Source organism: Garra rufa, chromosome 25 (assembly GCF_049309525.1).
Source record: "Garra rufa chromosome 25, GarRuf1.0, whole genome shotgun sequence".
Lineage (NCBI taxonomy): Eukaryota > Metazoa > Chordata > Actinopteri > Cypriniformes > Cyprinidae > Garra > Garra rufa.
In genome coordinates this window covers 14,838,120-14,910,208 of record NC_133385.1, presented here as the reverse complement: position 1 = coordinate 14,910,208, position 72,089 = coordinate 14,838,120, and the positions used below count along the sequence as shown (strand labels likewise).

The window sequence follows — 72,089 nt, the reverse complement described above, 5'->3', positions numbered from 1 at the left end:
ATTACTGGAAGAACGTTTTTCCACAACTTTGAGTGAAACATTCCCTGTTAGCTGGGACTGCCTTAGTCTTGCCTAGATGATAAACTGTGAAGATTATTTAAATTAAATGTGAAAATATTATACGTTCGTGTATTTAGAAGATGCTTTTATCCAAAACGTTTTACAAAAGAGGAACAAAAGCAATTGTTCAAAGAGCCAATATTACTCACAATACACAATGCCAGGTTTAGATCATTAGATTTGGAAGCACTAAAGAAACTAGAGAACTAGAGAAAAGCAAAAATGTTGCAAACAAAACTCAAAATATGTCATTTCCATACCTAAACTATAAAAAAATATTTTCTTACTTAGCATTTTTGTCTTGTTTTCCAAAACAAATATCTAAACATTTTTAAAGGTTCCTTCTGATTCAGAATTGCATGCAATATAATGTTTTTTTATATATACAAGAAAAAAAATGTCTGTCAGTGTGGTCTGAAATTACTTTTTTCTTTATTTTTCTTACTGCACTGATGTTTTTTCTTGTTTTAAGCAGTGGATTTTTATTAAAACAAGATCTTATAAGCCTAATAGTTATTTGACTACTTAAGTAAAGTATCTTGATTGCTTACTTATAATAGAAATAAGTTGAAATACTGAGAAACAAAATAATTTTTTGCCATGTAGAGCAGCAGGTCATTCTCTGTGTTTTGAGTGGTTTGATCAAATCACGAGGACTAGTACTGATGAACGACTTCAACACAAGATTGTTTGTGATAGTATTTAGGAATTCAGCAACATAAGTCATGTTTGTTTGTTTGATTACATGTATGTGTGTGTAGAAATCTGTCCTTAGACAGATAGACAGACAGACAGACAGGCACCTAGTATTGTCAAACATCATGCCTCTTTCTCAAGCGTGTCTAAAGTTTATAAAGTGGTGTAACTGGAGCTGGCATCACAGTCACTCATCAACATCAGCCGCATGAGCCGACCCGGATTCCACACGGACCACATCAAACCGGGCAGAACCGCACGTCCGTACGGCACCGCATAAATCCCGGCTCGGCCGGCGCGGCGTTGAAAGGCCCTGACCGGCACGCCGTGATTGATTCGGCGGTGGACGAGCGCTGAGAAACACACAGAACGTTCCCAAAGTTAAAATAAACAGCTTGGGAAAGGTTGTAAAATACACTTCTTTAGCTGTATAAACAGGTTGGCCGTGTAAACTGTGTACGCAGACGTCAGCTGCCTCCCTTCAGCTCTTAAACGGCTAATATTGCAAACAGCGTTTCCACTGAGATCATTTATTCTATTCCTGCATAAACACAAAGAGGCGATTTCATAAAGGTAACAATTGAGTTTGTGTATGATTGACCCACAGAATTTACACAGAAACTTCTTGCTCAAAATATTTACGTCTGTCGCTCGGCGAGAGGAGGACGAGAGCGAGCGAGATTACTGGATTGTTCTGGCGTTGTTTGTCCGTGAGAACAGGAGGACGGTGACAGGTGGCCGTGTGATTGGTGAAGGCTGGAGACGCATAAACAGCTCCAGAGAGAACCAGTTCAACTTGGACGCGCTTCGTCGGTGCTTCAGAAGGCCTCGATGTGGTATTTACATGAACTCGGGCTGATTTGTTACCTGCTGCGTGTCATAATCAAGCGGATCACGGCCCGTGTTTTATTTAGACAGAAGTAAACGTTCCCGTTTGTCCCGTACTCCGGCCGCCGGGATTCGTTAAGAGCACCCCCCGCAATTTCTTATATTGTCAATTGGGAAAATTGCGCATTTTAGGAGGCCGCGTTTGGAAAACAAATGTGATAGTGTGAGTATTAATCAAACAATAACAAAGGCGTGTGAAATGAGTTAGAGAGAACTAGACTGATTGCTTTAATTACTTGCGGCGTAAAATATTTCCAGAACAAAAGACGCTGCTTTTGTGCTGAGTTCGAATTGGATTTCTGCACTTCTTCTCTTAACGGCTGTAATTATGGGAAACGGCATGCTGGGAGCACAAAGACCCCGAACACCCACAACACACACTACTCTCTCTGTGTGTGTGTTTAGTATTAAAACCACTATTAACACATGAATCTGCTTGTGTTTAGGGATGCATCTCTATAAAAGCGTATTTCTACGATGGCCAAACTCAGACACTTCAGTTTTATTCATTATAACTTGCTTATTTACACAAACAGGATGTTGATAAAGGGTTAAAGTTGGTGTTTATTCAGAGAGGGACTGACAGTGCACATGAGGACTTTAACTTCAACTTTGTTATTTGCATTTATGCATTTATCCGAAGTGACCTGCGCTGCATTCAGGTATGAGTTATGTAATTTTAGCAAATAGGATCAACATTTCCAAATAACACTACAAAATATTTATCAGAATTCATTAAATCCATACTCACTAATCTGATGTTTATGCTGCTGTTTTTTGTTTGTTTTTTTTTTCTCCAAAATTATGTCACTTCCTGGAATAAGATGTTGTTCAGGAGCTGGTGGAGATATGAGGAAACAGGATAAATATTAAATACTGATTATGAATTAAAACAATGTACTCAAGAAAAACATGTTTAGTTTGAAATACTTAAATTAGACAATTTAACACAGAATAAAGTGTCAGTTTTAGTATATATATATATATATATATATATATATATATATATATATATATATATATATATATATATATATATATATATATATATACACACACATACATGAAATCATTTAGAAATTCACCCAGCATTCATGTTATTGTGATAAAAGAATCCTAAAATAATTTTATCCACTATATGTAATGTACAGCATTATGGACGTGTTTTACGCCATGGGCAAAAAAGTTAATTGTGATTTTAATCTCACAATTCTGATTATATCTCATAATTCTGAGCCTAAAACTATGCAATATAAACTCAGGATTGCAAGAGACTTTTAAGATATAAATGCATAATTGAAAGATATAAACGAATAAAAGAATTGCAAGACAATCTCAGAATTGCAAGATATAAACTCAGAATTGTGATATATAAACTAAAAATTGCAAGAAATAAACTAAAAATTGTGAGATATAAACTCAGAATCGTGAGATATAAACTCGGATATGCAATTAAAACTTGGAATTGCGAGATATAAACTCGGAATTGAAAGATATAAATTCAGAATTGTGAGATATAAACTGAGAATTATGAAGGTTGCAATAACTTATTTATTTATTATTTCTATGGCACAAACCAGCTTCAATACAGCATACATACTAAAGCCATTTGCAAAAAAGTTAATTGTGATTTTAATCTCACAATCGTGATTATATCTCATAATTTTGAGCCTAAAACTATGCAATATAAACTCAGAATTGTAAGAGACTTGTAAGATATAAGTGCAGAAATGACAGATATAAACTCAGAATTGCAAAACAATCTCAGAATTGCAAGAAATAAACTCAGAATTGCGAGATAGAAAACTCAGAAGTGTGAGATAAAAACTCGGATATGCAAGATAAAAGTTTGGAATTGCAGAATATAAACTCAGAATTCTGAGATATAAACTTGGAAATGCTAGATAAAAACTTGGAATTGCGAGATAAAAGTTTGAAATTGTAAGATATAAACTCAATATTGCGAGATATAAACCTAGAATTGTGAGATATAAACTTGGAAATGCGATTAAAACTTGGAATTGCGAGATAAAAGTTTGGAATTGTGAGATATAAACTCAGAATTGTGAGGTATAAACTCAGAAATGCGAGATAAAAACTTGGAATTGCGAGATAAAAGTTTGAAATTGTGAGATATAAACTCAATATTGCGAGATATAAACTCAGAATTATGAGATATAAACTAGGAATTGTGAGATATAAACATGGAAATGCCAGATCGAAACTCGTAATTGTGAGAAAAAAGTTTGGAATTGTGAGATATAAACTCAGAATTGAAAGATATAAACTCAGAATTGTGAGATATAAACTTGGAAATGCAATTAAAACTTGGAACTGTGAGATATAAACTCGGAATTGCAAGATATAAATTCAATATTGCGAGATAGAAACTCAAAATTGCGAGATAGAAACTTGGAATTGCAAAATATAAACTCAGAATTATGAGATATAAACTCAAACTCAAAGAATTGCAATATGTAAATTCAGATCTGCAAAATTTAATCTCAGATAAAAACTCAGAATTGTAAGATATTAACTTTGCGAGATAAACTCGGAAATGCAAGATAAAAGTTTGGAATTGTGAGATAAAAATTTATAATTGCAAGATAAAATTCGGAATTACGAGATTTAACTCAGAATTGTGAGATATAACCTCAGAAATTGCAAGATTATAAACTCAGAATTGTGAAATATAAACTGAGAATTATGAAGGTTGCAATAACTTATTTATTTACTATTTCTATGGCGCATTCACACTCACCTTGTGTGCAGTCAGTCATTAAACAGGCGTAATTACAGGCGCTCAGCGATATAAAGACTTTGTCGCGCTGACATGCAGTGGTCAGTCGACGCGCACACGCACACACGCGCTCTGAGCCGCTGAAACCCCTGGATTAAAATCGCTCTCTTAAAGTCTCCCGCCGCTCGTAAACACGCTGATGAGCTTCTAAAGGGATCAGACTCAAAGACGGTTAATTTGCCCCTTTGGTGGGTGACAGACGGGCCGCGGCGGGTGTTTGCTGCAGTATCTCAGTGTCAACTTAAATACTATATGCTGAGGATCACATTTAGATTCATCTCTGCAAAGGTACTTAAGACGATATTGTTTAAAGGGGCCATTTACGCCCAAAGCCACGGACGCGTCGTGCCTGACACCGGCAGAATTAATTGGTTACATCAGTCATTCAACAGTTTAAAGGGAGAAAAATATGCAATTTAAATCTTGAATTTAAATTGCATATTAAAGTGTAATACCACGTTTCATTACTTAAAGTTCAGATGGTTTTTGAGCAACCTAATACTTTTAAAAGCCGCCGGATCGCAGGGTGAAACTCATCATAGGTGACTCGCGTGAGCGCGCGCGTGACGGACGGCGCGCCTGTTATTTATGACGGGGGTCAGTGTGGAGATCTGGGAGGGTAAATGTCACGTATTGATCGCCACTGATTGATCCGTGGCTACAGTCATTGACATTCTCTCCCCTTACAGGACCGTGTGTGTGTGTGTGTGTGTGTGTGTGTGTGTGTGTGTGTGTGTGTGTGTGTGTGTGTGTGTGTGTGTGTTGTACCTTCAGCCGGAGATGTGCCAGGAATTTTCTCACTTTCTGGGAAGCAGCACATGCCTGAAAATGATCCACATGTTTCTGGAAATAGAACCGCTGGGAGATCTTAAATTAACTAATTCAAAAATCAAATTCGTTTTATAACAACATTCGTTTGTTTACCAATATAGCCCAAGATTCGTGTGGAGTAACATGACTGTGTCACTGTTTCAAAAACAAATAACACACACACATAAAACAAAGGAAGAAATAGTGTTTTCTGTCATTTAAATGGATGTTTTTGTCTTGTGTTGACATATTTATTACTAAAACAGAAAGTTTTAGGGGCTGTTTACATGACAGTATGTCCAACTAAAAACTCGTTTATGTGTTTTGGCCATTAATACGGTGGCCGAGAGAGCTCAAAGCGCTGCAACTTAAGAAAACACATGCAAACAGAAAAAAAATGACAACAAATTAAAAAAACATCTTCATCAGTTTGACAACACAGGCACTGCAAATCCTCACAACGCAAACTCAAATACGGAAACGCCTGCAAACACAAAAAAAACGCTGCAAATAGCACAACGGAAATGTTTCAGGGGGACCTCAAAAAGTGACGAACCCATCTGGGGGTTGAGCTGTTGGTCAGAGCAGAGGTGCTGTCGGTGAACTAAAAGGTGATAGTTCATCTTTATCACCTTTTAGTTCACCGCTCTGACCAACAGCCACTGAACAAATAATCAGGTCCCAGATGGGTTCGTCACTTTTTGAGGTCCCCCTGAAACATTTCCGTTGTGCTCCGTGCTATTTGCAGCGCTTTTTTGTGTTTGCAGTGCGTTTCCGTATTTGTTTTATTAATTTGTTGTCATTTTTTTTTTCTGTTTGCATGTGTTTTCTTAAGTTGCAGCGCGTTGACCCATCTCGGCCACCGTACATTAATTTATATGACAACAACAGTTTTGGAGGCCTGAAAATGTAAACTTTTGAAAAACCAGTTTTAAAATTTCAAGTTTTTAACACTGTTTTGTCTCCAAAAATGTGAATTTGTGAAAATAGTGTCATCATGCAAATGCATATTACATGTTCAGTTTGAATAAGTGCAAATTTTTTGTGTAAGAGATTTTATGTAAAACAATGTCTTTGTTTATTTTATTTACTTATTGTATTTTTTACAGTTGTATTTTTGTTGCTGTCTTTCAAGTATCACTACTGTTGATATTTTGTACTATTTGTATGTTTTTGTTTTTAGCAGTAAAAAAAATTAAAAAAATAAAGTTTGTAGTAGTGTTTCTTAAACAATAAAGAATTTTTAGTTGTTTTCGTCAATCTGTGTGAGACAACATTGTAGTCTGTATGCGGAACTTTTAAAAAGTGCAAAGGAAAAGAGTTTCAGTTTTTAGTAGGCCTACATCATTTTTGTGTAAACATACCCTTAGATGTATCACATACATATAATATTTGTGTAATATAGTTTTGAATAACATACTAGCTCACTCCATACAAAGATATTTTAGATCTATTTAAAGTAAAATATTCTGAATTTAGCCCAAAGTGGTTGGTCAGCCACGGAGGAAAAAATTAGTAAATGCATATTTGCTATAAGTTTGTTTTGTTATCTTTTAGCACAAAACACCTTTGACATCTTTTAGTAGTTTGCTATTATAATAGAGCTAAAAGCTCCAGACAAAAATGTTGTCACAGAATCAATCTTTGAAGTCGGCATTTTATTTATTTTTATTAAACTTCAATTATTTTACTAGTGTATTTTTAAATAAAACTGCTTCTTGAATGCAAAAAAAAAAAAATCAAGCTGGGCTTGATATAGTCCACTGGACTAAATTTTTGGTTTGGTAATTGCTGCGATCATTTCACGTGGGTGACAGGTCTCTGGATGAGAGGGATTGAAACTCATCTGGATTCAATAAAAAATATGATTGGTCCATTTTGATTTCACAGTGACAAAGTCATTTGGCTCAAACAGCAGATGAAGATCATAGAAACAGAATGTGGTGATATTTGACAAATTCTACTAGAGTTCAGTCAAGCTTAATTATATTATGAACACAAGCTCACACCTGCAACTGGAATTTAGAAAAGAAAAAAGAATAAAAAAAGAGTGTTTTTCCATTTTCCGCTCAAACAGAAGAATAGAGCACACAGCTGGGTTGCCAAGTCCATGGTTTTGGACTACTTTTGCTGCTGGTTGGGTTATTTTGCTGATTTGCTATATTGCATAAACTGTATTGGACTGAAATGAAAATATTTGACCCATTTTACATTCATTTTACTCAATGTTAAAACTGCACTAGATGAGTTTTGTGAGCCTTTGAGCTCCTTTTTTCCTGTGCTTATTATTACTACTATCAAGTGATTTCAAGTTGAAACAATGTATGAAGCAAAACGGTTATAAAATGTGTATTTTGGCTACGTTTTGAGTCCTGATATTTGCCATAGGGTCATTTGGGAGAGTTTGTGCTATTTTTGAATGGCCACCTGGGCTAGTTTTGTTACATAGATCTGGCAACCCCAATACACATACCTGTTAGTTCATGCATTCCACTGGAATCGAACCCATGACCTTGGCGTTGCAAGTGCAGTGCGCTACTGACCTACAGGAATAGTAACCTTAATATATATATATATAGATTTTCACAAATGCTTAAACAATAAAATAGCAGGTGTTGCAAAAACTTTGTTTGGATGAAATCGGAAAGTAACCCGAGTGCACTTTGATTTCATGTTAACTTTAAAAACAGCCGTAAGTGAACTCAAGCACACGTCTCTCTCTGTCTCTCGTCCAAAGCGCCCATAACTGTCTCTCTCTCTTTCTCTCATTCGCTGTAACTAAGCGCGCATCTGTGTCCGTGTGCGCGCCGGCGGGGCCGCTCGCGCTGCAGGTGACAGCTCTCCTCCAACGCGCCCGTGAGCGACTCGGGGCGCGCCGTTGTCCCCTCACGTCTCCCGCAGTTAGAGGTGATTTGCAGTGACGTGTGCTTGGAGTGCACCTTCCCAGTCCACTGTCAGCCCAATGCGACCTGGCAGGTCCGCACACGCGCACACCCGCGCGCGGCCCTGACAGCTCCACGCGGCGGGAAAGGAGAACGGGAACACGTTGTCAGTCGCCCGAAACCGCGGCTCTCTTTGCCTGGACCGCAATGTCACGGCGAGAGCTAGCGGGCGGCCGCGGAGGTGAGTGAAACTTCCTCATCTGATGTTGCTACAAGGTGAGTTTCAGCTGCCGCCGCGATTCATTCTCTCTTTGAGCTTTCGCAGGTCTGGCATGCTAGCGTGCTGTCGCTGTCTCACGCACACACTCACACTCACACTCACATACACATACACACGCGTTTGCTATTTTCAGGCTGTTTTCCTCTCAGTTTACCACACGTACCTCCACTAAAGAGGTGCTTTAGCGCGAGCGAGAGCAGAAGGTGCGTTTCAGCCTGCGGCGTGAGCGCGCGCTCCCATCTCTCTCTCTCTCTCTCTCTCTCTCTCTCTCTCTCTCTCTCAGGTAAGCGCGTGTCCGCCGGCGGAGCGTCTGTGTGAGCCAGTAAATGTTTACTAACCGGGTGAGTTTGTATATACTGTATTTCCCCGGGCTTTTTCCCACTGAGGTGAGAAACATTTACCTGTTCACTGATCCCAGACAGACACACTCCCCGAATGTGTGTTTGTGAGGCCACTTTATTCATTTTATAGTTTATGACCTCTTGTTTTACAGTGAACAGGCCCTTTTTACAGGGCCACTGCATTATAATAACATGCCATGAAGGATCCAGTTTAATTGGATAATAAAGGATTAATTAATGATAAATGTGATATATGTATTGTAGGTCAACATTTGAAGTGGATCAAACTGCAACAAAGTTGTCCTACAACCAAATCAATACCCGTTCTTGTCTTAGGACAACTTTGATTAACTTTTTTGATCCACTTTAAATGTTGACTACTGTACTTTAAATATTTCAGTGTTTTTTTTTTTTTTGGTTTTTTTTTAATCACACTATCATCAGGTAAATAATGGCATTCAATGACTTTTTCAAGGACTTTTCTGTCATTGATTTTCTTTTGAGGTTTGTCTTGCACAACACACATTTCTGACCCTGTCCATTTTTTTTAAATTGAGATTTATACAGCATCTGAAAACTGAATTAATAAGCTTTCCATTGATGTATGGTTTGTTAGGATATTTGGCTGAGATACACCTATTTGAAAATTGGAAAAATCAAAACATTGAGAAAATCACCTTTAAAGTTGTCCAAATGAACAGGGTTGCCAGGTTTTCACAATAAAACCCGGCCAATTGCTACTCAAACTAAGCCAAAAGTAGTCCAATTGCATTTCAAGGGGGGTTCCCAGGTAAAAATCACATTCCGGTGGGTAAGATACACATTTTTTGGGCTGGGTTCCCCCAGTAAAAGTACCATTTCAGAGGCTAAAAATTACAGACTTTCTTAGCAATGTTTTGATATATTTACAGTAAGAAATTTACAAAATATCTTCTTGAAACTTAATATTCTAATGATCATGGTGTAAAAGAAAATGATAATTTTGACCCATACAATGTATTTTTGTTATAACCATGCTACTTATGACTGGTTTTGTGGTCCAGGGTCACATTTGGCACCAGTAAAAGTCTAAACATCATCTTAAAGACAAACACTAAAGCTTTATGTGACAAATTTATGCTACAGTAGGTACAGTACCATTCAAAAGAGTTTTTAATATATTTGAAATAAGTCTCTTTTGCTCACAAAGGTTACATTTATTTGATCATAAATGCAGTAAAAACAGTAAAATTGTGAAATATTATTACAGTTTAAAATATCTGTTTTCCATGTGAATATATATTAAAATGTAATTTATTTCTGTGATCAAAGCTGACTTTTCAGCATAATTTCTCCAGTCTTCAGTATGACATGATTCTAATCATTCTAATATGCAGATTTTCTGCTAAAGAAACACTTCTGATTATTATCAATGTTGAAAACACTAGTGCTGCCCAATATTTTGGGGAAACTGTGATACATTTTAATTTTCAGGATGCGCAGATGAATAGAAAGTTCTAAAGAACAGCTTATTATTTGAAATAGAACCCTTTTGTAACATTATAAATATCTTTACTGACACTTTTGAACAATTTAATGCATCCTTGATTATTAATAAAAGTCAAAATTACTTAAGCTGACCCTGAACTTTTCAGGACAAGTTTAAATGTGAAATAATGACTCACCATCATGATGTTCCAAATCTGTATGACTTTGTCTTCTGCAAAACACAAAAAAATATATTGTTTTTAGGGCTGGGACACGATTAATCGCGATTAATCGCATCCAAAATAAAAGTTTATGTTAACATACTAAATGTGTGTTTACTGTGTATATTTATTATGTATATATAAATACACACACATACATGTAAAGCCTTTAAAAAATACTTATATGTGTGGATAGTTATATTTGTATTTAATCTAGATTATATATAGAATTATAAATATTTTATTTATTTTAATTTAATTTTTATTTTCAGTTTTCTTTAATATACATGTTTGTGTGTGTATTTATACATACATTATACATACACACAGTACACACACATGCAGTATGCAATCGTAAACTTTTATTTTGGATGCGATTAATCGCGATTAATCGTGTCCCAGCCCTAATTGTTTTTGAAAAACTATATTTTTAATTGTCCATACAATTAAGTCAATAAGGTCCAAATGAGAAAGATGAGACAAATACTTATGATTGCTATTCCTTAAAAAAATTGCTTTTTTCATCAAAAATCACACAGCAATGTATTACTCAAACCTGCATCAGTAGCTCATGTACAAACTCATCAACATAGGTTTAAATCACATACACTAAAATTGAACTTTAAGGAGAGTAATATAAAACCAAATGAACTAATCAGACAAATGACAAAAAATATACAAAAAAAATACAGTGCAGAAAATTCTAAACTATTCCATTGCGAAATACTGTAATATTGTTGTGCTCTGAAACTCAGGTTGTCTGCAAAAATGCTAAGGCGAATTTATTTACTTACAGTCGGAGTGTGATCATAAGAGACGGAGAGAGACCGTAAGCGTGTCAGGCGCGTGTAAACACTAAACTGATGGTCAGTAATAACACTGAGGGTCTGGTGAGGGTCTCACACAATAAAGCTTCTATCAGAACTCATTCATCATGTCCTGAAGAGACTCTGAACTCATTCTGATACACATCAGCAATGAGGAACACAGCACTTCCTCCACTACGACTCTGAGAAACACACACACAAAATGGTCAAAATACTTACAATACACAACATATGCAAGCATTACCAAATAAAATGATACACAAACACACTCTACTGTACATAATCTACCATATTCTGTTTTCTAACTGCACACATTTGCGCTGTGATTTTGCACAACCCAATGTAACAATTTTTAATGATAAAAACACTAAACCCAAGCCTATAAACTCCTGCACACCGTCAGCGGCCTGTAAAACTCGCACATCATTTACATGACTCATGCAAATGCAGCAGGAAATGAATATTAATCTGTGATTGTGATGCAGATGTGCTTTGGATATGCAAATGACAAACACGGTAGCGCGGCCTTCAGGATATCAGGAGCGGTGACCTCCACACGACCCCGCAGCTCCAACAATCACATGTGAAGTTACTATAGATGCACAAACGCCACGGGAATCACATCAGACCAACACAAACCAGCCATACAACACAGAACACGGATATGAAAATGCAGCAAGCACAGTGTCAGGGTTAACGCATTACAAGTAACATAAGTTAAGGATCCGATTACTTTTTTCAAGTAACTAACACATTAGTTTTTAATTTAAAAGAAAATACCTGAGTTACTTTTTTTAAATAAGTAACACTTTCTTTTCCCTTGTATTGACTGACAGCTCTCTTGTTGCCATGTTGATAAAAATGTGAGTACACTCTTAAAAATAAAGGTGTTTCACGATGCCATAGAAGAACCTTTTTTGTCTAAACGGTCCCATAAAGAACCTTTAACATCTGAAGAACCTTTCTGTCTCACAAAAGCTTTGTGGCGAAAGAAGGTTCTTCAGATTATAAAAAGGTAAGAAAGAGATGGTTCTTTGAAGAACCTTTGACTGAATAGTTCTTTGTGGAGCCAAAAATGGTTCTTCTATGGCATTGTTTGAAAATCCCTTTAAAGCACCTTTATTTTTAAGAGTTTATGTTGTGTGCGCTGTGTGAACATGATGTTACTGTAGTTCTAGACTAAATTTCAACATGCATTTACTCATGCCACTCACACAAAAACAGATTCAGAGTTCCTTGTAATGAATACAAACAGTGAAATGCAAACTCAAAATATGATGCAAACCTGCAATAATTAAACAATATAACTTATGTACTGTATTTAATCCCATTTTATTAAACCAATATTTTTGCTGCTGCCCTTCGATGATCAAATTCAACCATACTAATAAGTAAAAATAACTTGAGATAAACATCACATTTGTTAATTTCTTTTTTTTTTTTTTTTTTTTTTTTATTGCTTAATTTGCCAAAAACATAACTTTTTATATTAAAAACAAACAAGCATGCCCAGTCAGGTTGAGAAAAAGTAACACAACAAATTTCTTTCCATTAAGAGTTACTTTTTAGGAAGCAATGTTATATTGTAATCCATTACTTTTTCCCAACAGTATATGTTGGTCTGTCTTTACTGCCGGATGTCAGCTTTATCCTTAAACTATTTAAAATTAAGGTTTAAAAAAGGTTTTAGCAGAAGATACATTTTTGGTTCCTCAAAGAACCTTCTTAAAATGCCTTTTTTTCATAGTGTAAAGAACATTTAAGCCTTTTTTAAGTTTAGCAAAAAAAAAAAAAAAAAAAAAAATCACAATCACTCAAAATAAAGTTTTTTTTTTTTTTTTTTTTTTTACAGTGATGCCACATTCTGGGTTCCCCAAAAAACCTCTCTGAGAACAGTTCTTAAATGTTTTTCTTAGTTTAAAAAACATTGAAGAACACCTTTTTTCTATTATAAAGAACCTTTTGTGGAATGGAAAGTTTCCACAGATGATTAATGTTCTTCATGAAACTATTAATGCCTTTATTTTTAAGAGTGAATGAGAGCATATTCCTCATCATTTATATTGAAAACATGTTATGATGCCTTTAAGAATTTTAAATAATTGGATAAATACTTTGAGTATTAATAAATTGAATAAATATTGGTATTTATCATATAGCTGTTGTTGCAAATGTATAACAGACATAAACAATGTATTGCTCCATTATAAAAATGCAATGCAGAATGCTTGATAAAACTGATCAAATCAGTCAAATCTAATTGAGAGAAACACATTTACCACAAACTTTGGTCTTCAGTAATACGGTCCAGTCGTTCTAACTCAAATGTGCTGATATCAGGAGGTAGCGTGCACTTTTATAACTCATCCGGGACCTTTTACGCTGCAAATATCACTGAACAATAAAATCAAATCCAGCACATTCGTCTTTACTCTTATCAGATGAGCTTTATTGCTCCAAACAATTACTGTCCAATCAAACGGCAGATAGGCGGAGGAAGTGGTGTCACCGGCGGGACAGTGAAGGATGAAGGCGTGTCAGGATGAGATATTAGGCCGCTCCGGACCTGAACGCCTGATGTATTGAGTTGGAACGGATCCGATCGGCGCCGCGACACGATGGCCTTAAAACAGAGCCGCAATAGTGTTTACTGGCTTATCTGGAAACATGAACCCAATAACACAAACCTCTTCGCACCGTTTCATTACGTTGTCTAGAAGTTCCTTTCAGAAGACTTTCTGCTGTTTGCAGGAGTATAGATCTGAGAAATATTTAGGTTTTAAATATTTGAATCATTTTTTATATTTTACATTTGAATTTTAGTTTTAGTCATTTAGTTTTTTGTTTGTTTTTTTTGGATCATTTTTAGTTTTTTATGTTTATCTATATCCTTTTTATTTTAGTACATCAAGTTAAACTAAATACATTTTTTTCTATTTTATTTCAGTTACTAATTAGAAACAAAAATGGTTAGTTTTTCATTTTAGTTTTCATTTTTTTTGTCATTTTAAAATTTTTATGTTTATATCCTTTTTATTACTTTTTATTCAGTTTTAGTTTTTTAGTACATCAAGTTAAACTAAATCCACTTTTTTTCAGTTACTAATTATTTTATTTATAAAACAAAATTGTTTAGTTTTTAATTTTAGTTTTCATTTTTTTTGTCATTTTAATTTTTTAATGTTTATCTATATCCTTTTTTATTACTTTTCATTTCAGTTTTAGTTATTTTAGTACATCAAGTTAAACTAAACCCATTTTTTTCTATTTTATTTCAGTTACTAATTATTTTAAGAAACAAAAATGGTTAGTTTTTAATTATAGTTTAAATTTTTTTTTTGTAATTTTTAGTTTTTTGTTTATATCCTTTTTTATTTTTTTATTTCAGTTTTAGTTATTTTAGCACATCAAGTTAAACTAAATTAATGTTTTTATTTTTTATTTCAGTTACAAATTATTTTAAGAAACAAAAATGGTTAGTTTTTCATTTTAGTTTTCAGTTTTTTGTCATTTTTAATTTTTTATGTTTATCTATATCCTTTTTATTACTTTTTTTAATTTCAGTTTTAGTCATTTTAATACATGAAGTTAAACTAAATTCATTTTTTCTATTTTATTTCAGTTACTAATTATTTTATTTAAGAAACAAAAATGGTTAGTTTTTAATTTTAGTTAAAAAAATTTGTTAACTATGATAACCCTGGATTACTCAAGGCCTATAAATGAAGAGTTACAGGATGTTTCTCAGAAGATCAAGAAAAGCTTGATTCCTCATAAAAACACATCATTTTCTGCACCTACTTTATGGTTTGTATCTTTTGTAGATTTTGATGCGTTTTATAAATATTCAATACAAAATCTCATGAAATGACAACACACTAATGCAGTATTTGATCAGATCAATCACACAGTCATTAGCAGATTATTTCGTCTCAGTTCACGTTGACGTCGGGGTTGATCACAAACGCCCATCTCATATAAACATGACCCCAATTTTCGGCATGAGATCTCAGAGCGGCACACGGCTCCAGGTCAATCGAGAGAGAGAGAGAGAGAGAGAGAGAGAGAGAGAGAGAGAGAGAGAGAGAGAAACAGCCCTCCTGCAGGCGGCCACTTTTACACACTCTCTATTATTCATACTGACAATATAATATAATCACTATTTTGTTTTATTGTAATCTTACTAGTGCATTGTCGTCCCGTGAGTGATTTCATGTTAAATATTTAATCAATTCAAATGAGCAACAGCCCACATATAAAATTAAATGTACTATTGCAGATTTTTGGATGCGTCTTTAGACTAGCAAAACATTTTCACAATCATATACGACCTAGACTATATTAAATATTTGACTTCTAGAGTTTATTCAGTATATTAAAGGGATAGTTCACCCAAAAATGATTATTCTGCCATCATTCATTCTCTCTAAAGTAAAAAACACAAAATATATTTTAAAGAACATTGGCAACAGCTTTGGATCCCATTGCATTCTATTATATGGACATATCTCGTTTTTTAAAATATATTTTGTGATTTGTAGAAGAAATGCTTGAGGGAGAGTAAATGATGATCATTTTGGTTGAACTGTACTGTTTTTTTCTCTACTTCCTCTACTTTCTCAAAATGTTTCAAACTAAACATTTTTTGAATACAACATTTTAATTGATGTTCAGTGTTTAGTTTTCTGTTATTTCAGTTGCTAATTATTTTATTTAAGTTTTTAATTTTAGTTTTTTGTTTATATCCTTTTTAATTCTTTTTTATTTCAGTTTTAGTTATGTTAGTACATCAAGTAAAACTAAATTAATTATTTTTCTATTTTAATTTCAGCTACTAATTATTTTAAGAAACAAAAATTGTTAGTTTTTGGTTAGTAATTGTAATTTTAGTTTTCGTTTTTTGTGTGTGTGTGTGTGTGTGTGTGTGTGTGTGTGTGTGTGTGTGTGTGTGTGTGTGTGTGTGTGTGTGTCATTTTTACTTTTTTATGTTTATCTATATCTTTTTACTACTTTTTATTTCAGTTTTAGTTATTTTAGTACATCAAGTTAAACTAAATATTTTTTTCTATTTTATTTCAGTTACTAATTATTTTATTTAAGAAACAAAAATGGTTAGTTTTTAATTTTAGTTTTTTTTTTGTCATTTTTAGTATGTCACTTTCCTTCGATCAAAAGCCTTGTTGACATCCTCCAGAAAGGGACAATTTTGGAGGGAAAACAGTAATTATATCAAGTTTGATCAATGATCTGATGAATTGTGTAAGGTGTTGTGGTGTTAGTTTTTTTTTTTTTATCTGTATTTTTAGTCTAAATTCCACAAATAAGTTTGATGATATCAAAGAAGGATGGTTGAAAAATCTTGTTTGTGCGAATAATCAAGTTATGATGCATAAGGTTTTCTGACAAACATATAATTTAAACTGAATCGAGTTGAAAATGTACTGAAAACACAATCATCTACAAACATCTCAGTGTCGTGAAGCCCGGGAGCGCAGGAGAAATGACTATCATATGCAGCGCGTAACTGGAGACGTTTCCTGAGGGTCATCTGAACGTTGGAGAGCTCATCCATTGACCAGACGCACAAAACATCTCCAATCACCTGAGGCCACGTTCTGCATTACGGCACCAGAAACGGCCTGTTCCTCTCTCATCCGTGGCTCTCGCTCTGTGTGTGTTTAAGGCAAGGTGACAGAGTCACACACAAGAAAAATCCCGTAATTTCCAGAAGAGCCGGAGGTGGCCGGAGCCGGACGGTGGGCGTTTCTCCCGAGGAAACGCATGAGGAGGCAGAGATGAACTCTGACAATCCCTCCACCCCTACAGCGGCCGGAGCCCAAGATTACGATATTTCTTCTGAAAGCTCTTTTACTGAAGATGAGCGCAGACGCAGCACTGCAGGAGGAGGATCTGTCTCCTGTTATTAAACACGCCGCATACGGCCGGTCACAGATACCTCTGTAATATAGGTCACACACACATATGCGTCTCCGCCGGCCGCTCCACGGGCTGATGTGTGATGTCAGCGCGGTTCTGGGTCACGGATTGGCTGGCAGGCTTGGACATGTGACAGCACTGAAACTGTCTAACTGGATACAGAGAGACAAACTGAGCTGTCCTGGCCACCTGTCCAGCCGGACAGAGAGATGGGTGAGAAGAGAGGAAGACAGATAGCGAGTGAGACGGATGAGAGATAATACAAAGTTCCGTTATGAAACTCTGGAAGTCGCCAGCCGATAGGTTCTAACTTAATCTAACATAATCACATCGTTACTTATGCAGTATAGCGCAGCTGATTGGTTTCTTTTTACATCAGCAGCCAGTGCTCAACATTCAAATACTTGGTTAGTGCTTGCATGCTTCAGAAACATTCCACCCTCCCCAGCTCCACCTGTACAGATCTACTACAGAGTGATTTTGTGTATGTTATACAGTGCCTTGCGAAATTATTCATACCCCTTCGTTTTTTTTTTTACATTGTTTTTTTTGTTGTTGTTGCAGCATTATGTTAAACTGCTTTAAATTACTTTTCCTTCCACATCAATCTACATCTCATACACCATAATGACAAATCACAAAACAGGTTTGTAACAACTTTGCGAATTTATTAGAAATAAAAAACTGAAAAGATCCCGTTGCATAAGTATTCACACTGGAAATGTATCTCAGGAGCATTCATATTGCTTCTAGATGTTCCTACACTTGGAGTGGAGTTAAACTGTGGCAAATTCATTTGAATGAGTCTGATTTAGAAAGACACACACCTCTCAGAAAAGGTCTAACAGCTGGAAATGCAGATCAGAGCAAAAACCAAGATAACTGCCTGTAGAGCTCAGTGACAGACTTGCGTTAAGGCGATGATCTAGAGAAGAGTTCAGAAACAAATCTGCTGCATTGAAGGTTGGCAGAAGCATTCTGCATAATGGAAGACGATTGGAACAACTAGGACTCTAGAAAATGTCCAAGCTGACAGAGATGGAGAGGTGAAAAGGTGAGGCAAAGAATGGCAGATAATTACCAAATGCAGATGTGCAAAGATGGTCACATCAGACCCAAAAACACTTGAGGCTGTAAAGCTGCTTCAACTATGGACTGAGTTAAGGGCATGAATACTTATACAATGTACTTATTTCAGTGTTTTAGTTTTAATACATTTGTCAAATTTGTAAATCTGGTTTTTGCTTTGTCATTATTATGGAGTGTAAACTGATGTGGGGGAAAAACTCATTTAAAGCAGTTTAACATAATGCTGCAACAAAACATGAAAAAAATGAAGGGGTATGAAAGGGGTTATTTCATATATAAGTGTATAAGTATTTCTTACATGCTCACAGCATGTCTGTGGATATATTCTCAGAACTTGCTTTGCAGCAGCAGCATTGGAGATCAACACATGCCATGTACATAACCGCTAAACTCTCCAAGAGTTGTCATTACAGAACTGATATGATGATTTAATATTCTGAAAATATTCTGCAGGGCCTTAAAAAATCTTAAATTTGGTTTAATTATTACATTTACATTTAGTCATTTAGTAGACTCTTTTATCCAAAAGCGACTTACAAACGAGGACAATGGAAGCAATCAAAATCAACAAAGTCTTGGATTAGCTTAATGCAGTATATGTAGCAAGATTTTTTAATTATATAGTAAGTAAAAAGAAAATTGACAGAATAGAAAAACAACAGAGCAAGCTAGTGCTTTTTTATTTTATTTTTTGTTTTTTGTTGTTGTTAATTGTATAATAAATAAAAAGAAAGAAGATAGAAAGATTAAAAAAAAAAACAGAATAGAGAGTGCTAGAGTTAGAGAGTAAAATAGAGACGGAAGAGATGTGTTTTTATCAGATTCTTGAAAAGGACTGCTTGGATTGAATTGGGCAGGTCATTCCACCAAGAGGGAACATTTAAGGTAAAAGTCCAGGAAAGTGAAAATATCTCTCTCAATCAAAGTCCACAGAAAGTCTTAAATACTATAACAAAAGTCAATTAAAACTGTAGGAGGTCTTAAATTTGGAGATTGACAAAAAGTGATGATTTGATTCAATAAATGGTCATTTCACATCAAAACATTCGACAGGATTGTGTTTTCAGAGCTGTTTGCTGTCGGTGAATACTCCGCATTTACGCCTAACGACTACTTATGATGCAGCTTTGATGAACTGGTGATGTTTATATTAAAGTATGTTGTAGATGTTTGAAAATGCATTTTTATACCCCTCATCTTTTTGAAATAGCACCTGAAGTAGTAAAGCATAGACATTTCAGACTTGTTTATGATTATTTCTTCATTTTTTAAATTTATCTTATATTATCTTATTGGTACTTTGGTGATGCAATAAACAGTATCTTTTCATTCTGAACTGCCCTGTCACAGGAAAGAAAGAATAAGAACATTATTTAACACATACAGTATATTGATTTTTTTTTTCTTTTTTTTTTGTATCGGCACAATAATCTTCTTATTGCCTTTCTATAAACGCAATCATATCACCAAAATCCAATATTGATGAGCCTCTTCTTCATGTGTACTGATGTATGAAAACATACATGTATAAAACTTGCATAAAACACGTGTTGTGTATTTAAACTTGCAGTTGCCCTGTTTTGCATTTAAATGTTAGCCACAGTCTCTGGTTGAAACAGCTGGTTTATTTAGAGATTGTATGGGTTTGTTTTGTAATGGCATACGGTATTCATTTTATTTGGGCAGGTCTTTAAAAAGGTGTTTAAAAGTCAAGTTCTGTGGAAGACCTGCAATAATCATTCGATTTTCTACATTGTCTAAACAGTGCTGTTTGATGGTGTTCTCTTCCTGTCTGTCTTCATTTCTTCTGGTCACTGTGTTTAGTGTGTGTCTGTGGGATTTTCCAGCTGTTTTATGATCCTGCAGGTGTGAATGGGTAAGTTAGTTAGATGTTACATGTTAAGACTTAATGCTGGAGTTTGATGATGACTGACTTACTAAACACCACTAACTAATAATAAATTATTATTTAACTTTAAATAAACTCTTTCTAATTTTATGATTTACACAATCATGGAAAAAATTGCATAATGCAGTTCAATCCGAAGGGAACCCAATTAATGCTGTTAAAATCTTTGTGGCGACAGACATTTTCAGAGCAAACTGATTCACACACAAATGTTTGAGATTGAGCTCGAGAAAAAAGAGAGAGACCTGAGAGACTCCAAGTGTTTCTATGTGTCGGAGTTTTTAAAACACAAAGTATTAAAGACAAACAGTGATATGGTTTTATGAGTGCTACGGTTTTGATATTTACAGTATGATCAACTGCCGATGTACATCTAAACCACAAGAAATATGGGAGAAATTGATCCTGGGTCTAGTTTAAAATACAATTACGTTGAAAAAAAATCATATCACTTTTTGCATGTGAATATGTGAACACAAACCACACTGACATTCATTCAGACAAGAGCCACTGTATAAAGACCTAGAAAGATTAAATTGTGTTGAGTAGTTTACATAAATGTCAGTTCTGGGCAAGTTGTATATTTGATATAAAGCCAGTGATATGCAGTTTAGTTTAACAGCCCTGCTGAAAAAAAAAACTGCTAAAACCAGCCTAGACTGGTCAGCTGGTCTTAGTTGGTTTAAGCTAGAAGTAGCTGGTTTTAGCTGGTCTCCCAGCCTGGGAAAGTGGCCAAAACCCCATTAAAACCAGCTTGCTGACCATCGATGACCAGCTAAAACCAGCCAACCAGCCTAGGCTGGTTTTATCCATTTTTTTCAGCAGGGAGCTTACCCATATTACAACAATATGCAACACTGTACATTTCCATTATTGCAAAGCGGCTTACAAAAGAACAAAGTAATTCTTTAAAGAATTGTAGAGGTTTAAAGTTTGTGTTTGTACAGAAAGTGAATTTCAAAAAACATGTGACAACTAGCCCCGCTCCCCTCTAATAAATCTTGTAAGCTGGTTATTCTGATTTACAAACACAAGAAAATACAAGAACGCTGACTTCTCCTTGAATAAAGATGATTTGACAAGCAGATCTACTGATAGATGGATGATTCCAGAACATCTGAAATATGAACATGACTCGTGTTGAAGATCTCAGAATGAAGCATCAGAACTGGAGCAGCGGTTTGATGGTGCTGTTCTGACCCCTGCTGGACAATCCCTGCACTGCACATGCACCACCACTGACCGTGTGGAGGTATTTTTAGGCACCTTTGATCAGTTTGTGTGTGTGAGAGAGAGAGCTCAAGGTCAAGGCTGGTTTTATTTCCAGCATGTCTGTCTTTTGATCTGTGTCTCAGGATGACAAGGTAAAACACACACATACACACAGCAGATGCACACAAACACACAGCAAACGCACTGATCAAACACAGCAGACGCATGCAGCAGGAAATAAACAGAGAATAAGCCCTCCAGTGACACACACACACACACCTTCTGCTCAGCAGGAGTTTGAGCTCCGGATGTTTCTTGCGATCGGTCAGTCTGAAGTCGCTTGGAGCGAAACACACGGGCAGATAAAAATAGTTTGAGATGTTTCAGTGTCGGTGTCAACAATCTGTCAGAATGTCAGACACCTGGTTACGACCCCCATCACATCACATGACCATCACAGCGGTGTCAGACAGGCCACGGGCGGCTCACCACAACTTCAACACTGAGAAAACCTCAGGACCGCACAAACCTGAGTTAGGTTGCTTGTTCAGATAAGAACCTTTTCCACACAACAACAGTTCAAAATAACCTAACTGTCCCAAAAGCAATACAAAAGTAGTATGCACACACACACACACACACACACACACACACACACACACACAGCCTTTATGCACCATTTCCCAAGCCTTCTAAGGCTGTGTGATGCTCTGTGTGAGAAACAGAACCAAATGTTGGTCATTCGCCTAAAAATATTCTCCCTTTAAGCAAAAAGTATCCTCCTTATTTGTGTTTCCTTTAAATATAGGGCACTTCCAATTCATTAGCTGCTATGTAAATATCTACGATAGCAGAGAGCAGTAAACTGTAAAACTCACTGTGTTTATGACTATGATATACAAAATATTACTTCTGACCTATAAGGCCCTTAATGGTTTAGCTCCTGCATACCTAACTAGTCTCCTTCCACACTACAGTCCCTACCTAGGATAGCAAAGTCCACTAAAGGAGGGAGAGCCTTTTCTCATTTGGCTCCCAAACTCTGGAATAGCCTCCCTGATAACGTTCGGGGTTCAGACACACTCTGTATATTTAAATCTAGATTAAAGACTCATCTCTTTAGCCAAGCATTCACATAATGTATCTCATAACGTTGTACTTCAGTTACATCTGATCAAATGCACATCAACATTTTTCAGCTTGGGCAAAACACACAATTTTTCTACAAGTTTGATTGCAACACATAATCATTACTATTAGTGTTCATCATCTGTTTTTGATTACACCATTACTGTTTTTTTTTTTATATATTTGTACCATATGTACACCGACTTAACATACAGTAGTCACCACTAATAAGCTACTAAATATATTGTAGTAGCCTACATTTTTTGTACAGCTGCTTTGCAACGATTTGTATTGTGAAAAGCGCTATATAAATAAACTTGAATTGAATTGATATTAAAATATAATATGTGACCCTGGACCACAAAACCAGTTAAGGGTCATCTGAAAGCTGAATAAATAGGCGTTTTTCGTTGATGGTTTGTTAGGATTGGACAATTTTTGGCTGAGATACAATTATTTGAACATCTGAGGGTGCCAAAAAAAAAAAAAAGACCTTTAAAGTTGTGCAAATTTTTTAGCAACGCATATTACTAATCAAAAATTAAGTTTTGATATATTTATGGAAGGAAATTTGCTAAATATCTTCATGGAACATGATCTTTACCTAATATCCGAATTATCTTTGGCATAAAAGAAAAATCAATCATTTTGACCCATACAATGTAGTTTTGGCTATTGCTACAAATATACCCGTGCAACTTAAAACTGGTTTTGTGCTCCAGGATCACATATGAACAAGTCTGCAAAGTCAAGCCACATAATGACTGTTTTTATACAGCTAAAATAACAAAGTGAATCACATTGGAAGTTTCGCACATTTAAGCCACAAAATTTGCTCTTTTGTTAAAGTTAAGCTGGGTACTTATGTTTTACATGTAAGCTTGTGTATATGTACTGAGCAGAACAGAACAGAATGTTTATTGCCTGCTTTTTTGACCAAGTGATTTATAGTTATATGTACTATATGTGCTGTAGATTTGCTCCTTATTCCACCATTTATTTTGTTGTGATTCTTTCAATAAATTCATAAATTTTTTTTTTTTTAAATGCATTAATTAATTGGTCCACAAGGTGGCGACATTGACCCGAGCTGTTGTTTCAACGTCCAAAAAAAAGAGACAGTAAAATCAGAAACACCCGTGCTGACCAGTGCTTCTGTGAGAGGGTTAAAAGATTCACAAAATGGTAGTTCAAAGGTGCACAAAGTGATTTCTGAAAAAAAAAAAACTATCCAAAAAAAAATCACATTCCTATTATGATAACTCCGCCCTAAATTCACAAACATGCTATGCAACACAGGCACCTCCCCTATTATGCGTGGACACGCCCCTTACTGCTGATGGGCTAGAAGTGTGTTTTGGTGTTTAGTCCAATCCACTTTTGCTTACTGCACCTTTAAAACGAGTATGGAGTCTTTTTTCATCGCTTATAGAATCTGGACAGAAATAGTGCAGACTGGAGAAAGATGCAAGTACAGAGAATAAGTTCTCCATATAGTGGACTTCAATGGTGCTCAACAGATTGAAGGTTGAAAGAAGCAGTTTCAATGCAGCTTCAAAGGGTTCTAAATGATCCCAGCTGAGGAATAAGGGTCTTATCTAGCAGAACGATAATAATAATAATAAATACTTTTTAATCACAAATGCTCATCTTGTCTAGCTCTGTGATGCATATGCCTACTCCGTTCAATTTGTTTCAAGACAGTTAGGGTATGTCGAAAAACTCCCATCTCATTTTCTTCTTCAACTTCAAAATCATCCTATATTGCTGCTTTACCTTTTATTGTCAAGGGTGTTTGACCCTCCTTACAAGTTCACTTTGTAAACACTGGGTCGGTGTGTCTGCAGCGATGTAGGACCTTGAAGTTGGAGAACCTTGAAGGATTTTGAATTGGATTTTTGTGACATACCCTAACTGTCTAAACCGGAGTGCAGAGTGTGCATCGCAGAGTTAGACAAGATGAACATTTGAGGTTAAAAAGTATGTAAATTGTATTTTATTTTATTTTTTTTAGAAAATAACCAGTCGTTTCGCTAGATAAGACACTTAATCCTTGACTGGGATCATTTAGAGCCTTTTGAAGCCTCATTGAAACTGCATTTTTAATCTTCAATCCATTGAGCACCATTGAAGTCCACTATGTGAGAAAAATTGTATTAAAAAAAAACTTACTTTTGGAACTGAAGGAAGAAAGACATGAAGATCTTGGATGACGTGAGGGTGAGTAAATTATCAGGGTTTTTTTATTTTGGAAGTGGAGTAATCCTTTAAATACCATTCTGCTAAACATGCCTATAAGAGACTATTAACTACTCTTCCTTTTTTATTATACAAATGTGTAATTAAAAATGTCTACAAATGTATAAAACTGATCTAGGATTATGTAAAAACCAGACACTGGTTCGATGGTTTCATGTTGATGTCCTCCTATTGGCAAACCATTACAATTTCAAAACATTTCAAAGGCTTGTTTACTAAAACCATGTGGCAGTTTGATACACACTACTTCGAAACAAAAGATTTGCAAAAGTTTTATAGCATCAGTTTGAAAGGCTGTGTTTAAGAAGCGTTTGTGTCAAAACTAGGGGTGCAACGGTCCTCGGTAAAAAATCGAACCGTCCCGTTCTCCTCCCACGGTTCGGTGCGCACCAGGACCGCGGTTCAACTTGAATCTGACAACGCATCTGTAATAGGTTTTAAATAACAACACGTAAAACAAACAGGGTTCGGCTAATGCATGTTTCTGTTGATGGATGCGCATTCTGGCTTCGCAATACGTTACAACAACAGCGATTAAATAAATTCTTGTTCAATGCGAGTGCTGTATACTGGAATATGAGCAGTCATTATTGTGTCGTCTCTCGAGTGCTGATAGTGGTGAGACCTGAACAGCACACATTGCTCTCTGGATTTAAACTAAACTCATTTAAGCTTTGCCAGTTTCAACATTTAAGAGCCATAAGACACAAACTCATGCAGTGAGAAGATCTCTGCCGAAGCGCGCAAACCTGTGCAAATATTAAGCTCTTTTATTGTGTTTGAATGAACAAATTCACAGAAATGTTGTCAAAGTTCCCATCTTGCCAAGTATCCTAGCAGACATTAAGTATCAGTGGATCAGTGCATTCTCTTAAATAGACAGCAATTTTCGTAATATTTACCAAACGGCAACAACAACAAAATCACTCACTGCTCTTGATTGAATAGCTTTTGTAACTTTAAGCTTCAGTTTATACTGTAAAATATGCAACTTTTTTTTTTTTTTTTTTTTTACATTTGATCATTTCCAGTTCTGTACCTAAAAACTAATGTTAGACCTACCTAAAAAAATGAAAAATGACTGGTTATTTTATTTGTATCTTTACTCTGTTGTATTTATTTGTGCTGTTGATTGTAGTTATATAGATTCTTCTTATTTCTTTACTTTTTAATTTTTTCCCTAAACATAGCACATGTACCGAACCGTACCGAAACCGTGACTTTAAAACCGTGATACAAACCGAACCGTGAGTAAGTTGAACTGTTGCACCCCTAGTCAAAACTGAAGTATACTTTATACTTTGTTATTTGTCCTCTCTGAAGCTGGACAGTCAAGTGAAAAAGCTTCTTGAAGATACATTTGGTCACACTTTATATTAGGTGGCCTTAACTATTATGTACTTACATCAAGAAACAAGTACAATGTACTTAATGTGGTCATATTGCATTGCAAATCACTTTTGCATCTATTAAGGTGGGATACGGGTAAGGTTAGAGACAGGTTTGGTGGTATGGATAGGTGTAAGGGATGGGTCAACAATGGTAATTACAGAAATTAATTACAAATTTAATTACATATAGGTTTTTAAAAAAGAAAAGTACAATGTAAAGACATGTATGTACACAAGTGCATTGTATCAAATGATTCATTTAAATGTAAGTACATAGTAGTTAAGGCCACCTAATGTAAAGTGGGACCATACATTTTTTTTAGTGTGAAAATAACATCCTAGGGTTTGAAACAACACGAGTGTAAATGATGAGAGTATTTGAATTGCTTTAAAGCTGATCAGGCGTGTGTCCGCAGACAGCAGGTCATTCCGCTCCAAAGACTCAACAACAACAATAATGCACAAGAAGCCCCGATCCATCTCCTGTCCCCTCTCAGCCCACCAGCGCAGGGTTTTAATTACCCAGAGTCCCGTGCGGCCGAACGAACGAGGGCGAACCCTCTCTCGGGTCATTGCGGCCCACCCTCATCATTAATTACTGCTGCTGGGCCTCCTGACCCCGACACGCTGACCGCAGACGCTCTTCACACAAACACAACACACGTGTCATTAGCCGGGAACTAACATATGAAACATTAAACGCGCTCGGCGGCGCCACAATCCAAACATTTCATTTGTTCTCAATTATTCATTTCTTTGAGGGTTCAGAAGAGTCGTTAATATGGAAATCAGCTCACATGCTAACGAGCTCTCGCTGTCTGATTTGGGACACATCACTGGAGCACATTAACAGATCACTGCGCGTTTCTTTCTTTTTCTTACAAACCTCACAGAACTATTCAGATAAATACACTAAAATCCACATGAAACAACATTCACAGTCCATTTTACTTGACGGGACATCATTCGGAGTGATTTTATTGTGGTTATTTGCTCGCCGTATGTTCCGAGACCAAGTTATTTATCAAGGATGCATTAAATTGATCAAAGGTGACTGTAAAGATATTTTACAAGGTTACAAAAGGTTTCTTTTTCCAATAAATGCTGTCCTTTTGAACTTTCTATTCATCTGTGAATCCTGAAAAATAAAATCTATCATGGTTTCCACAAAAATATTGGGCAGGACACTGTTTTCAACATTGATAATAATCAATAAACAGCAAGTCAGCATATTAGAATGATTTCTGAAGGATCATGTGACACTGAAGACTGGAGTAATGAATGATGATAAAAAATTAGCTTTGATCACAGGAATAAATTCTAAATTTTGCGATCAGTAAGATTTTTAATGTTTTGTTTTTAATCAAAAATACAGAAAAAAGAATTAATATTAGGAAATATTATTGCAATTTAAAATAACAGTTTTTTTTTTTATTTAATTTAATATACTTTAAAATATAATTTATTTCTGTGATGCATAGCTGAACTTTCATCAGCCATTATGTTGGAAATGGTTGCACTGCTTAATATTTTTTGGAACCTGTGATACTTTTTTTGGATTCTTTGATGAATAAAAAGTAAATATATATATATATATATATATTCAAAACAGAAATCTTTTCTAACAATATAAGTCTTTACAATCACTTTTTTTATCAATTTAACACATTTATTTCAAAGAGAGAAAGAAAAAAATGTACTGACCTCAAACTTTGAACAAGGTGTTTATTGTTACAAATGTTTTCTATTTGACATAAATGCTGTTACTTTTAACGTTTTACTTATCAAAGAATCCTGAAAAAAGTATTACTGTTGTCAATGCTGATAATAAATCAGCAAATAAGAATAATTTCTGAAAAATCAAGTGACACTGAATGCTGGAGTAATGATGCTGAAAATTCAGCTTTGCATCACAGGAATAAATTACATTTTAAAGTATATTAAAATAGAAAACCACTATTTTAAATTGCATTACCATTTCACATTATTACAGTTTTTTTCTGTATTTTTAAGCAAATAAACACAGCCTTGATGAGCAGACAAGTACTTTAAAAAGCATTACAAATTTTACTGATCCCAAACTTTAGAAAAATCGAAATTTGTAATTATAATAATATTTCACTTTTTGTATTTTTGATCAAATAAATGCAGCATCAGTGAGCAGAAGAGACTTCAAAAACAATCAAATCTTACTGACTGCAGTTAATCTGGCATCCAACAGCAATGGATATTTCCTAACATCCACAAAATGTGTAAAGGGTAACACGTTTAAAGGCTGTATTTGGGAGTATTTGTCTGACAGCAGATATCCCGAACGCAGATGGAGGAGGCTGCTCATTACTCTAAAGAAGGTTAATCCATTTAACTCCTGCATATTGATATGCCAATTACATCTAATTGAGGAGGAGGCATCAGTCAAGGTAATAGTGCAGAAAGAGTGTCGGCGCGCATCGGGCCGCGGGAACACGTGTAAGATCGTCTCTCCTAATTGGGCCAGAGCGACTCGGGCAAACGCACTGAGGTGTGCGACTCCAGACCAGACACATCCGTCAACAGCGCATCCCATAATGCACTTCACCTCCCCATGCTGGGCCTCGCCTGAGCGTGTCCGAAAATGATCAAAGCAAACGGGGGAGAGGACGGGACGGGGCACGAATGAATATTTAGCCTGCCGTATTCTGTCTGGAAGCGTTTGGATCAGTGAATGAAGCGCAAACAAACCTGGGATTGATTTCATTAAAGTCTGTTACAAACCCTTCTGCTTTCAGTGTTGAGATACGGTTATAGTTTTTAATAATAGTTTGAATTTGATTTACTTTTATATTTTTTTTCCTTTTAATTTTGTTGTTTTTGTCATTTTTATTTATTGTTTTTGTTTTAGTATGTGCATTTATTCCCTTTTATTTTTATTTTAGTTTATTATTTTAGAACAGCAAGCTAACAAGTATTTAAGAATCATTGAGAAATTATTTTTTTTTTTATTAATAGCTTAGTTTATTTTTTTATTGTTTTTTTATTTAATTTTAGTTTTAGTCATTTTGTTGTGCATGGTTTCATTCTTGATGATAGTTTAACCATAATCATTTTTCATACATTTGACATTAAAATGTCAGTTTTAGTTATTTTAATCCAAGTAAAATTAAATGATAATGATAATTAATGAGATTTTTTTTTTGGCAACTACCTGGATTTTTATTTATCTATTTATTCTTTTCTCTCCTTTTTGGTAATTCAAAAGTTTTACTATAAAAGTTTTTGTAATTGTTTTATTTAATTATTTTTTTATTTTTATTTATTTTGTTATTAATTTATTTTTATTATTTCAAGAAAGAAATATTTCTTTATGTATTTATTTCTGTTAACTACAATAATCCTGCTCATTTCTACATGAAGGTAATTATTTGTTTTCATTTTTAATTATTAAATTGTAATCTGTTTTGTATAAATATTTGGATAACAACTAATATGGTGGTACAGTATTTTAGTAATTGTAAACATGGCAGCAGTCATGCAATATTTAATCATTTAATATTTAATTACAATACGTTATGATGCAAAAATTGTATGATTTAAAATGTGTGTGTATATATATATGTATGTAAAATAACATGCATTACAAATGTCCTTGTGTTTCAGTTAATTTTGGAAAGTTTAAAAAAGTGCAATAAATTCAATGCAAAGTTAGAATCATGTGAAACACATGCTAAAGTGCAGATGAACGTCATCGTGCAACCTTGGCGGCATCTGGAGAGACAGACACGGTTAATGCAAATAAAATGCATCAGTGAGTCAAAGTTACAAGACAATAAAACCTGTTTAGCAAACATTTGCAGAGACAGTTGTAAAACAAAGTAAATGATCTTCTAAATGAAACTCACGCTGTACAAATACTATAGCATTGCATAACAGAAACCATCAACCGTTTCTCTTTGGCAAAGACCGTCTGCAGATCTACTGAGACACTTTTCCATTGGGTTTACATCAAAGTTAATCAAGATTCATTCAGAGAGTGAAAAGTGATTCAAATAAAGCGTTCAAGACTCTCAGCTTTAATCTGATGTTCAATGTCCCTCAACAAACAGGACATCCGTTCCCATGAGGGGCTTGTTTATAATTTACTACTGAATAACTCACTCCAGTGCAAAGTACAAATGTGTCACTGTTCTCATGTGAAGACACTTTTACTTTTACTGCACCGAACAGATTCCTGCTGCCTTTGAACCAGATGTCAATCAATTATGTCATCATCTAAAGAAGTTTAATATTTATCATTTATTTAAAATTGAATATTTATCATGTTAGCAAATCTCAAATTGAATATCCATTTTTCATACTTTCAATTTATTAACCCGAATTTAACTTTAGCATTTTTTACATTTATTTTGACAAAATGTATGACAAAGTTATTATTTATTGGCACAGAATTTAATATCAGTACAAACCAACATATTTGAATGGAATCTTTTCTTAATGAAGACTTATTGCATGCACATTAATTATATTTTTCAACTTTTCTACACAAAATCTATGATGAAATATAACCGCATTTCAGATTATTGGTACAAAATTCTTTGAAATCCTTCGGAACATTAGCTGATGTGAAGAGAAACATTCATTGGCCATTTTCAAACACTTTAAAAGCATATAAAACTAATTTGCCTGTAATGGATACCGCTGCTCTCGTCATGTTAACAAGCAGCAGCCACTAAAAACATTTTAGGCTTCACATTGCTGAGGGTCTGTCAGTGTTTGGCTCCACAGGCGCTCAGCGTTGATCCCAGAGCAGTGATAAAGCGGTGAACATCAGTGAAGGAGTTGTAGAGCGGCACCGGAGCGACCCGCAGGACATTGGGCTCCCTCATATCGCACTGAAACACCAGACACACAACACACTGAGACACACACAGCCTTGACAACTCTATGGACCTGGAAACTTTCCAGGGAAAAAGCAATATTTCAGCGCTCCTAAAGCGCCACCTCGTGGTAGAGAATGAATTTGCATTTCCGAAAAGTTTTTCTGCCGTTTATGGTCAGATTGCAAATATGCATGTTTTTATGCAGCAGACACATGGAGTTGTAAATGTGAAAGAAGTTAAAGTACATTCCAAAGATCATTAAGACAGGAATATTTATTTTAAGTTTGAAATAAATACAATAAATTATATACTTGATTTATCCCTTATAATGGTCTAAAAGCTAAAATGTCATTTTTGTACTTTTTGTTTATGTGAAAACCTGTATCTAAACTGTAGAACATGTCATTTTATGGCTTAACATGCTACCGTACATTGTCCAACCCCACTCATACTGTGTTCATTATACTTGTACAGCTTTTAAAAAGGCTCATAAATTATTATTAAAAAAAAATTATTTTATTTTGCAGATAGTACCCTGTAAATAGTGGGTTAACTAACTAAAATTTCTTTCTTGATATTTGTGCATTGAAAATAATTTTTATTGACATTTGTGACCCTGGAGCACAAAACCAGTCTTAAGTCGCTGGGGTATATTTGTAGCAATAGCCAAAAATACATTGTATGGGTCAAAATTATTGAATTTTCTTTTATGCCAAAAATCATTAGGAAATTATGTAAAAATCATGTTCCATGAAGATTTTTTGTAAAATACCTACTGTAAATATATCAAAATGTAAATTTTGATTAGTTATATGCATTGTTAAGAACTTAATTTGGACAACTTTAAAGGTGATTTTCTCAGTATTTAGATGTTTTTGCACCCTCAGATTCCAGATCTTCAAATAGATGCATCTCGGCCAAATATCCTATCCAAACAAACTATACATCAATAGAAAGCTTAATTATTGAACTTTCATATGATGTATACATCTCAGTTTTGTCAAATGTAACCTTATGACTGGTTTTGTGGTCCAGGGTCACATTTAGACTCCACTCTGGTTTTCTAGTTTTTAAAGAAACTGACTTTTTTTTTATTTGGGCTAGTTAAATTAATTTTCGGGGCTACCAAAATCTGAAGAGCACCTAACAGAGATTTTGTGTGGGTATGTTGTATGTGCGTGAAAACCAATAAGCTTTAATGTTTACCATAAGTCATTTGCTTTATGTGTGTTTGTAAGGCAATAGGTTACAATAAATGTTCATCATGTCTCTTGTGATCATATCTCTTCACAAGACTTGGTTAAGTTTTATGACGCCTTTATGAATTTATGATATTTTAAGTTTTGGTCACCTAGAGCTTCAATGAAGGTGGATTTATCAACAATATCTTAATGTGTGTTTCAGAGATGCGTTTGGAAGGACATGAGTAAATGATGATAATAATAAAGTGGTACGTACGGCGATTCCTCTCTTCTCCAGCTCCTGAAAAACAGCTCTGATCGGAAGAGAGAAGGACAGAGACAGCTGGCAGCCTCTCTGCTCGGGGTCCGAGGGTGTGATGATGTGAATCGAGGGTTTGTCGGGATCTGACGGGTCTTTGGTGTAGTAATGTCTGATCAGATACTCCAGATACCCCGTCAGCAGCACCGACTTCCTCCTCAGATCCTTCATACTCGTCCGGTTAAAAATCTGGACACCAGAAAATCAAAAATGACTAAATACTTCACTTACATAAATTGTGAGGAAATCAGTATTTAAAGGATTAGTTCATCCAAAACTGAAAATCTGCCCATTATTTACTCACCCTCCAGGCACCCTAGGTCTATATGTCTTCCTTCTTTCAGACGAATCCAATTGGAGATATATTAAAAATTGTTCTGGCTCTCCCAAGCTTTATCATGGCATAGGCAGGTGTTTCTCTTCATCAGTCCAATAAAGTGCATCCATCCATAATAAAAAGTGTCTCAAGTGGCTCCAGGGGTGAATAAAGGCCTCCTTGCTGCTGTAAACAAACGCTGGTTTTCACAAGAACAGAACAGCTTCTGTGTATGGATATTTTTCTTACAAAAATGCATCAATCCGCTACAGGAGGCCTGTATTCACCTCCCGGAGGCATGTGAGGCACTTTTTATTATAGATGGATGCACTTTATTGGACTTGTTTTGACTGATGAAGAGAAACATCCGCTCATTGCCATAATAAATCTTGGAAGTGGCAGGATAGTTTTTAATATAACTCCGATAGGATTGGTCTGAAAGAAGGAGGTCATATACACCTAGGATGTCTGGAGGGTGAGTAAAAAATGGGCTAATTTTCATTTTTGGGTGAACTATCCCTTTAAGATGCAACATATAATCAATAATATCAATTTATTATGATATTAACACAGTTTATAATTTTTGGCTGATTAATTTGTGATTTTGTGAACACCCCAAATGAACACATACAGAAATGCTAACAGAACAGTAAACAAAGTGTATCTTGTATCTGTAAATGACTTGAGTTGCTTGTATGATGTTGTAAGATGGCTTGAGTATATAATATAAAGGTTGTCAGAATGTTGTATAATAGTTGTCTGTATGTTAATAAGTTGTTGTACGCTGGTTATCAGAATGTATTTTGTGCGTGTGCTGTGTGATGTCTGACCTCTAGACTGGCCTGTAGTGAACACACCAGTAAGAAGGGCTGATTGGACAGACGGAATCCATTAACACCAGGCCGAAGATCCATTTCTGCGGAAATATTGTAGTCATTAATGAACATTTTTTTATATTAACACCGCAGATTGACTTTTGACTAAAATCTATATCTAAAAGCGTATACAGAATCTAAAGTTGCTTTTCCAAGTGTAATGCAACTACAGGTGTGTCCACAGGATGTCAGCAGAGAGCAGACTGTGAGTTCCCACAATCCTTCAAAACTTCCAGTGATTATTATGATGTTTGTGCCAGTGACTGATGTTCTCATACCGTTATTCATGAGGAATCTGGTCTTCAGGTTGTGTCCCCACCAGCCCATCAGACTGACACAAGCACACAGACACACACACATTGCATGAGTATCTCATCAGCTTTATTATGTCTGTAAGTGAGCGTTATTGAATGTGATACTCACGCTGGTTTGATGCTGTGAGCGTGTTTCTCATGTATATACGCTCCAGCCAGACCACCGGCCCCTGAGTTCACATACTGAATAAAACACACACTAAACACCATTAACACTGATCCATCATATATTCAACACTAATGCAATAAATACACAACATCAATAAATAAAAATTAATTAATGAACATACCACAAACACAACACAAAAACTAACCTTATAAGAGCACCAACATGCAAAATCCACATTCCAGTCATGAAGTTGCATTTCTGCGTTTCCTACAGTGTGTGCGCAATCAAACCCTACAAAACACCCCTGAACACACACACACACACACACACACAGAGTGTTATTTTCCTGTTTACTACTGTGAAGCTGCTTTTAATCAATCTGTATTGCATAGAGTGCTATAGAAATAAAGTTTTAATATTTTAAGCAACAAACTAAAACAATTAACATTGAACACTTTGCAAAAAACAAAAAAGGTTTTAAAAAGTATTTATTTTAGTATTTATTATTATTATTTTAGTATTTACTACTGTTCCTGAGAAGCATATTTAGGATGTTGTCAATTCACAAAACTCTTTAAAATGCATTAATTAAATGCAATTTTTTGTTTGAAAATATTCCAACATTCAGATAAATAAAGGGTGGAGATGCCAAACTTCTCATGGATCTATAAATCAGTACACTGACCCCAATTAGGGTCGCACGAGGGCAAAGCATTTCCAATAAATTTCCGGAAACTCTTTTTGCAACCCTAAGCTCAATATGAGTGAACAGTCACTACTGAGCCTGTTTTGCAATTCCTGTTTTCATGGTAACAGGAAGCTTTCTGATTGGTGGATCTCTTTTCAGGATCATGGTTACTTACATTTGTTGTTGTGGTTTATTCGGGTTTAAACCAAACTGATACGTGTCTCTCTGGTCTCATGTTAGTATTAAATTGCATTAAACTTGATTTTCGAATGACTTTTCACCTTGGCGTGTCCCGCTCTGGTAATGGCCTCCATGTTGAACAGCTGACCGGTGTAATACTGAACGCTGCTGAGCATGACCAGAGCAATGGAGTCGCCCTCCCGCTCGATGAGCGACAAGATATCCTCCGTCCTGATGGTGTCTTCACCCTGAAAAACAGCCAATCCAAACAGTCACAAAACACTTCCTGTGTGCATGATATCATACTTAGAGGAAGTGATGTCATTACCTGTCTGGGTTTGATGATCAGCATGCTGTCGGCCACGTCCAGTCCTCTCAGCCGGATCTGAGATTCAATGGCGTACTGCACATTCACACACAAACACGTCAAACCTACAGCTGTGACTGATCCAGTAATGCTCATATCAAAATACTGTTTGCATACATGATCGGATGGAAAGGCCTTATCCTCCAGAAGAATCTTGTAGCGTTTTGGAGTCGGCTTGTAGAAGGAAAGCTGAGAGGATCATAAAAAGAGGAATATTTGAAAATCAATGTGCACAGAAAAATATATACTGTATTTTCAAATGTTTTTACCATTAGAAGATGCAGATTGACTGTCAATCCATTCATCAGAGCCACTTCTTCAGGCTTAGCACCTATTTAAAGAGTCAAACACACATTTACTGATTTACATGTTTTATAGGTTCATTCCACATGCATAATAGTTCTTCTCTATTTTTTATCAGCTTTCCCTAACCCTACACCTAAACCTACCCTCACATAAAACTACAGGCATTTTTCCATTCTTAAAGGGGTCATCGAATGCCAATTTTCCACAAGTTCATATGATTCTGTAGGGTCTTAATGAAAAGTCTATTATATACTTTGGTTAGAGATTCTCAATAGTAGTGTACAAAAACACCCTTTTACCTTGTCAAAAAATCAACTCATTCTACTGCATGTTCCTTTAAATGCAAATGAGCTCTGCTCGCCCCGCCCCTCTCTGCTGTGGGATGATGAGCCATAATGTTTACTTTAGCCGCAAAACTTGACAACAAGCACATTATTAAGGCCATTTGCAAAGCTGCATTAAAAAACCCTCATACTCACTTCTGCTGTGGGTGAAGTTGCATTAGGAACGATTCGCACGAACTAGACGCGTATGTAAATCATGATCAGAGCTTTCCTTTCAGAAACGTATGTAACATTATCCTCTGTGTCTTCAGCGGCTCAGATGTCGGGAGTAAATGACAACTGCTACGTTCATTATTACATCCATCAATCACTCAATTAGAGACATTCTTGTCTGCTTGACTGTTTCAGCTCGGTGAGGGCGGGGCTAAGGTAAGGCGCACATGTCAATCAACTATCGTGGGATCGGCCTCTATCTGTGTGCCGTCACTCTGACAAGAAGCTGAGAATGACCTGATTTTAAAAGGGGGATATTACTTTTAAAGATTAAACAAATACCACTGGGTGGATTTTTATCATTGTAGAGTGATTGTCTACTAAAACTGCCAACACACATTAATGTTCAAACAACATGCAAAAGTGAGTTTTGCATCCGATGACCCCTTTAAAACACTTAATTCTGCATGATTTATAAGTTTATTTTCTCATGTGGACCAAAAACTGGTATTACTACACTTGTGAGGGCATTTGGCCCTCATAATGTAGGGAATAACAGGAACACACACATGTCCATGAATCAGATTGGCTAAATCAGGCCAATCAGGGATTAGACACAGGGCTAAAGTCCTCTCTTTACTCTGTTTACCTTAGCTGAACCGCCCACATTATATCTAAATACAGACCTATGGCTCAATCTCTGCTTTTACATCACATAGAAACAGATATGAAATGCAAATATTTCCTATGAAGCTCATTTATTCATTCACATTCTCATACTGGATGTGATTACGACCAGGGACCGAAATTAAGTTTTTGACACACCAGCCAAGTTGGCCGGTGGATTAAAAAATCCACCGGCCAAGCTTATTTTTTACCTGCCAAAATTCTGAACGATTTAACACAGATATATCCAAAGCACGTTATTCTGTATATTATATGTGCTCCGGACAGAGAGGAGTGACAATTAAAACATCAATAAGAAAAACAACTTTTTGGTCATTTTAGATTTTTTATTATAACTTGGAAATGTTTTTAACGAACTATCTGATCTAGTCAGACTACTTGTTTTCTTTGTCCATGAAATCTGGCCTCCTGCTTCTGACGCAGTCTTTGTGCCACAGCAGGGTTCAACGCTAAGGAATTTTTCTACTGGCCCGATCGGGCCAGTGGTTCAGATTTTTACTTGCCCTGCCAAAATTTTTACTGGCCCCACCAAAAAGAAAAAAAAAAGTTAATATTTATTTCTTAGCCACATATTTTAAATGTGTCAAAAGCCAAATATAACTATACATACACTTTTTATTCAGCATAACTTTTCTTTAAATAAAATTGATAATTTAAAGAATTAAAGAAGTATTTAAGATTTCAATAACTAAAAATATATGCCAGCAGGTGGCGGCACGAAACTGAAATTGATCACTGAATCATATTCATTTGATTCGTTTGAATGCATGGTTCATTCAAGAATAAAGCAAGTGACTCTCTTAATGAATGGGAAATTGAATCATTTCACAAGATTCGTTTAAAAACAAGTTCACTTATAAAAGAAACACCGCTGTGTTTGAATGGAGACGCGCAGAGCCGTTGCACATCTACAATCAAACACAGTGTGACTTGGTCCAGAATAATTTTGACGACGGAAAATCAGCCATAGTGTTATTGTCAGACAATGTAAGTCACCTAATAATAACTTCTTGTTTATTTAACTGCTGTATTAAATCAATATCTCATTTACAAACTCCCATAAAAAATATTAAAAGCCGTCACTCATCTTAGTTTCCGATATCACAGAGCTCTATTATAATCAACGACGCTCTCTGTACCGCAAGATCAATCTCTTATTTACACTCTCTCTACACTTTGTTTATATTAGAATTCTTGAGATATATCTGTGATACATTACTGTGCTGTGAACCCAGACACGTCGGCATTTGGCTTTCTGGTGTATTTAGGACTTACATAACAGGTACAAAGCAGCGATCGTATTTATCTCTGCCATGGTTGATCGCGCCTTCTTGTTATTCGCGCTAGTGACGGGAAAAACTACGGCGAGTGACGCGATGCGCATATTCGCTTGGCTTTCGGTGTGAACGCACCAAGACTGTATTTGCGCACGGCAAATTAAACTTTAGTGACAAGGCAGCACTGGCCCGATCGGGGGAGCATCACAGAGATCCGTGAGACTGATACTGATTAACATTACTGGTGAAAAGATTTACTCGCCATGTGGCGGATGGCGCTTTAAATTTAACTCGCCAGACAGAGAATTTGCTCGCATTTGGCGAGTGGCGAGTGTTAATTTCGGACCCTGATTACGACCAGTCAAACTGAACTTAACAAGCTCTTAATTACCAACGATCTTTGCCATTGGCTCCTCCAGGTTGTCTTCAGCCCAGACCCAAGGTCGCGACCCCTTCATGTGGCCATGGACACCTCTGGAAACAACATGTGGTTACAGCAGGTTACTACAGTATTATGGGATTTTCTTCAAAGTATTTCTGCTATTTTATCAAATTAGTTTTTAACAGTGCTTTTCACTGAATTAAAAAAAAATAGTGATTCTAATGAAAAATGAAAAATATGCGTTAGTAAAGAACTTGTTTACCTGATACCTTAAAGTAAAAAATATATATATATACATTTTTTTTTCTGTCACAGGTCTAAATCTCTCTGTCAGTATTACTCCTATGACAACGATATATATTTTGTCATGATTATAAAAAGTTTTGATTGTGAAACACCATAATACATTTGGTAATATGACACTTGACACCGCCCACTAAGGGGGAGGAGACTGCCAAAAGGTTTTAAAGTACCATTTCCATGGTAAGGTAATGACCGGTTAAATTTAATTAAAATGAATTCTAAATTGAATTACATTTTGTATATTTTATTTAACAAGATAATGAATATAGAAAACCTGCTTTTAATATTGCATAAAAATAATAAAATCAGACCAAGATGACATCCTAAAACCTGAAATATAACGATGAACTAAAATAAATAGTACAAAATTGAAGTAAAATTACTTTATGATTTAGAATAGAAATATATTTTAACAAAATCTTCTAACAAGCAACATGTATAAAAAAAAGTCAACAAAATGACATCTTAAAACCTGAAAAATAAATATAAAATAAAATATATAAGAAAAAGTCAACAAACTTCTATTTGAATGAAGTGTAAAAAGTGATTACACTAAGTGTAAATAGCATATTTTCTTGGCGAGAGATGCTATTTACACTAAGTGCAGATAGCTATAGATTGTATTTGCACTATGTTGAAACAGCAGGATTTTCTGATATTTATAATACTTTTTGCAAATAGAATTGTATTACATTAAAACAGTATGCAATAATTACGTACTGAGTGTAAAATATAGTTTTAATTTAATTTATTAATTGGTACTGCCTTATTGGGACAATAAGCCCTCCCTACACCTACCACAACCCTAACCAATATTTTATTTACTTTATTTTCAACTTTTCAATTATGTCCTACATATTTATTGAAAATATATGCCGTTCCGATACGATGAGATTTGAAAAGGGAGAAAAAAGGTTCGCCAGAAGGGGAATTCAAACTCGTAAAAAGTAAAACACGCGATTTATCCTCTGCGCCACTGGAGCCAGTAATTATCAGCCATGTCTTGTAGTGTTGACTATTCCAATCACATATTGGTGGGTGGAGTTAGTGTAAACAGCCACTGCCAACATAGCAGGCTATTTGCACTAGTGTAAACAGACACTATATGTAAATATTAAAATGCAATTTAAATTCAAATGATTTAAAAAAAATTGTATTTTATTCAACAAAACAACATATACACTACCGTTCAAAAGTTTGGGGTCAGTACGTTTTTATTGTTTCTTTTTTTTTCTTTTTTAAGAAATTAATACTTCTATTCACCAAGGATGTATCAAGTTAATAATTAAACGTTTATTAAACGTTAATAATAAATAATTTACATTGTTATAAAAACTTATATTTTGAATAAACACTGTACTTTTTAAACTTGTTATTCATGAAAGAATCCTGGAAAAAAAATCACAGGTTCCAAAAAATATTTGGCAGCACAACTGTTGATATTATCCAACATTGAGCATTCTAATAATAAACCAGCATATTAGAATGATTTCTGAAGGGTCATGTGACACTGAAGACTGGAGTAACAGCTGATAAAAATTCAGCGTTTCATCACAGGAATAAATTCTATTTTAAAGTATGTTAAAATAAAAAAAACTTATTTTATATTGTAAAAACATTTTGCAATATTACAGTTTTTTTCTGTATTTTTAATCAAATAAACGCAGCCTTGAGAAGCATTAGAAACTTAGTTAAATACATTAAAAACTCTACTGACCCCAAACTTTTGAACGGTAGTGAATATAAATGAAGCTTTTAATAAGTAAAACGCATAGACAAATGAAGTCACCAAAAGGTATTTTTTATTTGATATTCATGTTATATTTTTCTCAAACTGCATTTTTCAGCTGATGAATCAAGACAGATGACTTACGTTTTGGCCCATTTCTCTAGCTCCTCGTCGATGTATTTTTTGGCGTTTTTCGGCTGGAGACCCAGAGAATTCCCAGCGAGATAAACGCAATCTTCAGAACCATCCACAAGCGACAAATCCGCTAAAACAGACGAGAAATCAGATGAATGGACCTGAGCACACACTCTATCACGGTGATATAATCAGAGTTCTATCTGTTCTATTATATGATCGGGATATAAAGTGAGACTCACACGGCGGCAGGTCTGATATTTTGGGAATGAGGAACTCGTGGCGCAGGTGCCGCAGCTCATCGCATTGGTCCAGGTGTTCTGCGACCCTGAGGGATGTGGGACTACAGCTGAGCTCCTGAGAGACCCTCACGATCGTCTTCTGCACGCTCTCCATCGTCAACACCTGATTCAGAGCAGTCGAGCTTCACAAAACTGCAGGAATCTCTGAGAGACGCTCAGGGTGACACTCTTTCAGTCTAAACTTTGAGCCCGCGAGCAAACACATCAGACCTGAGCTAATGATTTCCAGAGACCCGCATGGTTTCCTGATTTCCATTCGTCCCGCTGTCTGTCAGGACGCTTCATAAGACACACAGACACACTTCCTGATGCTTCTGTTCATGATGAAAGCATTGCGTTCTTTCTGTGCACATGAACTCACTTCTGCTTTCAGTGCCAAACCAACTACATGTACCGTGAGCCTCAGGCTTAGTTTATTGGCTGACTGCTTTTTGTTGTTCTGTCTGATGCCTGATTAGAAATCCTAGCTGCAATTACAGCAGATGAATAATGTCTTTTGCTTTGGGCCAAACAGTTACATGAATGTCTGCTGCAAACAGTTAAATTAAATTGTCTTTGAATGTTCAGTTGCAAACTTAATATACTTTATATACAAGATGAATGCAGACAACCATAATGAATAAAACTTCAAATAGTAATTATGCTTAGTTTGTACAGTTTGTCTTTTGTATATTGTTTAGGAAGAACAGCAGTAAAGCTGCTCAGAGCCACAAAGCCAGTCATAAGGTTAAATTTGACAAAACTGATATATATATATACATCATATGAAAGCTCAATAAATAAGCTTGCTATTGATGTATGGTTTGTTAGGATTGGACAATATTTGGCCGAGATGCCTCTATTTGAAAATCTGCAATCTGAGGGTGCAAAAAAATCTAAATACTGAGAAAATCACCTTTAAAGTTGTCCAAATTAAGTTCTTAGCAATGCATATTACTAATCAAAAATTACATTTTGATATAATTATAGTAGGAATTTTACAAAAAATCTTCATGGAACATGATCTTTACTTAATTTCCTAATGATTTTTGGCATAAAAGAAAAATCAATAATTTTGACCCATGCAATGTATTTTTGGCTATTGCTACAAATATACCCCAGCGACTTAAGACTGGTTTTGTGCTCCAGGGTCACATTTATTCTCTGTGCAAGCTCAAGAATAACAAAAGTACTAGTAGGAGTAAACGTTTCTGTATTTTTTCTTTATTTCGAAATAAATTAAGTTTCGGTGCACTGCCAAAAAAGACATTCTCTTGAGTAAGGTAGAAGCAAAACGGCTTCAGATATTAAGTCTATCAAGTTTTGTAAATGTTTTAAGATGAAGTGAGTTTATGTGACCCTGGACCACAAATCCAGTCAGTTATGTGAAATGAAAGCTGAGTAAATAAGCTTTTAGTTGATGTATGGTTTGTAAGAAAAGGGCAATATTTGGCCGAGATGCAACTGTTTGAAAATTCTAAACAAAACCAAAAATTAGGTATCTTTACTTAATCCTCCTAATGATTTTTGACATAAAAGAATATTGGAGCACGGGTATACTGCTACAATATACCCATGCTGCTTAAGACTGCTTAAGTGGTCCAGGGTCACATGTATCTGCCAATGGGATCAGAAGGAAAAAAAAAAAAAAAAAACTCAAAGGGAAAACAAGAATAATTTTTCTGACCCCAGTGGGGGTTTTCAATTGTAATACATTTTCTCACAAAACAAGATGGAATATCTTTTGTCATTTTGTTTCCTATATAGAAATAAAATCAAGTAAGAAAATCATTTGCGTTGTCATCTATGTGTATTTGAGTCATTTGCATCATTAATTTCTTGTTTAATTTAACATGCCTGTAATAACCCATCAGCAAAATCCCAAAATAATCCAAAATTATGAAGTGATCTTTTCTTAAAGGCACAGTACATACAAATGATAAACGTGACCCTGGAGCACAAAAGCAGTCACCAGGTATATTTGTAGCAATAGCCAACAATAAATTGTAAGGGTAAAAATTATCAATTTTTCTTTTATGCCAAAAATGATTAGGATATTAAGTAAAGATCATGTTCCATAAAGATATTTAGTAAATTTCTTTACCGTAAATATATCAAAACCTAATGTTTGATTAGTAATATGCATTGCTAAGAACTTCATTTGCACAACTATAAAGGTGATTTTCTCAATATTGTTTTTTATTTGTTTTTTGCACCCTCAGATTCCAGATTTTCACACATCAATGGAAAGCTTGTATAAGTCTTCTTTAATGCAGTTTTCAACCTTTATGACTGGTTTTGTGGTCCACAAACATCAAACATACCTGTCTGAGACGTTCAGAGAAATCTTCGGAAGACGCTCATTGAAGAATCGGTCACACAGAGCTGGTGTTGATCATGGATCACATTTGTTCAGACTTTTCTGAGACTTCTTAATATCCACAGTGCTGCTGTTTTCTATGTGAAATATTTCATCAAGTCCAGCTGAATGATCAGGACTGAAGATTAGTGTGCGTGACTGACTGTGAGAAAACACATTTAATGAACAACTCTACAAAGAAACAACCAGCTCACATGAATCAAAACTACTGACAACAGAAAAAAAAACAGCATTTGACTACAAAAACCACTGGAATATCCATCAAGATCAAGATTTTAGATTGGATCATCTTTTTTTTTTTTTTTGTCTGGTTCATTTTAAATGACCCTGCAATGTGAGAAATAAACTTGGAAATATTCCATGTAATTATTATGCAATTACTATGAGTTATATGAGTACTACTCACGAGTGCTGTGAGTAATAACTAGATGGAGTATGACACGTCACCACAGCACACGTCTATCAATGAACAGCAGCAGATTTATGTTCCTGGATAAAAATCTCCACCAGCTGAATTAAAATTTACATTTTATTGTGCTGATTTTTAAAAAAACTTTCTGAACATCTGTTGAAAATAAGTTCTTTAAGGTGTGTGGACTGTCAAACAGTGCCGTATGTGATAATGTCATGTTTCTCTGGGTCACTGAGACTAAAATCAATCGGTCTATTCAAGATGGAATCTCAAAGATAACAGTCATATTGATTCGGTCGGTGAATGTTGAGTGAGTTGGCTCTGCTCCTATTGGCTGGAGTTTCTGGCTCCGCCTCCAGGGTTTATAATGAGGGGCGGCAGGTGAACGAGACACACTGCTGCAGCTCCTACAACTCAACAAGATGGTGAGTGACATCACTTCCTTTCACTTCCTCTTGATTCTATTCTGTTCTGTTTTGTCTTATTCTATAAGTGTCACAGTTGCTCAGAGCATTTGTGATCTGAGTTGTTCGTTGTGTTGAATCAACAGCATGAACTGATGATATCGCAGTTTCCTTTGAAATCTCACTGTTTAAAAAATGAAATGTGAAATGACTTTTTATTCAGTTGAATTATGATGTTATTAAGAAAATGACATGAAGTAATCCTGAATGAGCCATTATTCATTATAAAAGACTTAATATTATATACTAATTATTACTAATGAACCTAAAAAAAAAATCTGTTACATGGAATTATCAGCAAAGTATAATAAGATTAATATCATGATTTCAAGGCATTGAAAATAGCCACAAAATATTTTAAATTAACACTTTTCCTCAAAACATACAGCTGAATCTGTCACTGCTAAGATCCTATAAACGACTGCGAAAATGCTTTTCTTTCTTAGACTTTTTGTCTTGTTTCCAGCCAAAATATCTAAAAATTCTTAAATCAAGAAGGATTTTCTAGACAAGTTTTCAGAAAAATCCATATTAAGTGTGTTTTTGCTTGAAACAAGCAAAATAATCTGCCAATGGGGTAAGAAAAATAATCTTGTTTTCTGTTTAAAATAAGATTTTTTTTAATTTTTTTTTGCTTACCCCATTGGCAGATTATTTTGCTTGTTTCAAGCAAAAACGCACTTAATTTTGACTTGTTTTTTTCTGAAAACAAAAAAATGATTTTTACTTGTCTAGAAAATCCTTCTTGATTTCAGAATTTTTAGATATTTTGGCTAACAAAGACAAAAAAAATCTAAGTAAGAAAAGCATTTTTTGCAGTGTGGGACAGTTCAGATGAATAGTTAGATCTACATTACATATTAAAGCCATCTAAACTTAAAAAAAAAAAAAAAAAAGTTTAGTATCAGAATAATAAACATGATGCAAATGGAAAAAGTCTCCAGTATTGGCCTCGCTCTATATCTATCAATCAGTCTGAGTAACATGTTTTTTAGGTCTGTATGTCGTTTCACAGCACGTTTGTGGCGTTAGATCAAATGTTTGCTCACTGGGTCTTCCTGTTCAGCTCTTTATGACTTTATTACCAGAGGTTTATTATTAACATTGGGTTTGGCCGCTCAGATAACACATTCTGTTCAGAAACTGTTCCGCTTATTGACAAAATGGCAGGTTAAACAGTAATTTAACAGATACATTATCACTGAAGAATCAAAGACCATGTGAACCTCTCAATTACATTGTGATTTCAAGCTGAAAAATGTGAAACCTGAGACTGATGACTTACCAAATGTTTCCTCCGTATTTCGCAGGTGTTCACCATAAAGGACATGAGCTTTAAGGCCGGGATGGCGATGAAGGTCACTGGGAAGCCTAAATCGGGCTGCGAAGCGTGCGTACATCTGCTTTACAACCTTAAGAAACAAAGATTTTAGAAACTTTTCGGTATTTTCACACTTTTAGTCCTAAATCTGCTTATGTTTGACATCAAACATCTCACATCAGCCATGAAATCAGTCAAGATGCTCACTATACAGACAGAAGCAGTACAAGGTTTTGAATAAATACACTGTATAAACATGTAAGTTTCATATATATATTAGTTTAATAATTTAGTTTTAACCAGTGTTGGGGGTAACACATTACAAGTAACACAAGTTACATAATAATATTAGTAGTAAAGTACTAGTAAAGTAACGCATTACTATTTAATTGACAAGAGTTACTTTTCCTCCATTTATTGATTAAAAGCTCTCCTGTCCCCATGTTGAGAGAAATCGTAAGATGTTACTTTAGTTCTAGAATAAATGTGAACATGCATTAATTCATCTCACTCACTAAAAAAACAGATACAGTATTCCTCAAAATGAACAAAAACAGTCAAATTCAATGCAAACCTGCAATAATTAAATATGTTCAATAATACAAATATCCTTTATGTATTTAATCCCATTTTCTAACCTTAGATGATCCAATTCATCCATACTAATAAGCCAAAATGACTCAAGATAATCTAATATTTGTTTTCCTTTTTATCGCTGAAGAGTTGGCATTTGTTCTTCTGCGGTCTACTGTACAGACGACAATTTACTTTTCTCTAAGCCTGAGGCTTTTGGTGTGAAAAGGCTTTTACATTTGACAAAAATAGAAATTTTATATTAAAAACAAACAAGCAAGCCCTGCCCAGATTTAAAAAGTAACGCAAAAGTAACGTAACACTAGTAATATGTTACTTTTTTTAGGGAGTACTGTAATATTGTAACGCATAACTTTTAAATGTAACTTTCCCCAACACTGGGTTTAACCATTAGCTTTTGTTACTATTTATTTTTATTGTCCTTACCTGAGCAAACCAACGGTAACATTGGCAAGAAACCACTTTTAAAAACAGGTTTCAATATGTTTCAATGCACAGAAAATGCACATGCATGTCTCCAATGGTTCATCTCTTTGTCCTCAGGTTCTCCATCAACATCGGTCACGACGCAGACAACATCGCCCTTCACTTCAACCCTCGCTTCAACAAGTCTGGAGACACAAATGTCATCGTGTGCAACTCCAACCAGGGCAGCTGGGGCGACGAACATCGAGAACCCTGTTTCCCTTTCCAACAGGGCGAAGAGTTTAAGGTGAGCACCGCTGATCTTTGCCCTTTGACCTCCTGCACACTGCAAATGACTCAAACCAGCAGCACAGTCATGCATTTATGACAAATCAAAAAACTTCCGGAAATCACGAGTTAATCTGGTAGTGTTCTCCTTATTTGACCTTTTTTGTGCTTTGTGAGATTTCATCTTCAAAATTCTAAATCTGGCATGTTTGCTGTTGTAATTTGTGCTGCTTCAGATGAAGTTTCATTCAGTGTCCAATCTCAGGCCTTTATCTGTGTTCTTTGACCAGCTCTCCAATAAATCCTATATCTCCAGTAGGTTAGTTGACCGGCTTTAGTCTTCTGACAGATTACAGCAATTCATGACACAATGAGTCATAAAGCATCACCCTTTGCACATATTAACTACTTAGCAATAAATCACCCACAGGTCAGGGGTTTGAGGATGAATTATGCTACAATCACGGATTCTCATGTGCTCAGTCCTGAAATTCACATTTAAAAATGTCACCGCATACATCACAGTGTCATTTACACTCTCAAAAAAAAAAAAAAAACAACATAAATAACAAAAAATAATAAAAACGATGCCAAAGAAGAAGCTTTTTGTCTAAATGGTTCCATAACGAATCTTTAACATCTGAAGAACCTTTCTGTTTCACAAAATGGTCTTTGTGGCAAATAAAGTTCTTCAGATTATAAAAACGTAAGCAAGAATTGGTTCTTTAAAGAACCTTTGATTGAATGGTTCTTTGTGGAACCAAAATTGGTTCTTCTATGGCATCACTGTGAAGAACCTTTTAAAGCACTTTTATTTTTTAGAGTGTACTATAATCTAACAATTCTGTTTTTATTTTCTTGCAATTCAGAGTTTATCTCACAATTTTGTGGAATAAAGGCAGAATCGCAAGATGACAAGTTGCCATTAACTTTTATTTATTTTATACCATGGCTGAATTCAGAAAAAACTGAAAATTATGAAATATAAATTCAAAATTCAGATTATTTTTTTCTCACAATTTTCAACTTGTATTTTTTTCACCATGTAATAAAAATAACTAAATTAGCTGCAACCTTTTTTTCTTTCAATTGTCAGTTCATATCTAATAATTCTCAAAAAAAATAAAATAATAATTAGAACTATGAACTAAAAAGTTGGGTGGAATTCTGAGAAAAAGAGTTGGATATCTATTAAAAATTCTGACTTCTCACAATTCAAAGTTTACAACTTGCCATAAAACAAAACATAAATAAGTTAATTTTTGTGACTTTCCCCTTCCAGCACTCTAAGAAAAGAAAAAAAAGGACCAACATGTAAGATCCAAACTCTGAATCTGAGTATTAAAAATAAATTAGTACATAAAAATAATTGTGCGGTAAAAAAGTCACAATTAACCGTTTTTATCCAGTGGTACAAACAAGCTTCCATATCTTATGCAGAGGTTTGTGGCAAAAGTGAGATATAAATTTAAAATTCTTAATTTTTTGAGTTTACATCTTGCCATAAAACAAAAATAAATAAATAAAGTTAATTGTGACTTTTAAACTCAATTGTAACTTTATATCTTGTAATTCTGACATTTTCCCACAGCACTGGCAGAAAAAAAGGCCAAAATGTAAGATACAAACTTTGAATCTAAGTATTAAAAATAAATGCAAAACAATTGTGAGATAAAAAATCACAATTAACCTGTTTTTATCCAGTGGTAGAAACAGGCTTCCATGTCTTGTGGACAGAGGTTTGGGGTAGAACTCGGAGACAAAAGTGAGACATAAATTTAAAGTTCTGACTTTTTTCTTACAATTCTGAGTTTACATCTTGCCATAAAACAAAACATAAGTTGATTGCGACTTTTTAACTCAGTTGTAACGTTATCTCTCGAAAACTTGGACTTTTCCCCCAGCATTGGACGAAAAAAAGGGCAAATCGTGAGATACAAACTATGAATCCGAGTATTAAAAATAAATAAAGAAAAAGAATTGTGAGATAAAAAGATGCAATTAACCTTTTTATTCCAGCGGTGGAAACAGGATTCTGTATCTTATGGACCGAACTTTCTAGATTTGAAATGCTAGATCAATAGCAACAATGTTGAAGATGAAGACCGTATTGTCTTTGTTTGTGGTGAGTTAGTGGATGAAATTGCTAGTTAATTTGATCCTCTATAACTATAAATTAACACTTGATCTAATAGTGACATTCAGCTAAAGTGAACAAATGTATACTGCCCTCCAAAGGCAAAGCGCAGTAACTACACATTTGGTCAAAATTGAGTTAGGGCTTAAAATGGGCTTTTTGACAACCGTTTTGTCTTGTGGCAAAGTCTCCTGGTTCAATTTTGTCCCGTTTCAGAGAAACAAGAGTGTCAAAATCGCAGTAACTACAAAATCCAAACTAATACCATATATGGTGCAGAAACTTTAAAGGCATTTTTCTCAGTTTCAGTGTTGGCGTAGTTACTGCACTTTGCCTTTGTAGGGCAGTATAAATCTCACTGTCTTTTCTCCAACAGCTGACCATCACCTTCAACAACGACACCTTCTACATCGAGCTCCCGGGGGGCACCATGATGAGCTTCCCCAACCGCTTCGGCGACGACGTCTTCAAACACGTGCATGTGGTGGGAGACGTGAAGGTCATCAGCATTAAGGTCAAATGAGCAGGACGGTGACGTTCTCCTGTGGCTCCTCAGCGTGTCAGACCTCATGAGATCTCCGGTCTGAATGAGCCAAACAAAGCCACTCCAGTGTCAATAAATCCACTGACAGAATGTGAACGGACTCACTGTTCTTCTTGTTTTCTTTCGGTTGGAGATGATTCTCTTTCAGTCATGATGAAGCTGCACTGCAAAAAATGCTTTTCTTACTTAGATTTTTTGTCTTGTTTCCAGCCAAAAGATCTAAAAATTCTTAAATCAAGAAGGATTTTCTGGACAAGCAAAAATATTGTTTTGATTTCAGAAAAAAAAAAACAAGTCAACTTTTTTTAATTGCTTAAAACAAGCAAAGTAATCTGCCAATGAGGTAAAATATCTTGTTTTCTGTTTGAAATAAGATATTTTCGCCTACCCCGTTGGCAGATTAGCTTGTTCTGAGCAAACTTCATTTTGACTTGTTTTTTTCTGAAAACAAGAAAATAATTTGACTTGTCTAGAAAATCCTTCTTGATTTAAGAATTTTTAAATATTTTGGCTGGAAACAAGATAAAAAAAATCTATGCAAAAAAAAACATTTTTGCTGTGTGCAGTGTTAAAAATGTCAAAGTACATGTTGAAAATGTTAAAGTATTCCTTCAGAAATGAAGTCTGGAGTTTGAGAAACCTACTTTTTAATTGTAAACAGCTTGTATTTCAGGAATTACCAGATCCATGGTCAAGTTAGAAGGTATTCGTTTTTGAAATGGTTTTCTTTTATAATGAATTGTTTACAGTCGCTGTCTAAACTAGCAAAGTCAATGAAAGAGAGAAAAAATAAAGAAAAAGAGAGAAAGCAAGATTTACATTTTCATTTAGCAGACACTTTTATCCAAAGCAATTTACAAAAGAGGACAAAGCAATCAAAATCAACACGCAGGTTTCATTTAGCCTAACGCGGTACACATAGCAAGGTTCTTTTCATTTATTATTTAATAAATACTAATAAAAAAGATAGAATAAAAAAGGAAAATGCAAGCTAGTGTTAGAGGCCTAAAAATTGATAGATAAAATGAAAAAAGGACAGAGAAGCTAGTGTTAGATTCATGCGACAAAGTCTGAAACACCAAGATATGACGCCATTATAACACAGCATTCGGAAAAAGAAATAAATATAAATGCATGCACAGAGTCAAAAGGCTTTTTCACCATCATCATGCAAAGTGTGATAAAAAATATATAATTGCCATTTCACCGCTCTGGTTTAGTGAACAGTGCACAAATCCTGTGAAAATAATCTGAAATGATGATTTAGCATCTGTCAGAAAACTCAAAAAGACTTCTGCTGTGCTAAACTCATTGTTCAGCAACAGGATCCTCAGGATCATTTTTTTCATTTACAGAGCGACTCGAAAAGCCCAAGCAGGAGCTGAGGAATGTGACGGACAGAAAACAGATTCCACACACATACATGCCTCTATAAGAGTTCACCAGTTGTCTGAATCACCATAGGTCAATTATCTTTATTTAGCTTGAACAATATACTAAACAAACACCTGAACTTTATAAGCCCACAGGTACACAGAAATAAAAACAAGCACCATAAAGACTGTCCATCAGTGTCACATTCTAACTTAAATGTAACTTAGAGCTACAAATACAGATTCAACCATATAAAGCAGTGTTTCTCTGGTGCAAAATGATCTGACAGCAGTTAAAAACAATGAAAAAGGCAAATAATAAAACACTAACAATTAACCAGCGAACTCACTACATAAATGTAATAATAGTTACCTTTACACTTATTGCTCACTAACAGCTTATCATCTTTTAAAAGGGAAGAGAAAACACTTCCCAATTCCCATGCCTTCTGCTATTGATGTCAAAGCTTGTGTGTCCAAATTAAACACTTCAGTACTTCTGCACATATCATGCATCTGTCACTTGATTACATGGCAAATATTAACATATGAATATTAATATACACAATTTATTAAGTCACCATAATGTGTTTGTAGGTTTATCTGCCTGACAGTCAAACACTGAGATGCTTTCACAAGATTGATCTGTTAGTTTAAGCAGCCCATCATGTCAACTTCTGACTCAACCAATCATGTGAGCCTTGGGCGGGGCTATATCTTTGTGGCTGACCAATGACAATTGGGGGGGAAGTGTTTAAGAAACCTGTTTATTTCTGCAATTATGTTGCACTAGTGGTGCAGAAATGGCACATGTTTTTTGAGAAACAGTTTTGTAAAATAGGGCTGGAAAAAATAAATCAGTGCATCGATTCTGGTAACACTTTACAATACGTGTGCACAAATATGCATTAATTCATGTTTAATTAATGCACAGATAATCATGAGTTAATGTATAATTAATGAAGAACTAAATTTATTAATGATTACTACATCAGCAACTAATGAACATTCTATATGATTCATAGACTAAGTAATCAATAAATTGTTATTAGTTAAATGTGTCATAATGTATTCATTCCCTAATAACCCTTTTTAATAACTAATAGTGTAAATGAATGTATTAATCACCAAAATGGGTTCCAGTCATGTATTTCAACTTGCAGTTGTCTGCTTTAATTAATCATTAACTGTAACTATATTACTTAACAATTAGTTAATAGTCCCGTGCCTCAATAAGTAAAGTCATAACATAATGATAACTTTGCAAATCATTAGCTAATTAAAGCAGACAACCAGGAAGTTGAAGTACATAGCTTTGACCACTGCGGTAACTAACACATGAATTTACACTATTAGTTAATAAAATAAGTTATTAGGGAATTAATACATTATGGCACATTTAACTAATAACAATTTATTGATTACTTCACCTATGAATCATACAAAGTGTTCATTAGTTGCTGATGTAGTAATCATTAATAAATTGTTTAGTTCTTCATTAATTATACATTAACTCGTGATTATCTGTGCATTATTTAAACATGAATTATTGCATATTTGTGCACACGTATTGCAAAGAATTCTGCATTGATTCTGAGATTTTCCAAATACATGATGATTTTCTCTCGAATAGATTCTGAGCTTAGTTTTTAACAGCAGATGGAACTGCATGCTTTAAAAATAGATGTACCTTACAATTCCAATTCTTTACACACACTTGAACCTAAAATTATCATTCATAAATTTTAAAAGTTTGGAGTGAATTATAAGAGATTTTGATGTGTGGTTAAAAACTAGATTTGTGCGCCATCTGCTGCTGTTAAAAACTAAGCTCAGAATCGATTCATGAATCACGATGCACCAATCTATCATCACAGCCCTAGTGTAAAATAAAGAACTCAAGTAAAACCAGCCCTGCTGAAAAAAACGGCTAAAACCAGCCTATGCTGGTTGGCTGGTCTTAGCTGGTTTTAGATGGTCTCTCAGCCTGGCCAGGCTGGTTTTGGCTGCTGGTTACCAAGCCTGACCAGCAAAACCCCTCTAAAACCAGCCTGCTGACCAGCTATAACCAGCTAAAACCAGCCAAGTGGCAGCTTGCATAAACTGTTTGACTGTTGACTACTCTTATGAGATAGTCATGTAGTTGTTACTTTAAGACCAGTTATAACTTAAAGTCATTTGCTTAAAAAAATAGATTTGAATCTGAAAAGTAAGACTAATTACCACCTGACTAACTGCTAGCTGGACAGACCATGGTCCATTTGCATAAAAGGTTTAGACTAGTCTTAAAAGTCCAAGTCATTTTGGTTACATGGAAACGTTGATTAGTCTAAGTTGAATCCAGAAAGTAAGACGGATTACCCCTTGCGAACTACTAGTTGGTCAAACTCGTTCTTAAGACACTGGTTTAACATAGAGGCTAAGCTTATGCAACTGTTCCCAGAAGTTGATACTCTCAGATCCATGGGCATCAGAAGCAAAATAAATGTGGGTCCTCCCCAGAAAAAAATTGACTGTAGTATGTGCCATTTTCGGGAGTCTGATGGCTTGAAAAAGACACAAGGTGCAAACAGGTCGCCTTTTTGGCAGGGGCTATTTGCATTACCTCTGTCCACAATGTCACAACATGACAACAGATGGCTGTTTAATAACATTTTCAGTGGCATACATGATCGTATGGGGGAATATCATTTTGGATGCAAGAGACCCGAGTTCGCGTCTGCCTTTTGGCAAAATCATTTGTTTCCCTTTTCACATCTTATATTATATCAGAAAGGCGTTTGTTTTCGATAAAAATAAAAATGAATAAAATAAACGAAAAGTTGAAAAAGTATCTGGTAGGGTTAGGTGTATCTGAGCAGCAGGTATGCTGTTTTTTTTTATTTTTTACTTTAACTTTTACTTTAACTCACAGAATGAGTTTAATTTATATGGAGTCTGAATGACCCAAGTGGAATGGATTTAAGGAAGCGTGTAATTTAAGGCTGTAGATAAATGCAGTTTAAATGATGAGACCATTCATCATACAATGGATTTGACGGCGCTCTGAAAAGTGCACAGACATATTTGCTGGATTAGAGATATCTATTAAAAATACGTGGGTCTAATATCATTGGTCTTCAAATGTAGGTGGGTCCTGTCCCACCCACGTACAATGGTTCTGACGCACATGCTCAGATCTCTCCTGAACTCATCCTATATTGTCCTGGATTGCATTGACCCCTACGGCTGACCCCTGGTCCCCTCGACTGGCTCCTGATGATTGACCTCTCTGGGCCAGGTAGTCGCGGTAGTTGCGCGTCAGCAGCGTGTAAAGCAGCGGGTTGACGCAGCTGTTTCCGTAAGTTAAGCAGGTGACAAAGAAGTTGACGTAGGTGTGAGCGGCGGCCGACAGCGAGCGGAGCGACTCGGACGAGAAGAGCTTCGCCATCTGCCAACCCCAGAACGGCAGGAAACACGCCCAGTACGCCACCACGATGCAGAAGATCATTCCCACCACTTTGTGCTTCAGTTGGCGCCTGCGAACGGACAACGAGGATCCACGCGTCAGATTGGCCTGGGCGGCCCAGTAATGCCGGGCGAGACCCGCGTACAGTCCCACCATCAGCAAACCGGGAAGGAGCATGCTGGTGAAGAAGAGCGCGGTCAGATACGCCTTGAAGGCCTCGGGCGTCCACGTTGGGAAGCAGATGCGCTTGACGAGGCCCACCGTACTGGGACGTCCCTCGCGGAGACGGATCATCACCATCATGGGGAGCGTCAACACAATCGCTGCCGCCCAGATTCCCAACGCCATCAGCCAGTGTCCGCGGACGGTCGAGCGACGGGCTCTGAAAGGTGCGGCGACGGCGCGGTAGCGCTCCAGACTCATGGCCACCAGCACAAACACGCTGGCATGCATGGTGAGGAGATCCAGACTCAGCAACAACCTGCAGCCCAGTTCTCCAAAGAACCAGTCGTGGGCGAAGTAGGTGCAGACCACGAACGGGATGGTGCCGAGATAGAGCAGATCAGCGGTCGCCAGGTTTAGGATGAAGACGTACATGGAGCCAGTGCGCCGTAATGTGGCTGATCGCATGATGGCGAGGGTGTACAGGTTTCCAGTCACGCCCAAAATGCACATGGTGATGAGGGTGGCGCCCAGGAGCGGAGTGACCCAAACTACTCCAGCGCTTCCGGCTGTGGTGCTGCCATTGGGCGAGTTACTCATCGTAAGAGGATCCGGGAGAAATATATCAATTCAAATGTTTCCTGTAAGGCTGAAGCTTCTTTATTGGAATCAATAGTTCCAAGAAGAACATTAAACATCCACTGAATCTTTCTATTGCACCAAAGGCTTTTTGTAGCGGAAAAAGTTCTTCACGTGAAGAAAAAAGTGGTTCTTTTAAGAACTGATCACTTCTGATCTTATGTGACCCAAACTACTCCAGCACTTCCACTCTTCATTGGCTTTGATGGTTCCAAGAAGAACAATTAACATCCTCTGAATCTTTCTTTTGCACCAAATACTATTTATAATGAAAAAGTTATCAAATGTTCTTCAAATGAAAAAAAAAAATGTAGTTATTTTAAGAACTGATCACTGAAAGCTTCCCAAAACACTTCAGCACTTCCACTCTTCATTGGCTTTGATGGTTCCAGGAAGAACATTTAACGTCCATGGAACGTTTCCGTTGCACAAAAGGTTCTTTATAGTGGAAAAAGGTTATTAAATGTTCTTCATATGAAAAAAAGTGGCTCTTTTAAGAACCAATCACTGAAAGCTTCCCAAAATCATTCTTTTGTGATCTGAACTACTTCAGCGCTTCCACTCTTTATATGATTTGATGGTTTAAAAAAAACATTTAACATCCATGGAACTTTTTCATTGCACAAAAGGTTCTTTATAGTGGAAAAAGGATACTTCGGATTATTAAAATGTCCTTCATTTAAAGAAAATTAAGAAGTGTTCATTGAAAAGTTCCCAAAATGGTTCTTTTATGGCATGGCTGTGAACACCACCTCTTGGATCCTTCAGTTCCAGAAATGTCTGTACAGCTCAAAACAGACAGAGAAGTTTCTTCAAACAGCAAAGCAGCAGATTGACAAGTCCATCTGTAACAAGTCCTAAACATACCCATGATCCAACTCCGTGCAGGATTGTAAAATAAACCTCCGTTCATGAGCATAAAGATGTTCCTCTGACGTTCTCCGCTGTGTCCATCGACTCTTTGGGAAATGCTTTTGGTTGGGTTGAGACTGTGTGCGTCTTGATTTCTGTTGTCTGCAGTTTTCTCTTCTCTCTTTCTGTCAGGTAGGTGTGATCTGACGTTCAGCGTTTGAGTCGCTCTGGTGCCGTTTCACACCCTCCGATCATGAGCAGCACTCAATAATCTTCCATTCACACTCACGTACAAACACACAACACACACACCTGCACTAATATCTTTCAGCTCATGTGAACAATTAAAAATAGACCTCAAACACAAGATTATTAAATCAGTACTTTATTAAAAAGCTGTGCTAAACCCTGAGGGGTCATGCTATTACAGGAAAAGACTGTTCTGTCATCATTTAGTCACCCACATGTTGCTTCAGACATCATCTTTTCAAGTGCATCTCATTTGTGGCCAAGTATGATTGAATGGTCATGTGATTGCATTTCAGTCTGTTCGTCACACCAATCATCATATGACAGAAAGCCTCAAACATACAGTGACTTGCGAAAGTCTGGGTTTTTTAATGCTTTGTTGCAACCTTATGCTGAAATGCTTTCATTTTTTGCAACATGACAAAATGTGATTAAATAAAATTACTTTCGCAAGGCACTTGGATGGATAGTTTTGTGACACTCATAAGGCTTTTTGGTCTTTTCTGAGACTAAATGTGCTCACTATAAGTACGGAAAAGAACAGCGTGAACATTCTGCTAAACATCTCCTTTTCTGACACATAAAAGAAAGAGAGTTACAAAGGTCTGAACAACATTATGATGAATACATGATGACAGGATGGTCATTTTAATATGTGAATAAACGGAGGCTCGGAACTAGAGAATTGACTTTCACTTTAAAATGAGTTGAAATTTGTTTTAAGGTGAAGAGTCGGTTGAATAAATAACTCAATCTCACCACTAGATGGAGCCATTAATCCTTAAAAAAATAGATTTAAAAAAGAAGGCATGCAAATATAATATTATGGGGACAAAATACTCTTGAGTTTCATGAACTAAAGATACAGAGTCATAGTACCGTATACAAACAAATACTTAGTGTAAAACAACTTAAAAACACAAACATCCAAGGCACATGCTGTGAAAGCCAAAGCGGGTCAGCTGCAGAGGTCACAGGTGAAAGGTCAAAGGTCACACGGAGGGTTCAGTGGTCCATCAGTGTTTGTGTTTGAAGTAGGCCTCCACTGAAAAACACAGCAGCAGCGCTCATGTTGTGTTGTTCACAGTAGTGTGTGTGTCTTTGTGCAGTATTATAACTTTGTTACAGTACTTAAGTATTTTTGGGGAGTATCTGTACTTTACGTTTTTATTTTACAGCCTACTTTTACTCCACTACATTTCCTAATTAAGATGTATACTTTACTCTGATACATTTCCCGAAGCATTTTCGTTACTTACTACAAAATAGTCAGAAGTCAGGATCTCAGTCAGAATTGCGAGATGTAAACTCGCAACTGTGAGAGAAATTTTACAAAACTGTATGAAAAAAATCTCAAAGAAAGTATTGTGTTCTATCTAGAAAGTGCTTGCCCACAAAAATACTGCCTTTCCCTCATAAAAAATTTGCATTTGCATTGAAATTTAGTTTTCTTTCTTTCACAGTTTTTGTAAGCAAACACAAAGTTTATAAACTGACTTTTTTCTCGCAAACGTGAGTTTGTATCTCAGAATTCTGACTTCTTTTCAGGAAATTCTGGCTTTTTTTCCTAGAATTGCGTGATAAAAAAACTCAATTCTGACTTTTTTACTCCGAATTGGGTGATATAAACTTGCAATTGCAAGAAATAAAGTCAGAACTGCGAGATATAAACTCAGAATTCTGACTCTTTTTCTCAGAAATTGATGATATAAAACAATTGTGAGAAATAATTTTCTTTAATAATACAAGTTTGTATCTCGCAATTCTGTTTTCTCACAATTGCGAGTTTGTATCTCACAAATCTGACTTTTTTCCTCTCAAATGCAAGTTTGTATCTCACAATTCTGACTTCTTTTCAGGAAATTCTGACTTTTTTTCTCAGAATTGGGTGATATAAACTTGCAATTGCAAGAAATAAAGTCAGAACTGCGAGATATAAACTCAAAATTCTGACCTTTTTTTTCTGAGTAATTGATGATATAAGTTTCAATTGTGTTTTTATTCTGTTTTCTCGCAATTGCAAGTTTGTATCTCACAAATCTGACTTTTTCCTCACAAATGCGAGTTTGTATCTCGCAATTCTGACTGTTTTCCTCTGAATTGGGTGATATAAACTCACAATTGTGAGAAATAAAGTCATAATTGCAATATAAACATAATTCGGGCGTTTTTTTTTCTCTCAGAAATGATATAAACTCGCAATTGCCTTTACTTTCAATACTTAAGTACATTCAAGATTAAAAAAAAAAAATTGTACTTAAGTACAATAAACATCACATACTTAAAGACTTTTACTCAATTAATATTCTAAATGGTGACTGCAACTTCTACCAAAGTCATTTTCTGGTATGATATCTGTACTTTTACTTATGTATGGCTTTCAGGTACTTTATACACCACTGTATTTGTGTGTGTGTGTTACCTGTGTACTCCTGTGGGCTCATGGGAATGTTGATGACTGCATTAAAATGGCTCATCCATTCCTTCTGGTCCGTATCTGTTTCACAGGTGAACAGGAAGCTGCGTTCGGGCGTTTCTATAGTAATGGCGTACTGCCACGTCCCGGTGTAGTGGGTTCCCGCGGGCAGTCCGATCGTAACGCGGTATCCGTGATCTCGGTGCCCCAGGAACACCTCGCCTTTAGCAAACGCATCCTGCCAGACAGAACGAAACTCGGTTTATGACACCATCGCTTTCAGATTTGACAAGTTCTCTTTCCTCTTTCAATATGAAGCTGTATTTGAACTGTTGAACTGTTGCATCACTCCTACAAACGCTGTCTTCGATAGACATTAGATTAGTATTTTCTCTCATAACTTTACACTGTGGTACAGTTCTAGATGTCTGCTAAAAGTATATTTACTGTAAAAGACTGTTTTAGCAAACAGAGCAGTTATTTCTTGTAGTGTTGGACATCATGACATAAATATGCTTTATTCTAAAGTGTTAATGCAGTTTCTTCATTTAATGTTAATTCTTTTATATAAGAGTAATTGAGTAAAAACTTTTTTTTGCAAGGGTCTATTTACACTAACTCTTTACGCTTCCTTAGAATTTTTGTCTTGTTTCCAGTCAAATATCTTACAGCTCTTAAATCAAGAAGGATTTTCTAGACAAGTAAAATGGTCTTGTTTTCAGAAAAAAAAAGTTTTTGCTCAAAACAAGCAAAATAATCTGCCAATGGAGTAAGCAAAATAATCTTGTTTTCTGTTTAAAATAAGATTTTTTAATTTTTTTGCTTAACCCATCAGAAGATTATTTTGCTTGTTCTAAGCAAAAACTCGCTTAATTTTGACTTGTTTTTTTCAGATAGTTTGGCTGGAAACAAAACAAAAAATCTAAGTAAAAAAAGCATTTTTTGCAGTGTAGACATGATCGACCCAAGTTCGAATCCACCTTTTGCTGAACTTTTTTTCTCCCTTTTAATTCTTATCACACCAGAAAGCCATTTATTACTTTTTATTTAAGGAAATTATCAGTAAGTTGAAAATAACATTTTAGGGTAGGTGTAGGGATGACTTTAATGTCCTAATAAGGTGGCATCCATTTAATTAAAAAAAAAAAAAAAAATAAATAAAAAAAAAAACACTCAATGCATTACTATAGCATATTGCTGAGTTGCAGATAATTGCTACTATTTGCAGTAAATTGTATAAATAGCAAAAAATCCTGCTATTTTAACATTGTGTAAATACAATCTATAGCTGTTTGCACTGTAAATAGCATATCGCTAAAAAAAAATCTGCCATTTTCACTTAGTATGAAGAGATGGCTATTTGCACTTAATGTAAATAGCATCCATGGCTAAAAAAAAGTTTTCACTTAGTGTAAATAGCCTCTTTTGCCTTTTTATTCAATCATTAGCGAGATTTTAGGCTTAAATGCATGTGAAAGTAAAAGGAAAAGTGTGTATTTAATGTTTTTGACAAGTACAAATATTGCAAACAGTGTCTTAATTATTATTGCCATAAAAAACTATTTGCACATTAAACATTTTAAAATGATTAAATTCTATATAATTTTCTGTATTGCATACTTGTTTTTAATCAATGATTTATTCATTTTGTTGTTTACTAAAAAAAAATTACTAAAATTTCCAGCCACATTCATCAATCTATTAAGTTACAAAATGTTTTTTTTTCTGCTCGCTGAAGTACTGTGCTTTATTTATTTATTTACTTAATCTATTTTTATTGTTTACTTATTTATTTTACTTTTCTATTTTTATTACTACTTACGGAAATATATTTATGTATTTATTTTAATCAGCTGATGTGTGTACACTATTTGCTGATCTCTCATTAGCTTGAAATACAGGAGCACAGCTGATCTCAGAACAGACGCTAACATCAAACATCAACACTTGATGACATTTCCCTCTCATCAAACCTGTTTTACCGTAACCAAACCTGGAAGTCACTCAACCAGAAAGTTTCATTACTGGGCTGCAGGAGAGACACGAGGAGACGAGAGGCGTTTTACCAGAGGATCTTTGAAGTACATGAGCCGTCTGTGATCCAGCGTGAACCAGCGCTTCTTAAAGCCTTCGGTTTGCTGCAGAAACACAAACCAGCTCAATGTGAATCAAACAGACAATCCTAGTCTGATATAATGATAATAAACATAATACTATTGTTTTTATTGGGTAAGATAAGCAGGACAAAGCTGGTCACACTGCAAAAATGCTTTTCTTACTTATTTTTTGTCTCGTTTCCCGCCAAAATATTGAAAAATTCTTAAATCAAGAAGGACTTTCTAGACGAGTAAAAATGATTGTCTTGTTTTCAGAAAAGAACAAGTCAAAATTGAGCATGTTTTTGCTTGAAAAAACAAAGCAAAATAATCTGCCAATGGGGTAAGAAAAATAATCTTGTTTTCTATTTGAAATAAGATTTTTTTTTTTTTTTTTGCTTACCGCATTGGCAGATTATTTGGCTTGTTCTAAGGAAAAACTCACTTCATTTTAACTTGTTTTTTTCTGAAAACAATAAAATAATTTTTACTTGTCTAAAAAAAATAATTTTAGGTAACACTTTATAATAACGTTCAGTTGTAAGTCTTTTATAAGTGATTAGTTAATGATGAAATAATCATTTACAAAACATTCACAAATGATAATTAAGTGATATACTAACAATTTGTGCATGTTTTGTTAATTAATTTACAAGTCATTTACACATTCATTTACAAGTAATTAGTTGAATTGATGAACTAATTATTTACAAAACATGACTGTGTTTATAAATTACGAATAAGTGATATGTTCATTTTATTGTAAGTACTATGCTAACAATTTGAAAAATGGCATATCATGAAATAATCAAACAGATCCTTAGTAAATGGTTAAAAATGACTAGTTAACCCCTTTACTGTCACCCCCCATTTTTTAAGTTTATCCAAACTTAAATTGTAATTCATGAACACTTTGGATCTAAGGTAGGTCTCTTTTTAAAGAAAACAATCAGCAGATTAGGGCGTTATAAAACATCTTTACCCTCACCAGTCAGCACTTACATTGTAGTATTCACACTACGAAGTATTCAAAAGCTGTTGATGAATAAATAATGAATAAATCATTTACAAATCTTTCTGCATCCCCTAATCTAAAGTGTAAACTACTCATCAGTTGTAAATGTTTTACAAACCGCCGGTTCCAGGTTTTGAGGGCATCAGGTGGGTATACACACTGGGTGAAAGACCTTTGAAAAATGAGTAAAACATTTACAACTGATGAATTGTTTACACTTTAGATTAGGGGATGCAGAAAGATTTGTAAATGATTTATTCATGATGCGATCTTCAGTGAAGGATAAACATTTAAATGATTGATATTTTAATTATTTTTAAGTGACAAATAATATATTAGCTAGTAACGTATTAACCACTTACTACGGATCTGTTTGATTATTTCAAGATATGCTATTTTTTTAAGATTTACTACAGATTTTTAAGAATTACTACAGATTTGTAAATTGTCAGCCTATTCCTTAATAATCATTTGTGAACGTATAATCATGTTTTGCAAATTATAAGTTCATCGTTACCTAATCACTTGTAAATAACTTGTAAATGAATTAGCAAAACATACACAAATTGTGAGCATATCACTTATTAAACATTTATGAATGTTTTGCAAATCATTATAACTAACCACTTATAAATGACTTACAACTGAACGTTATTATAAAGTGTTACCGAATTGGGAAATATTTTGGATGGAAACAAGACAAAAAAATCTAAGTAAGTAAAGCATTTGTTGCAGTGCATTTTCACAGATCTTCTGAGAAGTGTTGTTGTATTATCTCACCCGTGGGCCTGTTTTCTCCATGTATCCCTCTTTCAGAAAGCTGCGTGTCAGTTTGGGTTTGAGCTGAGCAGAAAGAGAAGCTGTGAGTTGCGTCACACGACCAGATTCACACACAGGAACCGAAACGAGCGCCGGCGTTTCAGGACTCACCTCAGCGTCCGTGGCTCCAGGGAACGCCACTTTCAGATAATGCAGCTGCGCCGCCCGGATGGAGTTAAACCACTCCACGATCTCCTGATGGACAGACAGAGAGATGTGTGTCAGAGTCTCACATAGGACAGTAAGTGTGTTTGTGTGTTTGTCTCTACGTCTCACCCTGCTGCTGTCGTGGTAGACGAAGATGTTTCGTGTGATGTTGTCTTTCAGGTAGGTGATCTGCAGGCCGTTGGGGTTTCCGATCTTGTCCGGCTGGAAGCAGGCGTTGATGGTGTCCACCTTTATAACGGCTTTGGGTTCTTTAGCCTGCAGAGACGCAGCAGATACGATCATAAACGCTGAGTTTGCCCAAGTTTTGTATTTCTATAATGTCAGCAGTATAAGTAAATGAGCAATGTGTATTATTTGCACCCCGTTTGTTTGTCAACAAAACCTTCTGTGAAAATGACAAAATGATGTTTGTCCACATTTTTGCTCCTCTGCTGATGGATAATGTTATCGAGTGTTATAAGGTTTTTTTTTCCATAGCCCTTTATCTCTGTTTTCTTTAGTAGTGTAGGATTGATAAAAACAAATAAAAATATAAATATGTATATATACTGTATGTACACACACATACACTGCCTGTCAAAAGTTTGGAATCAGTATGATTTATGATGTACTTTAAGTAAGTTTCTAATGTTCATCAAGGCTGCATTTATTTGATCAAAAATACGGAAAAAAAATGTGATTATTGTGAAATTATTATGATGTTATAAAACAACATTCTTCTATTTTAATATACATTAAAAATCTAATTTATTTCTGTGATTAAAGCTGATTTTTTCGGCATCATTACTCCAGTGTTCAGGATCCTTCAGAAATCATTCTAATATACTGATTTATTATCAGCGTTGGAAACAGTTGTGCTGCTTAATGTCTTTTTCAGGATTCTTTGATGAATAAAAGGTTAAAAAAGAACTGCATTTATTTAAAATTGAAAGGTTTTCTAATAATATACACTACTTTTCAAAGGTTTGGGGTCAGTACATTTTTATTCTCTTTTTTCGAAAGAAATTATTCCTTTTTTTAGCAAGGAAGTGTTACCATAAATATATCAAAACCCAAATTTTGATTAGTAATATGCATTGCTAAGAACTTTCTCATATTGTGACTCCATAATTCAGAAAAAAAACTTTATGATGTTGTATAAAATCAAGCAAATATTATAGAACTTCTACATTATTTAACTTCATTTGGGCAACTTTAAAGGCAGTTTTCTCGACATTTCTATTTTTTTGTATCTTATCCAAATATCAGCCTATATGTGACCCTGGACCACAAAACCAGTCATAAAGTTAAATTTGACAAAACTGAGATTTATACATCATATGAAAGCTCAATAAATAAGCTTTCTATTGATGTATGGTTTGTTAGGATAGGACAATATTTGGCTGAAATACATCTATTTGAAATCAGAAATCTGAGGATGCAAAAAAATCAAAAAGACTGAGAAAATCACCTTTAAAGTTGTCCAAATTAGGTTCTTAACAATGCAAATTACAAATCAAAAATTACATTTTGATATGTTTACAGAAGGAATTTTACAAAAAATCTTCATGGAACATGATCTTTACTTAATTTCTTAATGATTTTTGGCATAAAAGAAAAATCAAAAATTTTGACCCATGCAATGTATTTTTGGCTATTGCTACAAATAAACCCCAGCGACTTAAGACTGGTTTTGTGCTCCAGGGTCACATATTTGCTTATTTATTCAGCTTTCATATGATTCATAAATCTAATTTTTAAAAAGTTGACCCTTACACAACCTAATCATATTTTGATGAATAAAATCAAGGCCAATTCACAGAAGATAATACATTGTATCATAAAGATTTATGAAGTATTAAAGTATCCTATGTGTTAATAAAATTACAAACTAGACAAAAACAACACAATTAGTAAAATTTTAACTAAAAGTTAAGACTAGAAAATTTTCGGATTCAAAATGCTTTCAGAAACCATCGTAGTGCATCAGTGATAGTGAAATCCCATTGCCGAATGTGTACAGTGACACTCACGTCAAGTTTAGTGTAGTACTTTAGTGTGCCGTCTCTCTGCGACAAGACGAATCGTCTGTTGAAGAACTGTCCGTTGTCCCGCCCCCTCTTCATCAACATGCCGTCTCTGGTCTCTGTGATTGGTCAAGCGAGCATGTCAATCATCAGGCGGGAAACTGAAAGCGAGTACTATGAGATTCTCACACACGTACCGTCCTCATAGATCAGCTTTTTGCTGTTGTTCATGAATTCCTGCCTCTCATACTTCGCCCGAATCCACTGCTCCTTCAGAATCCTGAAACGCACACAAGTACATCAGGAGAAACTTGCTGGAGCACAGCTAAACTCATCCTGACTGCAGTGAGTTCAACAACACTAGTTTACCCTGAACTAGTCTAGCCTGGCATAAACCTGACTCGTGATAAAGTTCATTCTCCACAAGAGAATGTAAAGTGACCAGCCAGAGTTCATCATGGTTTCACATGAAATTTAATTAATGAATAAAATGTAATAATTAATTTATAATATTTATAAGATCACATACATAATGCATAGCATTAAGGCGAAACACTGCAGGTGAACAGGGTAAAACATTACCTAATAGTTATAGTCTTACTTACCCAGTTGATTGATTACTTTGATAATTGCAAACATTTTCAAGTTTACTAAAATGTTAGGTTTAAATATGCAAATGAAGCATTATTTAATCAAATATGCACCAATTTTCATACAATTCTACTACAAAAATCTAAACACTGGATGAAGACAGTTTCGAAATTCTTGTTTAATTTTATTTGACATTAGAGTCAAAAGTTTTTACAAAGGGGATTTTGGGTATCCCCAAAAGTCAGATGTCCATAAGTCAGAAAAAACAGTATATTTTTTTTTACCATTTTGGGGGAATAAAATGTATAAAATCAAGCAAATTATATATGAACAAATAAAAAACTTCAGAATATAGACAGGAATAAAAATGTAAGGTTTTGTGTGTAAGTGCTGCTGAAGTGGAGATTTATGGCTCAGTGTAGGAGAAAAAATTCATTTTGAGAAAAAGGTCATTAAAAATATGTGTTGTGATTGAAATTTATTGACAAAAATAGATAAAGTGTTAGATTTAAATATGCAAATGAGCGTCATTTAATGAGCTATGTGCTAATTTGCATACATTTCTGGTACAAAAATCTAAACACTGGATGAAGTCAGTTTTGAAATTCTGGTTTAATTTTTTTGACATATTAGAGTCAGTGGAGATTTTGGGTATCTCACATTGTAACTCCATAATTCAGAGAAAAAAAAAACAGACAGGAAACTATATTTTTTATCATTTTTTGGGGGAATAAAATGTATAAAATCAAGCAACTTACATATGAACAAATCCCTCTGTAAAAACCTTCAGAATATAGAAAGCAATAAAAATGTACAGTTTGGTGTTTGTAAGCGCTACTGAAGTGGAGATTTATGGCTCAGTGTAGGAGAAAAAAATCATTTTAAGAAAACATTCATTAAAAATAATGGGCTGTAATTGAAATCTATTGACACAAATAGATAAAGTGCTATAAAAGAAACACTTAACAGTGTCTTTTGGGTGTTTTCTTTCCACTAGTCTGAAAAAACACTTTGTGAAACACCAAAAAGCCCAAAATCTCAAACTTGACAGGTGCATGAAAAAACAGCGTTTTTGCCTGCAGTGTCTCCCCTTAATAAGAACTGCAAAAGTATATAAATAATACTAAAATAACACTGTCTTACAGATATCCATTTTACTTGCTACTAAGGGCCTCAAAGGCAGACTTGCATGATCTTCTGACTTTCTAAAACCATCCAATCAGCTAAATAAAGCCTCACTACAGCTTGATAAACTCAATTAAGTGGCCTAAAGTCGAAGTGACCCTGATCTCACCCTAAATATAACGCTTGTCAGAGCATTTCAAAGCCAGAGAGACCCCGAGGAGCCTGATATGACAGTGTGTGAGATGATATTTCCATACGCCGTCACGGTCTTCTAATGTGATGTGAGATGCGGCACGTTGCCATGGAAACTCACTGGCAGTCTCTATGCGTGGGTTTGTAGTAGTAAACAGGAAGTGCAGCCTCGTACACGGCGTTCATGGCGTCATTCCCACGTTCAGACAATAACTACAAACACAGACATCATCAAACACTCAGGCAGTTCTGATTTAAATGTGCAAAGAAATAGCTGAAACTGAAAACTCATGCAGTTTTAAGCACTGAATTGTTTCTGTGAAACCAAAAAAGATGCACCTCTTTTCTGTACAGCAATAGTTTCGCAGTGACCACGCAAGAAAGAAACAACACGAGCACCTTAAATATATCATAAAGCTTATGACTCATATGTGCCATTTTATTCAGAAGTCATATGATGATTTGTTTGAGGAACAAACGGAAAAGTAAGTTCAGCTCAGACACGGTCAACTATTTTAAAGTGGAAAGAGCTGCATGATTTTTTAAACCTAAACAATAATAAACACCTGAACTTCTGCATCCTCCCAGCGTGAGAGTCGGAGCGATTTGACTTTTCCGAGGTTGGGAATACTGCGATGGATCCCGGAGCAGCCCAGACAGATGAAGACTCCTAAAGAACAGGAGCCCCATTCTGGATCTGAGAGAGAAATAATGAATAAAACAGATATTAAAGCACATGAGGGTCAGCAATGCATTCAGTCTAGATCTTTTAGATTGACAACAAAACAGTGAGAATGTCATCGGCAGGTTTTCAATGATTTTTCATGAAGGAAATCCTGTAAACACATGTCTGCCCGATGTTTCTGAGATCCAGACAAACAGATCATCATGTTATTATGAGATTACAGAGCTGTTACTGACACAAAACTCAGACTCAGCACAAACATGACACTTACAGCGACAGAATAAGGAAGAGATACTGAAGACTGACTTACACCAGGATTACTGGAAAACAGACCCGCAAAAGCTGAAGAGCAAAATAACAGACACACCAGAAAGCAGAGAAACATCTTATTAAGATTCTCCTAAAACACCCTGAAGCTAAAGAAACAAACCGGATGAAAAACGTCTCTAGGTTACGTATGTAACCCTAGTTCCCTGAGAAGGGAACGAGACACCGCGTCCCCTAGGGGTCGCTATTGGGGAACGCTGCAGCGTGACTCGTGTCTGAAGAATGCATAGAAAAACTCCATGAAATGGCCGGCGACAGCGTATGACGTCACTGCGGCGCGCACGTCGCTGCTGGTGCGTCACTACCGGGCGACACAGTATAAAGAGTCGCCGAAGTAAACATACACCCGCTTCACTGTCTGAAGCTTCTCGTCCGAGGCATGGTAAGAAGCGTAGGGGACGCGGTGTCTCGTTCCCTTCTCAGGGAACTAGGGTTACATACGTAACCTAGAGACGTTCCCTTCCGAGGGAACTCTCACCGCGTCCCCTAGGGGTCGCTATTGGGGAACGGTATACCAACGTCTCCATGCTGAGGGGAGTGCATAGTAGCGAGCACTAAGTGTAAATTCTGTGAGGAATTATCCCTATAGGACGAGGTGACAGCTGTCAGAACGTAACCTCCCCGGCCAAAGCCTGAACTGTTACTCACTTACCTGAATGGGTCAAAGGACCCAGAGCACAGCTCAGGTTGGAATCTGAGATTCCTTCGGAGGAACGGCTAAGTTAATACTTAGACTTAACTAGAACAGGAACTGCCAGTACTACTGAGTCTAGTTCCCTCAGTGAACTGACTCAGAAATAGCGACTAACAGGCCTGTCCCAAGACAGAGACCGTTCTAGCAGGGGTTATCCTCAGATAACGCAGATGGTCAGGAGATATCTGAGGTGATATCGAGTGAAGTTGGGCCCAGGGAGACCGGGGTTTTAAACCAACTCAAAAAATGGGAACGAGTACCGCGTAACCCATACCGTATAGGATTTTAGAAAAGAACCCAAAAACTTGGTGGGAACTTACCACTTATGTGGATTTTAGGAAGTGCACAAAGATTCCGTGCGCACTTACCACTATTGTGGATTTCAGAAAGTGCCCAGGGTTTAGCGTGGGACACTTACCCTAGTAAAATGGGATTTGGAGACTGTGTTTTCCCCCATTTTGGGGGTTTCATATTAAAGCTCCAGATTTGTCATAGGATGACAAGAATTAAAATAGGGGAGGAACCCTCCCTGATTAGAGAGGGGAGCAATGCTACACCCCAATCAGGACAGACAGTCCGCAAACTGTTAGTCGACTGATGAAATCATGGAGCTACTGACCATCATATAGTGGACGCAGACAGCGGACAGACCCCTAACCCCGACTTGCAGGGAGGAACATCCGTCCTTAAAAAGGGCAATGCTCTGAAGGGACCCTTTAGTGTAAAGGGGAGCATACTAGACCCAGTCCACATGGATGCCTACTAGGAGAAGGTGGTGCTCAGAAATTACCCTTCCTTGTAAGGGGAGCATACTCATCCCACTAGGAGCCGTGCTCTAAATGGGACCCTTGAGAAGGGGAGCGAACGTGCTCAAATCAGGACCTTGAGAAAGATAGGTTATTTCTTCCTTAGCCAAGGGAGAAAAATTCACCATGCGGCAGTGGCGCTGCTTTGAGGGAACCCTAAAAGGTGAGCTGCCAACAGCCTGAGGAGGCTTCAATCGTAGGAGCCTTCGCTTCTAGCATGTTAAGGGTAGGTTTCAAAACCCTGAGAAGCAGGGAGAAATGCCAACACCCGCCAGAAGGTGGTGCTCTAGTAGGACCCTTTCCGCAGAAAGGGGAGCGGCCGAGGTCATTTCAAGGTCCTGAAAAAGGGGGTAACTCCTAGTTAGTCATAAAGCCTGAAGGGGAGGTGACACTCGACCCGGAAGTCAGGCGCAAGCAGGCTCCTAACCCTGATTAACAGAGAGGAAAACCCGCCTGCCAGGAGGCAGCGCTCTGATTTCACCCTTCATCAGAAGGGGAGCTTACTCCTCCTGCCAGGAGCAGCGCTCGAGAGGAACCCTTTTCTCAAAAAGGGGAGCAATCATACCTGACTCAGGAAGCCTGATGACAGATTCTACCCAAATAAAGGGGAATTTGTCCACACGACAGTGGTGCTACTGACGAACCTTGAATTAAGGTGAGCTGCTGTCATTGAAGAGCTCTGAGAGGACCCTTTCCGCGGAAAGGGGAGCTACTAAAGTTACTTCAAGTTCCTGAGAAGGGAGCTCCTGGATAGTCATGGTGACAGACTCCTAACCCTGAAGGCCAGGGAGGAACGCCCGTCCCGACGAGGGGCGCTCATTGGGGACCCTTTCCTCGGAAAGGGGAGAGCCCAGCTCGTGCGTGAGGCCTGAAGAGTGAGAATCAACCTGGACAAGAAGGACAGGCCCCTAACCCAGATGAACCGGGAGGAGAACCTGGCTCTGTCAATGAGAAACAGTACTCTAAATAAACCCCTTCTGCAGAAAGGGGAGTACTACCTCGGTCGAATCGACCCTGCCCTCGGGCTAACAGGGGGATCGACAGACCCCAGTCTAGGTGGACTTATGTTCCTGTCTCAACGGGACATAAATCCCCCGGAGCAGGAACTTATGAGGATAGACTCCTAACCCTGAAGGCCAGGGAGGAACGCCCATCCCGTCGAGGGGGCGCTCGTTAGGGACCCTTGGGAAGGGGAGAGCCCAGCTCGAGTGTGAGCCTGAAGAGTGAGAATCAGCCTGGACAAGAGGGACAGGCTCCTAACCCAGATGAACCGGGGAGAAAGCCTGGCTTGTCAGCGAGAAGCGGTACTCTGAATAAACCCTTTCCGCGAAAAGGGGAGTACTACTTAGATACTGGAGAACTGAGAAATTGCTCCTTAGAGACAAAACTCAGGAGGTGCTGGAAAGAACCTTAGGCTGATAAGATCACTTCACAGGATCTAAAGTCCACAGAGAGAGTCTGGAAGAGGGATTCTCAGAAAAAGGCCTGCAAAGGACAAATGTTAAACATGCCAAGGGCAATCCTAAGAAAGAAACTTAGGGAGCTTACCTTGAAGAGGACATAAGTCCTATGTCTAACATATGCTGGAAGGGTGGTTTACCGCACGACCTGTGGCGTGGATAGGACGAACACTGCCGTAACCATAACCCGTAGGATCAGAGGGGGAGCATCCGCCGTGAACTCGTCGTGTTTTTCTCTGAAAACAAAAAACACAACACACAGGCCTGAGACAGTATTAAGTTCTTTTTCTTTATTAAAAGAAAAATATGGATCGTACTCACCCATGAGTGTCCTGCATTTAACTCAAACTTAAACAAAACCTGTTTAAGGAGTTAAAATCCAGACCATCGGTTAATGGAGGTTCTTATGGGACATAAGAACCGCTGCGTGCAGGGAGCTCATGTTGTAGGGCTCGGACCTGGGCCTTCATGGAGTGAAGGACTCAAAGGCAGTGATCTACCTAGCCCAAATCACATAAATCCAGAAAGGCCAATGAGCCTGGGAAAAACTAACAGATCAGTGAAAGACCTCCGGTTAGTCTTCCTGAAAACAGCCCGACCCAGCAGAGTGGGCTGTCTATTTAAACCCTAGCAGGGGAGACAGCACCATCTAGGCAAGAGCTTAAAAGAACTACTTTTCTGTTTCCAAACAAAAAGTAATCAGTAAGCCCACACACAGATATCCGCAGATATCTGTATGTGTAGGAAGGACTACCAGAGGTAAAACTGACTGAAAGCCTCCAGCCCTAAAGTAGGGAGAGTTAACATACAGCTAGCCTCAGACAGCTGTAGTTAATAAGACTGTTCTGCCATGATCTGCATAATCATGGTCGAACTAGTCTAGGAAAATCTCTCCCCTTTATATGTACACATATAAGCATACATAACATACATATGTATATACATATACATGCACACATATTTTATGGCAGTTAATTAACTCCACAATCGCGACGCGCAGCACATATTCGGCTCCCGCGGGAGCTAAACAAACTCCGCCCAGACGCCAAATTCCCTCGGGAATAAAACGAGCAAGGAGCCGCTGGCGACGCCGCGAATGCATCTGTTAATGCCGCGAGAGGCAAACACACTCATGCAAAATGAGGAACAGAGAAACTCACCTCCCTCTTTTGCGTACTGCGTTTTCGCGATAAGCCCATTAGTCCCTCGGGAGCTGGACGAGCTGTAATTTATCACACCCACGTAGCAGAGAGTCGTAGCAAGTGGGTATGAGAGCGTGCCTCTCGTTACAAACAAGCAATGAATGCACCGATCGCATTCTACTCTCTCAAGAGGTAATCTTGCTTGCGTTCTCCCCTCACAGCTCGGGCGGTGTGAAAGTGCGGGTATCAGATTACCACACACGTCACAAGCAGGCCTCCG

At 36.2% G+C, this 72,089-nt stretch overlaps 4 protein-coding genes across 4 annotated transcripts; 1 reads left to right on the top strand and 3 right to left on the bottom strand.

Moving 5' to 3' along the window:
* Positions 1-30,519: 30,519 nt before the first annotated feature.
* Positions 30,520-41,422, bottom strand: LOC141301790 (kynureninase-like). The gene is made up of 13 exons (XM_073831982.1): positions 40,961-41,422; positions 40,728-40,848; positions 38,561-38,643; positions 35,672-35,733; positions 35,520-35,591; positions 35,364-35,438; positions 35,137-35,283; positions 34,373-34,471; positions 34,168-34,241; positions 34,023-34,075; positions 33,700-33,785; positions 32,512-32,742; positions 30,520-31,065 (listed from the first exon to the last, which is right to left on the bottom strand). The coding sequence occupies exons 1-13, from the start codon at positions 41,112-41,114 to the stop codon at positions 30,940-30,942; spliced, it is 1,383 nt and encodes a 460-aa protein (XP_073688083.1). The 5' UTR covers positions 41,115-41,422; the 3' UTR covers positions 30,520-30,939.
* Positions 41,423-44,188: 2,766 nt separating this feature from the next.
* On the top strand, positions 44,189-49,640 carry LOC141302020 (beta-galactoside-binding lectin-like). The gene is made up of 4 exons (XM_073832213.1): positions 44,189-44,216; positions 45,566-45,645; positions 46,714-46,882; positions 49,377-49,640. Exons 1-4 carry the CDS (start codon positions 44,214-44,216, stop codon positions 49,521-49,523), a joined length of 399 nt encoding a protein of 132 aa, XP_073688314.1. The 5' UTR covers positions 44,189-44,213; the 3' UTR covers positions 49,524-49,640.
* Positions 49,641-54,102: 4,462 nt separating this feature from the next.
* Positions 54,103-55,127, bottom strand: LOC141302180 (urotensin-2 receptor-like). The gene has a single exon (XM_073832368.1). It carries the CDS (start codon positions 55,125-55,127, stop codon positions 54,108-54,110), a length of 1,020 nt encoding a protein of 339 aa, XP_073688469.1. The 3' UTR covers positions 54,103-54,107.
* Positions 55,128-56,387: 1,260 nt separating this feature from the next.
* LOC141301512 (arf-GAP with dual PH domain-containing protein 1-like) lies at positions 56,388-67,778 on the bottom strand. The gene is made up of 10 exons (XM_073831706.1): positions 67,262-67,778; positions 66,817-66,908; positions 64,985-65,067; positions 64,794-64,906; positions 62,890-63,036; positions 62,725-62,808; positions 62,575-62,637; positions 60,750-60,821; positions 58,690-58,921; positions 56,388-57,312 (listed from the first exon to the last, which is right to left on the bottom strand). Exons 2-10 carry the CDS (start codon positions 66,879-66,881, stop codon positions 57,284-57,286), a joined length of 888 nt encoding a protein of 295 aa, XP_073687807.1. The 5' UTR covers positions 66,882-66,908; positions 67,262-67,778; the 3' UTR covers positions 56,388-57,283.
* Between the last annotated feature and the right edge of the window lie 4,311 nt (positions 67,779-72,089).

Bases quoted from the DNA above. Each gene is read 5' to 3' on its own strand.
- LOC141301512 (XM_073831706.1), bottom strand. From the start codon at position 66,881: ATGAACGCCGTGTACGAGGCTGCACTTCCTGTTTACTACTACAAACCC. The intron at 64,907-64,984 runs GTACGTGTGTGA...GACCAATCACAG, and splicing joins AAAGCTGATCTATGAGGACG to AGACCAGAGACGGCATGTTG. The intron at 60,822-62,574 runs GTGAGATAATAC...GTGTTTCTGCAG, and splicing joins TGGAGAAAACAGGCCCACGG to CAAACCGAAGGCTTTAAGAA.
- LOC141302020 (XM_073832213.1), top strand. The intron at 45,646-46,713 runs GTGCGTACATCT...CTTTGTCCTCAG, and splicing joins CCTAAATCGGGCTGCGAAGC to GTTCTCCATCAACATCGGTC. The intron at 46,883-49,376 runs GTGAGCACCGCT...TTTCTCCAACAG, and splicing joins AACAGGGCGAAGAGTTTAAG to CTGACCATCACCTTCAACAA.
- LOC141301790 (XM_073831982.1), bottom strand. From the start codon at position 41,114: ATGGAGAGCGTGCAGAAGACGATCGTGAGGGTCTCTCAGGAGCTCAGC. The intron at 34,242-34,372 runs GTTAGTTTTTGT...TGTTTTATTCAG, and splicing joins CATGTTGGTGCTCTTATAAG to TATGTGAACTCAGGGGCCGG. The intron at 32,743-33,699 runs GTCAGACATCAC...TCTGGTGTCCAG, and splicing joins CACTACAGGCCAGTCTAGAG to ATTTTTAACCGGACGAGTAT.
- LOC141302180 (XM_073832368.1), bottom strand. From the start codon at position 55,127: ATGAGTAACTCGCCCAATGGCAGCACCACAGCCGGAAGCGCTGGAGTA.